The sequence below is a fragment of the Rattus norvegicus genome, chromosome 1 (genome assembly GCF_036323735.1).
Source record: "Rattus norvegicus strain BN/NHsdMcwi chromosome 1, GRCr8, whole genome shotgun sequence".
Classification (NCBI taxonomy): domain Eukaryota; kingdom Metazoa; phylum Chordata; class Mammalia; order Rodentia; family Muridae; genus Rattus; species Rattus norvegicus.
In genome coordinates this window covers 242,524,198-242,596,286 of record NC_086019.1, presented here as the reverse complement: position 1 = coordinate 242,596,286, position 72,089 = coordinate 242,524,198, and positions in this window count along the sequence as shown.

The window sequence follows — 72,089 nt, the reverse complement described above, 5'->3', positions numbered from 1 at the left end:
ACAATAAAATATAGGTTTCCATGGAGACAGTCATATCTCTATATGAGTGGCTGGGGAAAATAGTTTCCATGACTGGACCTAGGGGCTTTCATTTTTAACAAGCATTTCTTGGTATCTAAGGATTTTAATCCCAGATGTATTGGTGCTATTTATAAGCCATGACTCAAAGTTATTTCCTCTGTCCTTTGGCTTGGTTCTCTCTGAGAATATATTCAGTGTCTGGTGGAAAAAGTTTATACCATGGATTAAATATCTGTCCCACTGAAGTTCTACAATAGCAGCTAAGCCCTTAGGGGATCTTACCTCCCCTGGTACAGCAAACTGTTACTGAAAACTGTTCAAGAGAGTTGACATCAATTTCCTCCTACCGTCCCCAGAGGACTATGATGTCTATGGAAATGAGGCTCTATGTAGAGTCTTTAAATGAAATCTATACTCCTTTCAACTTTACTGTAGTACAGAATGCTTTGTAAGCCTGCTTGCCCAGAGCATCATTCTCTGAGCTATGCATTCCACTGACTTTGTACATTCCAAGAATCATAGTCATCTAATTAAACCTTAGTCCTATGTCCTGGTCTGGAAATCATGGTAAAAAGTGAAACCTTGGCAAGCATATGTGTTGAGGTACTATCCTCAGTAAAGGCTGAGATTTGCTACTAAGTATAAAATTAAGAAATAAATGCTGTTATTGAAGACCAGCCTTAGTCCATGGTGATCAGATAGTATGCATAGGATTATTTCAATCTTCCTGTATTGGTTGAGGCTTGTTTTATGTCCGATTATATGGTCAATTTTGGAGAAGGTACCATGAGGTATATGAAATGTTTTATAGATATCTGTTATATCTATTCGGTTCATAACTTCTGTTAGTGTCACTGTGTCTCTGTTTAATTTCTCTTTCCATAATCTGACCATTGATGAGAGTGGTACGTTGAAGTCTCCCACTATTATTGTGTTAGGCGCAGTGTGTGCTTTGAGCTTTAGCATTGTTTCTTTTACAAGTGTGGGTTGCCCTTGCATTTGGCGCATAGATGTTCAGAATCGAGAGTTTATCTTGGAGGATTTTCCTTTTGGTGAGTACGTAGTGACTTCAGTCCTACATAGAACTCCAAAATAATCATAGGAGGTAGAGGGAGGAAGCAACCAGGGAGGGAGAGAGGTGGGGTGGGAGTATTGGAAGGGATAGAAGTACAGAGGATCAGAAAATTGAATAGAAACATGTAGCAGAGAAGGATGGGGAACTGAGGTAGTTACTAGAAAGTTCCAGATTACAGAGAAGCTAGAGGCTCCCAGGAGCCAGTGACTATGATTTTAGCCAAAATATGTAACAAAGGGGAGATATAACCTGTAGAGAACATCTCCAGTAGATAGGCATAGCTCCCAGTTGAGGGAAGCGGTCACCCATGCATCTCAAAATTTTAAACCCGGAAATGTTCCTGTCCAAAGGAAAGACAGGGACAAAAAATGTAACAGAAAGTGAAGGATATGCCATCCAGAGACCACCTCACCTAGGCATCCATCCCATCTGCAGACAACAAACCCCCATACTATTGCTGATACTAAGAAGTGCTTGCTGACAGGAGGCTTATATGACATTTCCCTGAGAGGTTCTACCAGCACCTGACCAATAAAGATGCAGATATTTACAGCCAACTATCAGACTGAGCCTGGGGACTCTAATGGAAGAGCTATGGGAAGGATTGAAGGGGCTAAAGGAGATTGCAACCCCATAAGAGGAACAATATCAACTAATTGGACAAGAGCTACCAGTGACTAAACTACCAACCAAAGAGCATATATGGAGGTAGCCAGAACTCCAGATACATATGTAACAGATATGGCCTTATCTGAGACCAATGGGATGGGAGAGAGGCTTGATGCCTCAGTGTAGGCAAATCGTAGATGGGTGAGGCAGGAGTGGTTGAGTAGGTGGAGGAGAACCCTCATAGAGGCAAAAGGGAGGGATGACGGGTGATGGGATGGAGGGTTGATGAAGGGGTAGCCAGGAAGGGGGATATCATTTGAAGTGTACACAAATAAAATTATTAATAAAAAAGAAATACATGAAATTGAACAACAAAAGAAAGAAGTGCATCCTAGAATTTTGTGTAGTAAGGTAAATGTTACCTGGCCAGCCTGCCATTGCATTGTGTTACTAGTAGTATCAGGAAACTTTCTCCTATGTTGTTCCTCCTGATACTGGAATTTTTTCTTATGCTCAAGTTGATTATACATTCTGTTTTGTCCTGTGCCCTTGGAAACCAATCATGATAGAAGTCAGAAAAACTGCTTTGTATAATTACCCACAAGCATTCAAACAACAGCACTTCATGTAGCTCTGTATAAGCTATAAGCTTTTGTGATATTTCGTTTTGTAAGCTGCCTCTCAGATAGACCCCAATGTAAGAGAGCACCTGCACCAATATAAGAAACCATTTGAAATATGACTTCCATTTTGAGTGAGGGTTGAGTAAAGTTCAAGTTCCCAAGACCTCTCTGGGAATTGAGTTCCTACTTGACAGAAAGAGACATGTATGTGGGTAACTGACAACCCAGTTGGCAAGTTAACATATTAATATTAGACAAGGTAAGTCCCATTCCACAGCTGAATACTCTATGGGAGTAGGATAAGTGTACAACAAAGACATGTTTCTATGGAAATCTCCTATCTTTAAATCCTGAGTGATGGAATAACTTGGCACAGATGTTTGTAGATTTTAGGCTTAAAAAGCTCTGAAAGATCTTAACGCAATGTCACAACCAGCTCCCGAGTCTGGATTTGTGGCACTGATCAATCAGTCCTGGGACAAATGGTCAATAAAGTATCCATATCTGTCTAAGATTGGTTTTTGTGTGGTTTATGAGGTAACTTCTGGACCCTAATATAACCTACACACAATATCATGCTTCTAAAACAAATACAATGTGATAAGAATTTCAGTACTGATATATATCTTAAACCTCTCATTTTATAACCCAATGTTTTCCTTGTTTCCTTAGTTCCTTTAATACTACTCAGCTTTTCTTCCTTTTTATTTTAAAATACCCCAAATACCTTCTCACTTTATTCCGCATTCCTCTTTCTTCCCTTCTCTCAATCTTCTTTGCTATGGCCACCATGTTGCATTAGCAGCTGCTTCAAGTGGCTGCCTACAGGAGCATTTATTTTAAGAATCACACCAATAGACACTTAAATGATATAAGGATAATGGTTTGAATGTGTCCCTTCCAAAACTCTGGTGTTGAATTTTAATGGCCAATGTGATGGAATTGAGGGGTGATCAAGTCATAATGACTCCTCTGTCACAAATAGGTTTAAGGTTTGTATAGAAATTTTAATCCAGGCTGGGCGTGGTGGCATGTGCCTGTAATCCCAGTAGCTTGGGAGACTGGGGCAGGATTGTGCTTGAGAGTTCAAGGCCAGAATCCTGGGTGTCAGAAATTTTAATCCAGTAAAATGGCTGTTCTGGCAAGGGATCACATCCAAAGTCCTTTTAGGTCTTCGTGATCCAATTGGAATGCAGACATACCATATACCTTTAATCCCTCTGGCTGGAATACAGGCTTCCGTTAGTATACACCTTTTATGTCAAACAATGAAGGTAAAGTTAATTTGAGGAAGGAAGCAGCCGTGTTTGAAAGTGATGTCTAATTGAGGGGCAGAGAAGGTGATGAATCAGAGAAAGATTTAACAAAATGAGTCAAAGATAGGATATGCCCAACTTTCATAAGAACAGACAGGAAAGAGAAGCTATTTAAGAAGGAGAGAGAGAAGGGGTTGGGGATTTAGCTCAGTGGTAGAACACTTGCCTAGCAAGCACAAGGCCCTGGGTTCGGTCCCCAGCTCCGGAAAGAAAAGAGAGAAAGAGAGAGAGAGAGAGAGAGAGAGAGAGAGAGAGAGAGAGAGAGAGAGAGAGAGGCAAATGGGGTTACTGCAGTGTATGTAGTGCAATGGAGTTGAGCTCATTGTACTTTAGTGCAGGTTAAGTTGACGGCAGTTGAGAAGGAGCCAAAGATTGGAACAAATTGCTAGAGTTAGTCTGAGGCTAAATATACTAATTCAGTGAAAAGCCAAGAAAAGTCAGATTAAATCAGTCAGCTTGGAGAGGAGTTTGATCCAGAGCAGCTGAGTTGAACCAGCCAGCCAGATTTCAGAAAGAACTTGAAAGGGCTTCTTCAACAGAAAGCTTCTTAGATGAAAATCGCATCTGGTGGATAAAAGTTACTTTTACAAAAGTTCTTAAAAAAAGAATTTATACACAGTTCAGACAACTTGATCTTTCATTCTGTTGATTGAGAACACAACAATCATTCTTTTTGTCCTTCTGCCTTCTACTATGTGCAGTAAATAGACCCTCACCAGATGTTCCCACCTTGAACTTGGATGTTTCAGTCTTGAAAATTATGAGAGAATAATTTTTAAAAATTACCCCAGACTGAGACTTTCTGCTTTATTGGTGTAAATCAATGGTTTTAAACCTTCCTAATTCTGTAACATTTTAGTAGAATTCTGTGTGTGGTGGTGACTTCAACCATAAAATATTTTGTTGCTACTGAATAACTGTATTTTTGCTACTGTTGTGAATTATAATGTAAACTTGTGTATTTTCAATCGTCTTGGGGAAACCCATGTGGAAAGGTTGTTTGACACCAGCAAAGGTGTCATGACCCAGAGGTCTTAACACTGCACCAAATTGGATAAAATAAGCCCCAAGTATTTTCTCTTCATGACCATAAATACTGAGAGCATTCTTAGAAATTTGACCTTTTTTCCAGTGTTATAGGAAGGCCTCTAAAATTAAAACTCTGTAAGAAAATCTACATTTCAGTTTCATACATTAGGAGAAGTAATAGCAGAAGAAGTAATGAAAAGGAGCTATGAAAATATCTCTTATTCATTCTCTCATTCCACTCATTCACATACCAGGCATTTGTCAAGTACCTGCTGTGTCGAGGGCATATAGCTGTTATTCTATCACTGGATGAAACTCCAAACTATAGTGGCAGGCAGTTGAGAATTAAATATTTCAGTAATTTATCTATAATAGCTGTGTCTCAGGAAAATACAAACTACCTTGAAAATAGCACAAAGGACTTGAAAGATCACAGAACATTTCCTGGCACCTCAAGTGAGAATTTTAACAATGAATAAGAATTGATCAAGTGAACAGGAAAACAATAAAATTTCCATTGAAAGAGGCAAGCATGCAGGATGTCTGATGCCATAAATAGATTGGTATCAGAAGAAATCTGCAATTTGATCACCGAAAGCTGTCAAAGAATGAGGAGAAAGAACTTGGATAAAGCTAAAAACAGCAGGAAGAATGACTGGAAAAGTGATGTGATAAAGACTGATAAAAGACTGGGCTAAATTCAATAGATGAACATTGTTTGTACCATTGGAGACCAAGGGGTGAAGCTAAGAACATTTCCCAAGACTCTTATGGTGAATGAAAGGAAGTAAGACCTGCTGAGCTCTATTCAGTGCTACACAGGGCAGAGAATGCCATCTATCTAAACCATCTGCCCAGAGGGACATAAAAAAGACATTTGAATTGTAAGGAAACAGTACAGTTTAAAAAGCCCACATACACAGATGAATCTAATCACTTAGTTCTGAATGAGGCAATTATGGGAACAGAAAAGAAGACACTGAACAAAGAGCAAAGAGAGGATGACCAGGGGCTTCTCTGTAGACACAACAGCTCTGCAATGCAAAACACTTTCTAGAAAGAAAACAGGTGAGGATGTTTCTCCAATTTCCAAGAGTGTGACAGAAGGTGTAAAAGAAGGGGCTTGAGACCCCATATGAACAACAATGCCAACCAACCAGAGCTTCCAGGGACTAAGCCACTACCCAAAGACTATACATGGACTGACCCTGGACTCTGACCTCATAGGTAGCAATGAATAACCTAGTAAGGGCACCAGTGGAAGGGGAAGCCCTTGGTCCTGCCAAGGCTGGACCCCCAGTGAACAGGTTTCTTGGGGGGAGGGCAGTAATGGGGGTAGGTGGGGAGGGGCACACCCATATGGAAGGGGAGCGGGAGGGGCTGGGTGATGTTGGCCTGGAAACTGGGAAAGGGAATAACATTTGAAATCTAAATAAGAAATACCCAATTTCACTGGAAAAATTTTCCTGAACAAAACACCAATGGCTTATGCTCTAAGATCAAGAATCGACAAATGGGATCTCATAAAACTGCAAAGCTTCTGTAAGGCAAAGGACACTGTGGTTAGGACAAAACGGCAACCAACAGATTGGGAAAAGATCTTTACCAATCCTACAACAGATAGAGGCCTTATATCCAAAATATACAAAGAACTCAAGTTAGACCCCAGGGAGACAAATAACCCTATTAAAAAATGGGGTTCAGAGCTAAACAAACAATCCACAGCTGAGGAATGCCCAATGGCTGAGAAACACCTAAAGAAATGTTCAACATCTTTAGTCATAAGGGAAATGCAAATCAAAACAACCCTGAGATTTCACCTCACACCAGTGAGAATGGCTAAGATCAAAAACTCAGGTGACAGCAAATGCTGGCGAGGATGCGGAGAAAGAGGAACACTCCTCCATTGTTGGTGGGATTGCAGACTGGTACAACCATTCTGGAAATCAGTCTGGAGGTTCCTCAGAAAATTGGACATTGAACTGCCTGAGGATCCAGCTATACTTCTCTTGGGCATATACCCAAAAGATGCCTCAACATATAAAAAAGACACGTGCTCCACTATGTTCATCGCAGCCTTATTTATAATAGCCAGAAGCTGGAAAGAACCCAGATGCCCTTCAACAGAGGAATGGATACAGAAAATGTGGTACATCTACACAATGGAATTTTACTCAGCTATCAAAAACAATGACTTTATGAAATTCATGGGTAAATGGTTGGAACTGGAAAATATCATCCTGAGTGAGCTAACCCAATCACAGAAAGACATACATGGTATGCACTCATTGATAAGTGGCTATTAGCCCAAATGCTTGAATTACCCTAGATGCCTAGAACAAATGAAACTCAAGACGGATGATCAAAATGTGAATGCTTCACTCCTTCTTTAAAAGGGGAACAAGAATACCCTTGGCAGGGAAGAGAGGGGCAAAGATTAAAACAGAGACTGAAGGAACACCCATTCAGAGCCTGCCCCACATGTGGCCCATACATATACAGCCCCACCCAATTAGACAAGATGGATGAAGCAAAGAAGTGCAGGCCGACAGGAGCCGGATGTAGATCGCTCCTGAGAGACACAGCCAGAATACAGCAAATACAGAGGCGAATGCCAGCAGCAAACCACTGAACTGAGAATATGACCCCCGTTGAAGGAATCAGAGAAAGAACTGGAAGAGCTTGAAGGGGCTCGAGACCCCATATGTACAGCAATGCCAGGCAACCAGAGCTTCCAGGGACTAAGCCACTACCTAAAGACTATACATGGACTGATCCTGGACTCTGACCACATAGGTAGCAATGAATATCCTAGTAAGAGCACGAGTGGAAGGGGAAGCCCTGGGTCCTGCTAAGACTGAACCCCCAGTGAACTAGACTGGTGGGGGGAGGGCGGCAATGGGGGGAGGGTTGGGAGGGGAACACCCATAGGGAAGGGGAGGGGGGAGGCAGATGTTTGCCCGGAAACTGGGAAAGGGAATAACACTCGAAATGTATATAAGAAATACTCAAGTTAATAATAATAAAAAAGAAATACCCAATTTAATAAAGATGGGGAAAAAAAGGACAAAGAAAAGTAGATTTATGAGGTCATTCTACAGAAATTCCAACATGCACTAAATGAGACAATAATGTTGAAGGATATTTGATCAAATTGTGAGCACTTAGATTGTAAACTGGTATGGTTCAGCCTTTGACAGGAGAGCTGTTTACTGTAAACAAGAACTTGTGGTATGGTCCAGCCCTAGCAGGCACCTCTGAGAGGTGGAGTAAGTAACCAGCTATGAGGGAGTGAATATAAGAAAGGGTCTTTGAGTTGAAAGCACTTAAGACAGGATGGAGAAGGAGAAGGAGAAGGTGAAAGAGCTTTTTCCTTCTGGGCCATCACTGGAGTAGCAAGGCTAGCTGAGGGCTTTCTATTCCTCTCTGATCTAGCAGGCTTTCACCATAGTGTCTGAGCCTTCTTTTGGAAAATGAAACAGCTAGAATTTTTGTATTAAAAAAAAACAACATGATGTTTAACATTTTAGCCACTTACTATAGACAAGGACTAGAACTCAATTCATCTGTCAACCTTCTAATTGAGTGTATTATTGCTCCAGAATTGTTAAAGGGCTAACTGAGGTACAGTTAGATGGAGTAACTTGTTCAGGATCACAACGCTACTGAATAGATGAGTCAAAGCTCTAACTCATTAGGTTTCTAAAACTTGTTAATATTTATACACGTATTCTACACTATTTCCCCAAGGAAGGAAGAAGAGTTCTCCCAGGGAAGTATAGACCAGGTGATATGGACAGATGAGTTTGAAGACAGAAGTCACAGGACGGAGGGATAAACAAGCACATATGTAGGAAACTTGGCAGGGGCCATGGCAGGGGCCATTTCTCACAGAAAGGTCATACATTATTTATAGTTGGATGTTACTCTACACTCAAATGGATCCTTTTCATGCTAGCATGTTTAATATAAAGTTCACAAATTACTGACAGCCAATTAATCTGGGTCTTCCTTTTGGTTTTTTGCTTGTTTGTTTGCTTGTTTGTTTTAGATGAAAGCAGTGCAAAAAATGTGTCATATGTACTTATACGAAGGGGAAGTTAAGTTCTGTTTCCTCAGAGGATGCAGCAGGGAAGGCATGGAGCCCTTAGAGGGATGGAACTGCAGCCTTTTATTTGTGTCTCTCACCAACTGACTGGAGAACAGGATTAAAGTTGCTCATATATTATTCTTTACTTTTTGCCATGGTTGTAATATTTTATGATTTTTCTTACAAAATACGCTAACCGAAAGGAAGTTACATTTGAGTAATCCAACTACTAATTAGAATGTTGAAATAATAGGAATTGCTAGACGTAAGGATTAATAATTATACTCTCTTGTGCACAACCAATGTTTTCTTTCATTTTTATGAGTTGACATTCATAAGGTCCTGCCAAATTTCAGGTACGTAAGTCTATAGCAGCATTAAAACGTGATTGCTTTTATTGATCGAACAGAAAAAGTCCTGATACCCACTCAGCCAATTGCTTCTTGATAGGAAATAGAAAATAAACACAAATGACTTCTCTGTTCCTTTCTTTACTGATCTTTAGCAAGAGAAAAAAAAAGATGGTTCAGAGCAAGTGAGAATCTCATTTTATAGGAACTCTATAATTATTATTATAGTAATTACTCGGGAGTTTTCCCACTTTTACAAGTCCTTACCTATTAGCAGAGACTTGGCATACATTTGTTCATTTGCTCACATGCTAAGGATGAACCAGCAAGCATAGTTCATAGCAAGGAAACTGCACAGTCTAGGGTGGGGTCTACTTGCTGCTTCCATATTCTTAAGATGAGTGAATATTTCCATTGCAGATAATTTACTTTTATAACGTTTCAGAGTCTAGTTTTTAACCAAGAATGAGACAGGAGGTATCTTTTACGACCTCAGAAATACTTATCACTTATAAGAAAGTGGGATGGTTGGTGTTGTACACAACTCAGTGTGCCAAACTCAAACATTATAGACAACGTAGATGGCTTAAGGACCAGAACTTTGTATACATACAGTTGCTGAGACCAGAAGTAACTAGATGAAGCTACTGGCTGAGCTGGTATCTGGTAGAGGCTCTCTACAAGACATATAAACAGTTACCTTCACAGTGTGTCCTTTTTATTAATTTTTATTTACTTTTACACTCCAGAATTTATTCCACTCCTGGTCCACCCCTCAACCCCCGATGGTTCCATATTCCATACCTCCTCCCTGACATCCTACCTACATCCACAAGGTTGTCCCAATCCCACCCATCCCACTAGATCTCTAAACTTCTTGGGGCCTCCAGTCTTTTAAGGGTTAGGTGCATCTTCTCTGACTGAACCCAGACCTGGGAGTCCTCTGCTGTATATGTGTTGGAGACCTATCTCACTGGTGTATGCTTCCTGGTTGGTGATCCAGTGTCTGAAAGATCTCGGGGTTAATTGAGACAGCCGGTCCTCCTACAGAGTTGCCCTCCTCTTCAGTTTCCTTCAGATTTTCCCTAATTCAACCAGTGGGGTCAGCAGCTTCTGTTCTGTCCATTGGTTGGGTGCACATATCTGCATCTGACTCAGTTGCTTGTTGCGTCTTTTGGAGGGCAGTCATAATAGGCCCCTTTTTGTGAATGCACCATAGCCTCAGGTCTTAGGGCCTCCTCTTGAGCTGAAATACACTTTAGGCCTGTCACTAGACTTTCTTTTCCTCAGGCTCTTCTCCATTTCCATCCCTGCAGTTCTTTCAGACAAAAAGAAATATGGGTCAGAGATTTGACTCTGGGATAGCAACCCCATTCCTCCTTTGATGCTCTGTCTTTCTGTTGGAGGTGGGCTCTACAAGTTCTTTCTCCCCACTGTAGGGCATTTCATCTACCACCCCCCTTTTGAGTCCTGAGAGTCTCTCACTTCCAAGGTCTCTGGTACATTCTAGAGTATCCTCCTCCCTAGATTGCCTGTTTTCATTCTTTCTGCTGGCCCTCAGGGTTTCAGTCCTTTTCCTCCACCCAATAACAGATTATGTACAGTACTATTTTCCCCCACCTCCATCCCCTTTCCCTTCCCTGTCCCTCCCTTCCCCCACCCCTTGTGGTTGCTTTCTTCTCCCTCCCAAGTGGGACCAGTGGGTGTCCTCACTTGGGCCCCTCAGCTTGTTGATTTTTTGAGTTGTGTGGACTGTATCTTGGGTATTCTGCACTTTTTTTTGGCTAATATCCATTTATTGCTGAGATCATACTGTGCACGTCCTTTTGGGTCTGAGTACCTCATTCAGGATGATATTTTCTAGTTCCATCCATTTGCCTGCAAAACTCAGGATATCCTCATTCTTAATAGCTGAGTAGTATTTCATTGTGTAAATGAACCACATTTTCTGTATCCACTCTTCTGTCTTGGGACATCTGGATTGTTTCCAGCTTCTGGCTATCACAAATAAGGCCACTATGAACATAGTGGAACATATGCCCCTGTGGTTTGGTGGGGCATCTTTTGGGTATATTCACAAGAGGGGTATTGCTAGGTCTTCAGGTAGATCTATTTCCAGTTTTTTTGAGGAACCTCCAAGTTGATTTCCAGAGTGGTTGTACCAGTCTGCAACCCCACCAGTAATGGGATTTTTCCACATCCTCACCAACAGGTGATAACACCTGTGTTTTTGATCTTAGCCACTCTGACTTGGTGTTGGGTGGAATCTCAGGGTGGTTTTATTTGCATTTCTCTGATCACTAAGGGCTTTGAACATTTCTTTAGGTGCTTCTCAGCCATTTGAGATCCCTCTGTTGTGAATTCTCTGTTTAGTTCTATACCCCACTTTTTGATTGGGTTGTTTGGTATTTTAGTGGTTAGCTTCTTGAGTTCTTTATATATTTTGGTTATTAGCCCTCTATCAGATGTGGACTTAGAAAATATTTTTTTTCCAATCTATAGGTTGCCGATTTGTCTTATTGACTATGTCCCTTGCCTTACAGAAGCTTTTCAGTTTCATGAGGTCCCATTTATCAATTCCTGATCTTATAGCTTGAGCCATTGGAGTTCTGTTTAGGAAATTTCCTCCTGTGCCATTAAGTTCAAGGATCTTTCCCACTTTCTCTTCTATTAGATTGAGTGCATCTGGTTTTGTGTTTTATGTTGAAGTCCTTGATCCACTTGGACTTGAGCTTTGTGGATGGTGAAAAGTATGGGTCTATTTTCATTTTTCTACATACAGACAACCAGTTTGACCAGAATCATTTATTGAAGATGCTTTCCTTTTTCCATTGTATATTTCTGGCTTCTTTGTCAAATATCAAGTGTGTGTAAGTGTGTGGTTTTATTTATGGGTCTTCAATTCTACTTCACTGATCACCCTGTCTGTCTCTGTGCCAATACCATGCAGTTTTTATCACTATTCCTCTGTAGTTGAGCTTGAGGTCAGGGATGGTGATTCCCCTAACCATTCTCTTATTGTTAAGAATTGTTTTTACTATTCTGGGTTTTTTGCCTTTCCAGATGAATTTGAGAATTGCTCTTTTCATGACTTTGAAGAATTATGTTAGGATTTTGATGAGTGTTGCACTGAATCTATAGATTGATTTTGGTAGAATGACCATTTTTACTGTTGATTCTGCTAATCCATGAGCATGGGAGATTGCTCCGTTTTCTGAGATCTTCTTTGATTTCTTTCTTGAGACACTTGAAGTTCTTATCGTAAAGAGCTCTCACTTGTTTGGTTAGAGTTACCCCAAGATATTTTATATTATCTGTGGCTATTGTGAAGGAAGTTGTTTCTCTATTTTCTTTCTCAGCCTGTTTATCATTTGCCTAAGGAAGGCTATGTATTTATTTGAGTTTATTTTATATCCTGCCACTTTGCTGAAGTTGTTTATCAGTTGAAGAATTTCTCTAGTAGACTTTTTGGGGTCCCTTACGTATACTATCATGTCATCGGCAAATAGTGATACCTTTATTTCTTCTTTGCTAATTTGTATCTCCTTGATCACTTTTTGTTGTCTTATTGTTAGTTTGGATACTGCCTTTGGACCCTTTAGTTAGTTTGGCTAGGGTTTATCCATCTTGTAGATTTCTTTATCTTCCTTTTCTTTTTTCTTTACTGAAAGATAAAAATTATGTAAGTCAATGAATAATATGACGATTCCACATGCTTATACATTGTACATTGGCTATCATATTAGTCAATGTACATATCTCCACACAGTTACCCTTTGTGTGTGTATGTCTGTGTATACATGTGCAAGTGCATGCTGTAATATGTAAGGTGAATACTTATGACCCTAGCAAAAGTTGAAGTAAATGCAACAATAGCTTCCTGTCACCACATACACACACACATCCTTCTGCACCATACCATACTTCTTTCTCTAGATTTCACACATCCTTTTCAGAGTCTATTCAATTGAGTCTTCCTGACCCTCTCTATCCATCCACCCTCCCAAAACCCGTAATATGTAGTCTGGGTTGTACATATAGTGATTCAGGTTGTTTTAACAACCCTACCTGCATATAAACCAGAACATTTCTTATCAATCATCCAACCCCCTGACCACTTCCATGTCATAGCCAACCTTTCTGTTCAACCATCTGATCTACCTCTTCACTCGAGGCTTGAACCAGGAAGGACATCCTGTACATCAATCCAGGCCCACCTAATACCAGACTTTATCCTACTCAGGACATTTCCAAACTCTAGGTCCAAATCAACCACACATTATTTCTCCTACTGTTACCTGCTTTGTTCATATCAGACTTAAACAAACATACCCAGATCTTATTGCAAAAATACCAACAAAAGACCAATTCAGTATATTCTCTTCAAAACCTACCAGTCATATAGAAAGCTTTGCCATTGGTAATTAACTAGATGAACCAATCCAATGACACAAAATGTAAAAATTATAGATAAACTTCATCAAAGAATATAAGACATATAAAGGATACACAGACTCATCTCACTGAAATCAAAGAGAAAGAGTGTAAAGTTGAATAAATTCCTGAGTAATTGTTATGAAAACACAAACATAAGATTAACAGAAATGTCAAGACAATTTAAGACTTGAAAGTGGAATTGAATAAGGAGATATAAATAGTGAAGAGGACTCAAGCTGAAATGAAGACAGAATTGAAAAACCCTATAAGTAAGCTAGAAACTGAAAAGAAATCATTACAAGTCAAGTCAATCAAGCAGAAGATGGAATAATAGGTTTGAAAGAAAATGTAGATAATATGGACCAAATGTGGGCAAGGGGAAAAAATCCCATAGGATAGGAATACATAGGAAATTTGGGACATCATGAAAAGAAAACCTAAGCCTTTGAATTATAGGCAAAAATGAAGAAACACAACCTTAATTAAATGGTATAGACCAGCTCTTTGACAAGATTATAGAAGAAAATTTCCTCTAAATAAGGAAAGACATGTATATATATATTCAGCATTAAAAACACTAAATAAATGAGACCAAACAAGAAAATTCCCCACAGAATATCATAATTAAAATATTAAATATACAGAACAAATAAAATATATTTAAAGCTCCAAGAGAAAGGATAATAGTTATGTGAAAAGGGAAATCCATCAGAATAACCACTGATTTGTCATTGGAAATTACTGAAGCCAGAAGAGCTCAGAGTAGTTCATTCTGTGTCCTAAAAGACTATGACAACCATGATGGACTAAGACATCCAGAAAAATAATCTGCAGCAGTTGAAGGAAAAAAAGGGTTGATTATTAAACCAGGCTCAAAAATTCTTCTCCAAAAACAAACAAACAACAAACAAAGCTAAGTAACATAAAAGAAGCATTATTTTATGGTAAAAAAAGAATTGATCATAGCAGAGAAACTGAAAGGAAATCTGAATCCATAATCATTAAAACACAAAATATCACTAATAATAGCACCAAAATCAGTAACATGAGAACATCAACACACATTCCAAAAGTACTTTTAACTATGAATAGCCTCAATTCTCCAACCAAAGTCATAGGCTGATTGGATGGATCAAGAAACAAAACCCAACTATCTGTTGTTTGCAAAAACATTATCTCAGCTTTAAAGAGAGGAGCTACATTACAGCAAAAAGATGATCAAAGGGACTCCAATCAAATGGGTGCAAGGAAACAAACCATGGTCTCTATCCTAATATCCAACAAAACAGACTTAACACTAAAATTTATAAGAAGATACAAAGAATGATACTTCACTCTAATCAAGGAAAGTGTTAACCAAGAAGACGTTATTATCCTAAACATATAACCATCTTATAGAAAATGTACTACTGAGACCCTGTGAGAGAGAGACCCAACCGCCTGGTCAGGTGGGCACTCCTGAGGCTGCAGAGCGGAAGAGACCACCAACACTGCTCACCCCTGCCCACATCCCTGGCCCAAGAGGAAACTGTATAAGGCCTCTGGGCTCCCGTGGGGGAGGGCCCAGGAGTGGCAGGACCCCTGCCTGAGACACCACCAGAACCTGAAGGAAACAGACCGGATAAACAGTTCTCTGCACCCAAATCCCGTGGGAGGGAGAGCTGAACCTTCAGAGAGGCAGACAAGCCTGGGAAACCAGAAGAGACTGCTCTCTGCACACACATCTCGGACACCAGAGGAAAAAGCCAAAGACCATCTGGAACCCTGGTGCACTGAAGCTCCCAGAAGGGGCGGCACAGGTCTTCCTGGTTGCTGCCGCTGCAGAGAGCCCCTGGGCAGCACCCCACGAGAGAACCTGAGCCTCGGGACCACAGGTAAGACCAAATTTTCTGCTGCAAGAAAGCTGCCTGGTGAACTCAAGACACAGGCCCACAGGAACAGCTGAAGACCTGTAGAGAGGAAAAACTACACGCCGGAAAGCAGAACACTCTGTCTCCATAACTGACTGAAAGAGAGGAAAACAGGTCTACAGCACTCCTGACACACAGGATTATAGGACAGTCTAGCCACTGTCAGAAATAGCAGAACAAAGTAACACTAGAGATAATCTGATGGCGAGAGGAAAGCGCAGGAACCCAAGCAACAGAAACCAAGACTACATGGCACCATCGGAGCCCAATTCTCCCATCAAAACAAACATGGAATATCCAAACACACCAGAAAAGCAAGATCTAGTTTCAAAATCATATTTGATCATGATGCTGGAGGACTTCAAGAAAGACGTGAAGAACTCCCTTAGAGAACAAGTAGAAGCCTACAAGAGGAATCGCAAAAATGCCTGAAAGAATCGCAAAAATCCCTGAAAGAATTCCAGGAAAACATAAATAAACAAGTAGAAGCCCATAGAGAGGAGACACAAAAATCCCTGAAAGAATTCCAGGAAAACATAAATAAACAAGTAGAAGCCCATAGAGAGGAGACACAAAAATCCCTGAAAGAATTCCAGGAAAACACAATTAAACAGTTGAAGGAATTAAAAATGGAAATAGAAGCAATCAAGAAAGAACACATGGAAACAACCCTGGATATAGAAAACCAAAAGAAGAGACAAGGAGCTGTAGATACAAGCTTCACCAACAGAATACAAGAGATGGAAGAGAGAATCTCAGGAGCAGAAGATTCCATAGAAATCACTGACTCAACTGTCAAAGATAATGTAAAGCGGAAAAAGCTAGTGGTCCAAAACATACAGGAAATCCAGGACTCAATGAGAAGATCAAACCTAAGGATAATAGGTATAGAAGAGAGTGAAGACTCCCAGCTCAAAGGACCATAAAATATCTTCAACAAAATCATAGAAGAAAACTTCCCTAACCTAAAAAAAGAGATACCCATAGACATACAAGAAGCCTACAGAACTCCAAATAGATTGGACCAGAAAAAAAACACCTCCCGTCACATAATAGTCAAAACACCAAATGCACAAAATAAAGAAAGAATATTAAAAGCAGTAAGGGAAAAAGGTCAAGTAACATATAAAGGCAGACCTATCAGAATCACACCAGACTTCTCGCCAGAAACTATGAAGGCCAGAAGATCCTGGACTGATGTCATACAGACCCTAAGAGAACACAAATGCCAGCCCAGGTTACTGTATCCAGCAAAACTCTCAATTAACATTGATGGAGAAACCAAGATATTCCATGACAAAACCAAATTTACACAATATCTTTCTACAAATCCAGCACTACAAAGGATAATAAATGGTAAAGCCCAACATAAGGAGGCAAGCAAGAAACTAGAAGAAGCAAGAAACTAATCATCTTGGCAACAAAACAAAGAGAATGAAAGCACACAAACATAACCTCACATCCAAATATGAATATAACGGGAAGCAATAATCACTATTCCTTAATATCTCTCAATATCAATGGCCTCGACTCCCCAATAAAAAGACATAGATTAACAAACTGGATACGCAACGAGGACCCTGCATTCTGCTGCCTACAGGAAACACACCTCAGAGACAAAGACAGACACTACCTCAGAGTGAAAGGCTGGAAAACAACTTTCCAAGCAAATGGTCAGAAGAAGCAAGCTGGAGTAGCCATTCTAATATCAAATAAAATCAATTTCCAACTAAAAGTCATCAAAAAAGATAAGGAAGGACACTTCATATTCATCAAAGGAAAAATCCACCAAGATGAACTCTCAATCCTAAATATCTATGCCCCAAATACAAGGGCACCTACATACGTAAAAGAAACCTTACTAAAGCTCAAAACACACATTGCACCTCACACAATAATAGTGGGAGATTTCAACACCCCACTCTCATCAATGGACAGATCATGGAAACAGAAATTAAACAGTGATGTCGACAGACTAAGAGAAGTCATGAGCCAAATGGACTTAACGGATATTTATAGAACATTCTATCCTAAAGCAAAAGGATATACCTTCTTCTCAGCTCCTCATGGTACTTTCTCCAAAATTGACCATATAATTGGTCAAAAAACAGGCCTCAACAGGTACAGAAAGATAGAAATAATCCCATGCGTGCTATCGGACCACCACGGCCTAAAACTGGTCTTCAATAACAATAAGGGAAGAATGCCTACATATACGTGGAAATTCAACAATGCTCTACTCAATGATAACCTGGTCAAGGAAGAAATAAAGAAAGAAATTAAAAACTTTTTAGAATTTAATGAAAATGAAGATACAACATACCCAAACTTATGGGACACAATGAAAGCTGTGCTAAGAGGAAAACTCATAGCGCTGAGTGCCTGCAGAAAGAAACAGGAAAGAGCATATGTCAGCAGCTTGACAGCACACCTAAAAGCTCTAGAACAAAAAGAAGCAAATACACCCAGGAGGAGTAGAAGGCAGGAAATAATCAAACTCAGAGCTGAAATCAACCAAGTAGAAACAAAAAGGACCATAGAAAGAATCAACAGAACCAAAAGTTGGTTCTTTGAGAAAATCAACAAGATAGATAAACCCTTAGCCAGACTAACGAGAGGACACAGAGAGTGCGTCCAAATTAACAAAATCAGAAATGAAAAGGGAGACATAACTACAGATTCAGAGGAAATTCAAAAAATCATCAGATCTTACTATAAAAACCTATATTCAACAAAACTTGAAAATCTTCAGGAAATGGACAATTTCCTAGACAGATACCAGGTATCGAAGTTAAATCAGGAACAGATAAACCAGATAAACAACCCCATAACTCCTAAGGAAATAGAAGCAGTCATTAAAGGTCTCCCAACCAAAAAGATCCCAGGTCCAGACGGGTTTAGTGCAGAATTCTATCAAACCTTCATAGAAGACCTCATACCAATATTATCCAAACGATTCCACAAAATTGAAACAGATGGAGCACTACCGAATACCTTCTACGAAGCCACAATTACTCTTATACTTAAACCACACAAAGACACAACAAAGAAAGAGAACTTCAGACCAATTTCCCTTATGAATATCGACGCAAAAATACTCAATAAAATTCTGGCAAACCGAATTCAAGAGCAAATCAAAACAATCATCCACCATGATCAAGTAGGCTTCATCCCAGGCATGCAGGGATGGTTTAATATATGGAAAACCATCAACGTGATCCACCATATAAACAAACTGAAAGAACAGAACCACATGATCATTTCATTAGATGCTGAGAAAGCATTTGACAAAATTCAACACCCCTTCATGATAAAAGTCCTGGAAAGAATAGGAATTCAAGGCCCATACCTAAACATAGTAAAAGCCATATACAGCAAACCAGTTGCTAACATTAAACTAAATGGAGAGAAACTTGAAGCAATCCCACTAAAATCAGGGACTAGACAAGGCTGCCCACTCTCTCCCTACTTATTCAATATAGTTCTTGAAGTTCTAGCCAGAGCAATCAGACAACAAAAGGAGATCAAGGGGATACAGATCGGAAAAGAAGAAGTCAAAATATCACTATTTGCAGATGACATGATAGTATATTTAAGTGATCCCAAAAGTTCCACCAGTGAACTACTAAAGCTGATAAACAACTTCAGCAAAGTGGCTGGGTATAAAATTAACTCAAATAAATCAGTTGCCTTCCTCTATACAAAAGAGAAACAAGCCGCGAAAGAAATTAGGGAAACGACACCCTTCATAATAGACCCAAATAATATAAAGTACCTCGGTGTGACTTTAACCAAGCAAGTAAAAGATCTGTACAATAAGAACTTCAAGACACTGAGGAAAGAAATTGAAGAAGACCTCAGAAGATGGAAAGATCTCCCATGCTCATGGATTGGCAGGATTAATATAGTAAAAATGGCCATTTTACCAAAAGGAATCTACAGATTCAATGCAATCCCCATCAAAATACCAATCCAATTCTTCAAAGAGTTAGACAGAACAATTTGCAAATTCATCTGGAATAACAAAAAACCCAGGATAGCTAAAGCTATCCTCAACAATAAAAGGACTTCAGGGGGAATCACTATCCCTGAACTCAAGCAGTATTACAGAGCAATAGTGATAAAAACTGCATGGTATTGGTACAGAGACAGACAGATAGACCAATGGAATAGAATTGAAGACCCAGAAATGAACCCACACACCTATGGGCACTTGATTTTTGACAAAGGAGCCAAAACCATCCAATGGAAAAAAGATAGCATTTTCAGCAAATGGTGCTGGTTCAACTGGAGGGCAACATGTAGAAGAATGCAGATCGATCCATCCTTATCACCCTGTACAAAGCTTAAGTCCAAGTGGATCAAGGACCTCCACATCAAACCAGACACACTCAAACTAATAGAAGAAAAACTAGGGAAGCATCTGGAACACATGGGCACTGGAAAAAATTTCCTGAACAAAACACCAATGGCTTATGCGCTAAGATCAAGAATCGACAAATGGGATCTCATAAAACTGCAAAGCTTCTGTAAGGCAAAGGACACGGTGGTTAGGACAAAACGGCAACCAACAGATTGGGAAAAGATTTTTACCAATCCTACAACAGATAGAGGCCTTATATCCAAAATATACAAAGAACTCAAGAAGTTAGACCGCAGGGAAACAAATAACCCTATTAAAAAATGGGTTTCAGAGCTAAACAAAGAATTCACAGCTGAGGAATGCCGAATGGCTGAGAAACACCTAAAAAAATGTTCAACATCTTTAGTCATAAGGGAAATGCAAATCAAAACAACCCTGAGATTTCACCTCACACCAGTGAGAATGGCTAAGATCAAAGACTCAGGTGACAGCAGATGCTGGCCAGGATGTGGAGAAAGAGGAACACTCCTCCATTGTTGGTGGGATTGCAGACTGGTAAAACCATTCTGGAAATCAGTCTGGAGGTTCCTCAGAAAATTGGACATTGAACTGCCTGAGGATCCAGCTATACCTCTCTTGGGCATATACCCAAAAGATGCCTCAACATATAAAAGAGACACCTGCTCCACTATGTTCATCGCAGCCTTATTTATAATAGCCAGAAACTGGAAAGAACCCAGATGCCCTTCAACAGAGGAATGGATACAGAAAATGTGGTACATCTACACAATGGAATATTACTCAGCTATCAAAAACAACGAGTTTATGAAATTCGTAGGCAAATGTTTGGAACTGGAAAATATCATCCTGAGTGAGCTAACCCAATCACAGAAAGACATACATGGTATGCACTCATTGATAAGTGGCTTTTAGCCCAAATGCTTGAATTACCCTAGATCCCTAGAACAAACGAAACTCAAGACGGATGATCAAAATGTGAATGCTTCACTCCTTCTTTAAATGAGGAAAAAGAATACCCTTGGCAGGGAAGGGAGAGGCAAAGATTAAAACAGAGACTGAAGGAACACCCATTCAGAGCCTGCCCCACATGTGGTCCATACATATACAGCCACCCAATTAGACAAGATGGATGAAGCAAGGAAGTGCAGACCGACAGGAGCCGGATGTAGATCGCTCCTGAGAGACACAGCCAGAATACAGCAAATACAGAGGCGGATGCCAGCAGCAAACCACTGAACTGAGAATAAGTCCCCCGTTGAAGGAATCAGAGAAAGAACTGGAAGAGCTTGAAGGGGATCAAGACCCCAAAAGTACAACAATGTCAAGCAACCAGAGCTTCCAGGGACTAAGCCACTACCTAAATACTATACATGGACTGACCCTGGACTCTGACCCCATAGGTAGCAATGAATATCCTAGTAAGAGCACCAGTGGAAGGGGAAGCCCTGGGTCCTGCTAAGTCTGTACCCCCAGTGAACTAGACTATGGGGGGAGGGCGGCAGTGGGGGGAGGGTTGGGAGGGGAACACCCATAAGGAAGGGGAGGGGGGAGAGGCATGTTTGCCCGGAAACCGGGAAAGGGAATAACACTTGAAATGTATATAAGAAATACTCAAGTTAATTAAAAAAAAAAAAAGAAAATGTACTACTGAATTTAAGGCCACATAATAATATCAATTGATTAATAGCAGGTGATTCTAATACCCCACTTTCTACAATAGATGGATCATCTTCACAAATATACATACAGAAAAACAACAGACTTAATTGACATCATACATCAAATAAATTTAACAGATGTCTACCGAGTATCACACTAAACACCAAGGAATTCAACATTTTTCTCAGCAGTGTATAAAAGCTTTCCTAAAACAGACCACAGCCTGTGACACAAGACATATCTTTAAAAGTTCAGGAAGTTTAAAATAACTCCTTATATCCTACCTGACAAACTTAAGAGTAACAGCAGACAAATCTCTAGGAAACATGTAAATCCATGGAGATTAAACAACTCATTACTAGATTAAGAATGAATTAAGAAAGAAAAATATCCTAGAACAAAGAAAAATAAAAACACAACAACAACAACAACAATAATAGTAATAATAATAATAATAATAATAATAAAACCCTCTTGAACACATTTAAAGCAATCTCACAAGTAAGTTTTGTAGCTCTAAATACCTGTGTTAAAAAAAAAACTAGAGCACAAATAAATAACTTAATATACATCCTCAAAAAGACGGGAAAACATGACCAAACCTAGTCCATGGCAAGAAATAATAAAAATCAGTGCACCAATCGTGAAATAGAAATGAAAAGCTAAAACTTTTCAAAACCTACTTTCAATAAGGGATCCTAAATGCTGTAATCTCCCTTCTAGCTCACCACACACCAGGGGAAATGGGAAGGCTAATAGGACAAAGGAGGATATGAACCTATTTAAAAAATAAAAACAGACAGAGCATTCCTAAACTCTTCTGTGAAGCCAGCATCACTCTAATACCCAAGCCTGAAAAAGACATAACAAAAAAGAAAACCAGAATATAGATGTATATAGACTAAATATGATGTATATATACTAAAAAGTGATCAATAAAATATTTTCAAGCAGAATACAGACATCACAAAGATTATACACCATGTTTAGACCAAGTTGGTCTCATCCCTGAAATGTAGGGATGGTTCAATATATGTGTGCAAAAATATACTAAGCCACAGTTATAGACAAGGAAATGACCATGAGATCTCAACCACACATACAGAAGTAGACAACTAAAGACTTCAGAGAGTAGGAGAAATAGTCTTGCACAGACAAGAACAGTATCAAATGGTCAGCCCTGAAAAAGCATACATACAAGTAGCATTATTCAGACTGAATTTGTTTCACACACACACACACACACACACACACACACACACACACACACACACTGATCAATATGTATATATAAAATAACAATGAAAAAGGAAGCCAAGATGGGTATGTGGGAAAGTTTGGGAGAGAGAAAAGGAAGGAAAAAAAGATGTAATTACATTATCTCAAAATTAAAAGAAAAATTATTTTTAAAAAGAACACAGTAGCACTAATTACAGTTAGTCATACTAGATATTTGATCTTTAGTATATGTTCTTCATATAGCCAAAATCTGTACCATTTTACCCTACATCTCCCCGTTTTCTCACTATAATAACAGTTGGAAGACTTAAAGCCACAAAATTCCTACCAAGTTCTCAATGACTTAAATTGTTTTAAAATATTTAAAATAAAGAGGTAACGAATATGTCACACAAGACCAGATTCTACTTGTCCTATCAATGTATAGCAGTATGCACCATTCTTTTAAACAAGAGTTAAAAGCAAACATGACCATGTTAATCCTAAGTTAATAAATATGAATGTATATTGCTATAGTCTTAGTATCTCAAGACATAATAACTTGCTATGAATAGTTTTATGGAAGCATATACTAATGAAAGCCTGCAAAAGAGGAAAATTGCAGAACAACTAAGACATTGATTTTTCTTTGTTTCTTTCTCTTCTGCTTTTCTATTAGAGATGAAAATAAAAGAAGGAAGACCATATAAAGAAATCAGGTTAATTCAAGCCATATATTCTGCTCCAGTGGAAATCAACATCAAATGAATACAGGGCCAGTCTTTGAAAGCATTTACCTCAGGACAGTGGTATCTCTCGAATAGATAAGGAATCTTTAGGTTTCAGAGAAATGGATGAACTTATCAGTCAAACCATCAAAATTAAACTTAAGTGAATCACCTTAACAGAACCATAAAAAGGAAGAGATTGAAATACATTGGTTCCTTTTCCTAAAAGACCTTTATTTTAATGAAATAAGTAGACACTTTTGTGACCTTGTCTAACTTTATGTATTGCCCCCTCCTCAAATTTCATAGATTCACATTAATGTGAGCTTGTGTTAAAAAGGACTGATAGGAATGTAATCAAAGTTTTCTCTTCAAAATGGAGATCCAGGGCCAACAAGATGGCTCATTGCCAAGCCTAGTGAGCTGAGTTTGAGTCCCAGAATCCACATGGTGGAAGGAGAGAATCAGTCTGCAAGTTATCCTCTGACCTCCTCACACATGCAGTAAAGAAATTAATTTTTAATTTGTATGCGTTATGCCTCTCCCTGTCCATCCTCTGAGAGTTTCTTACCCCATTCCTCCTTTGTAATCTCCAAGAGGATGTCCCTACTCCACAAACCTCACCCCATTCCCTGGGGCCTCAAGTCTCTCTCTCTAGGCACAACTTCTCCTTCTGAGGCCAGACCAGGCAGTTCTGCTGTATATGTGTTGGGGGCCTCATATCAGCTGGTGTATGCTGCCTGGTTTGTGGCTCAGTGTCAGAGATCTCAAGGGTCTGGTTTAGTTGAGACTGCTGGTCTTCCTATGGGGCTGCCCTCTTCCACAACTTCTTCTAGCCTTTCCCTAATTGAACAACAGGGGTTCCTGGATTTGGTCCATTGGTTGGTGTAAGTATCTCCATCTGTCTTAGGAAAGCTGCTTTCCAGGCCTCTCAGAGGACATCCATGCTAGGCTCCTGTCTGTAAGCACACCATAGCACTATAATAGTGTCAGGCCTTAGAGCCTCTTCTTGAGATGGATCCCAATTTGGACCAGTAACTGGACCTCCTTTCCCTCAGTCTTTTTTTTTTCATTTTTGTCCCTGCAGTTCTTTTAGACAGGAACAAATCTGGGTCAGAGTTTTTTGACTATGGTATGGCAACCCCATCCACATCCCAAGAAATTAATTTTTAAAACCTCAACATAAAACCATATATACCCAATCTAATAGAAGAGAAAGTGGGAAAGAGCCTTGAACTCATTGGCACAGGGGGAAACTTCCTAAACACAGTTCCAATGACTCAAACGCTAAGATCAAGAATTGATAAATGGGACCTCATGAAACTGGAAAGCTTCTGTAAGACAAATGACATAGTCAATAAAACAAATCGGCAACCTGCAGATTGGGAAAAATTTGTCTCTCTAACTCCAGATCTGATAGAGGGCTAATAATCAAAATATATAAAGAACTCAAGAAGCTAACCACTAAAACACCAAACAACCCAATCAAAAAATGTGGTATGGAACTAAACAGAGAATTCACAACAGGGGGATCTCGAATGGCTGAGAAGCACCTAAAGAAATGTGTAAAGTCCTTAGTGATCAGAGAAATGCAAATCAAACCACCATTACAACAAGTCAAAGTGACTAAGATCAAAACCTCAGGTGACAACACATGTTGGTGAGGATGTGGAAAAATTTCATTACTGGTGGGATTGCAAACTGGTACAACCACTCTGGAAATCAATTTAGAGGTTCCTCAAAAAAACTGGAAATAGATCTACCTGAAGACCCAGAAATACTCCTCTTGTGAATATACCCAAAAGATGCTCCACCATGCCACAGGGGCACGTGTTCCACTATGTTCATAGAGGCCTTATTTGTGATAGCCAGAAGCTGGAAACAACCCAGATGTCCCAGGACAGAAGAATGAATACAAAAATGTTGTTTATTTACACAGTGTTATACTATTCAGCTATAAAAAATGAGGACATCTTGAATTTAGCAGGCAAATGGATGGAACTAGAAAATATCATCCTGAATGAGGTACTCAGACTCAAAAGGATATGCACAGTATGTACTCAGTAATAAGTGGATATTAGTCAAAAAGAAAAAAGAAAAAGTACAGAATATACAAGATACAGTCCATAGAATCCAAAAAGGTCAACAAGCTGAAGGACCCAAGTGAGGACACCTTGGTCCTACATGGAAGGGAGAAGAAAGCAACTACAAGGGGGGAGGGAGGGAGTGACAGGGAAGGGAAAGGAGATGGGGGAGGGGGATAATCTAGTATTGGGTGGGGGAAAAGAACTGAAGCCCTGAGGGTCAGCAGAATGAATGAAAACAGGCAACCTCGGGAGGCAGTAAGTTAGGAGGACCCTCCAGAATATACCAGAGACCTGGGAGGTGAGAGACTCTCAGGACTCAATGTGAGGAACCCTAGATGAAATAAATGCCTTACAATGGAGAAAGGGAACTTGAAGAGCCCACCTCCAACAGAAAAACAGGGCATCAAGTGAGCTATAGGGTTGCTATCCCACAGTCAAAACTCTGACCCATAATAGTTTTTGTCGGAAAGAGCTTCAGCGATAGAAATGGAGAAGAACTTGAGAAAAAGGAGGTCCAGTGACAGGCCCAAAGTGGGATCCAGCTCAAGGGGAGGACCCAAGGCCTGATCATATTACTGAAGCTATGAAGAGCTCACAAAAAAGGATCTATCATGACTGCCCTCTGAAAGACCCAACAAGCAGCTGAAACAGTCAGATGCAGATATTTGCACCCAACCAATGTTCAGAAGCTGCTGACCCCTGTGGTTGAAATAGGGAAAACCTGGAATAAACTGAGGTGGAGGGTGACCCTGTAGGAGGACTAGCAATCCCATTTAACCTGGAACTCCAAGATCTCTCAGATGCTGGATCACCAACCAGGTAGCATACACTAGCAGATATGAGGTCCCCAACACAAATACAGCAGAGGACTGCTGTATCTGGGTTCTATCAGAGAAAATGCTCCTAACCCTCACAAGACTGCAGGCCCCAGGATGTTTAGAGGTCTGGTGGGGTAGGTGGGGTGGGAACATTCTAATGGAGACATGGGGTTAGGGCATGGATAGGAGGTATGGGATTTGGAACAGTCAGAGAGCAGGCCTGGAGGAGAATAAAATCTGGAGTGTAGATAATAATAATAATAATAATAATAACAACAACAACAACAACAATGATAATATTAATTAAATGGAAATTTCTTAAAAAGCTTGTTTCTAGAGAATCATTTTAGGCTCTTTGAGACTTATGTCTAGTGTCTTTTATTTTATATAAGTAAAGGGAATACATTATTAAAGTCTATGAAATATCTTTACTTTCTGAAAAAGACTAAAATCACCTCTTAAAGATTACCTTTCCATAGAAGAAAGTTTTATAGTGTTTTTCAGCTGAGTGGAGAAAGATGTGTTATCTGATCCATTTCCATTGCTTCTCTGTTCTTTCTTTCCAAGTCATAAGCCATGCCCCTGGCTAATCACTCCATTAATGTGCACTACCTGGGAACAGCAGTCCCCACTGTGAGCCATTACAAGTAGTGAGAAAAGGTCACTGTGACTTCAAGTGCTGGATCTGTGACTCGGGCTGATTCTTTCTCAAATCAGTCTGTCATGTGAAACTTAGTGTCTGGCATCACAGGGTGAGAGAGCTCACAGACATCCAGAGCTTTGAAAATTATTCCACCTTATCACATGTCTCCTCTCTTCACATTTGGTTAGTGTATATTGACCACTTTTAAAAATGTAGTGCAGGATTGTAAATGTATTTTCTTACCTATTTGAGGTTTTATACCATGCATTTTTATCATGCTAATCCCCATTCTGCTCCCTAACTCCTTCAGATCCACTGCCACATCCTCCCCAATGCCAATTTTGTGTTTTCTTTTTTTGTGTTTAAATAACCCACCAAAGGGGGTATGGAACTAAAAATCATACCAAGTAAGTTAACACCGACCAAGGAAGATACGCATCACTTTTCCTCACTCATATGTGAACTATAGTATCCAGTCCTTAGACTTGTGTGTTTAATTTGGAGTAGTTTTACAATCCAGAAAACTAAAAGGGGATCCTTATGGGGTGGGGGATCTTGATAATTTATTTTAAGGAGGGTGGAGCTCAGGCAATAAACATTAACTAAACACCATGGAGGTAGGAATGAAATAGAAAAAGAACTCCCAGTGACTCCTACAGAGGGGGAAAGGATCATCAAGTTCCTGGAAAATACAGTTAAGGTGTCACCTCAACCTCATCTCCATATTAGCACAGGTGGATACCCACAGTCTCTGGACCACCGATGCTCACATCCTGCCTGCCTGACAGCAGTCCAGCTCAGGGGACTGTGGCATTTACAGAAACCTTATATTCCCAGGGATCTTGGATCTATCAGATTTAATTCTTATAGCATGCCACTGGGAACTTCCCCAACTCATCCTTTTCAATTCCGTTCCCAAACCTCTTCTACTGAATGTTCTAGAAGGCAATCCTGAGCAGAATCTCCATTATTAGAATACCACGGGGTTGCTCTCTTCGCCAACTTGCTCTAGCGAAATAGAAACTGGGTCGCACTAAACCCAGTGCTCACTGCTTCATCTGGCGATCCTCTAAGTGGAGGATGCATTCTCTTGGAGGCCTTATTGCCAAAGGGCCCAGAGGAAAACTGGGGAACCTGTTGCTGCTTAGTGATGTGACTGTCTTGGTGTCTTGTTTGGGTCTAGTTTCCCTGTCAATTAAAGAATCAAAAGGAGGAGGAAATCTGAGACTCAGCAGGCAGCAATAGGTACAAATTTTATCAAAAGTATTTTAAAAAACACATACATGTATGAGAGGCAGAGAGATAGAGAGACAGACATACACACATGCATGCGTACATATATTCATACATAGACGAAAGAGAGAGAGAGAGAGAGAGAGAGAGAGAGAGAGAGAGAGAGAGAGAGAGAGAGAGAAACTCCTCACAAAGTGAAAGGGGATCCAGACGTGGAAGTCCACGTGTTGCCACGGAAGAAGGTTTTTGTGTGTTTTGTGCTCTACACTGGATTGTCCTCACCTAGTTTCAGATCTGTCAACTTAAATAAAGAGGGGTTCAGGAAAGTATGCGCAGGACTGATCCTGAACCTATAAGTCTCAACCCATCACCCAAAGAAGAGACCTTCCTGGTTGGAAGAAAACCCCTACCAGGGCTTTGTTTCAGGGCAGGAGACCCAGGAAGAAATCTGGATCTTACTTTCTTCACTCTCTGCAGTGCTTTTCCTGTCTGTCTGCTTGGGGATCTCTCCTGCTCCAAATCCCTCACTGCCACTTCTCTTTCCTAATGTCCCTTCACACACACACACACACACACACACACACACACACACACACACACACACACACACACACCTCAAGATTCTGAGTTAGGAACCACAAATAAGGAAGAATGTGTAGGATTTGTTTTTCCAGATCTTGGCTACCTCACTCAATATATTAGTTCAGTTCCATCCACTTACCTGCATATATCTATTTTTTCCAGTTGAATAGTATTTCACAGTGTATACATACCATGCTTTCATTACCATCCATCAGTTAAAGGACATTTAGGTTGTTTCTCTTTCCTAGATATTGTGAATAGAGTTGCAGTGTGTATTGCCGAGCAAGTAGCTAGGGACTGGAGTTCTTTGACATAATAAGCAGTGATACCTGGGCCATATGGAAGATATAGGTTTAATTTTTTAAATTAATTCACTTTTCTAGAAACAGAACTCTTTCTGACCCTGGAGCTCGCTGCTGATTTAGTTAGCCTGTCCTGTCTCTAATACCAGTGATCCTCCTGAATCTGCCTCCCCACTTGCACACTGCCCCAGTGAGTATTTTTTTTTCGTGGGTTCTGGAGGATTAAACTCAGGTCCTCATGCTAGCGAAGCAAGTATTTTGCTGACTAAGCCATCTCCCCAGCTGTGTTTTTATACTTTTTCTCCACCCACTGCACACGCGTATTGGCTTTTAATTTTCATTTCATGATCACTGAATGAATGTTGGTACCACCGTGCATATCAGCAGTGTGTATCCATTGGCATTAATGTAAATTCATTCATTCTTCACTTACTTTTTATTGCAGACAGACTAATAACACCACCTCTGCTGTTACTCTTGGTTGATAATATCACTTTCTATCTTTATAAGAGAAAATTAAATAGATACAAAATGGTAATATTCTTCCCCTCACCAAGTTCTTCCAGATTCTCTTCCCATTACTATCCAACCAACTTTAAGTTCTTTCTGAACAAACAAACATCAAAAAATCAAAAAGCCAATACAACAAAATTCCTTCAAACCAAGAAACAAAAACATTTTAAAAAGACTTCTTTAAAAATGAAGAAGCAGAAAGAAGAGGAGGAAGGGAAGAAGAAGAAGGAAGCCGAGGAGGAGGGGAAGAAAGAAGGGGAAGGAGGAAGAAAAAGGGAGGAAGGAAAGAAGGAAAGAAAGAAGGAAGGAAGAGGGGGGAGGAGTCAGCACCCAAAGAATGATCAGTCCAATAGAAATGATATTAGGGTCTACTATATTTCTGTCTTAAGTCTCATAGAAGGTCACTGGGCAGGGTACTATGGTAGTATCCTTTTCCCGAGACAACTTCTCCCACTCAAAACCTTCCCTAAGAAAGCTGCTTTGTTCTGCTAAAAAGAAAGAAAAAGGAATGTGTATAAGGACCCATGGATCGCATCTCTTTGTGTTTCCTCCTGTGCGTCTGCTTTCTTAAACTATGTATGCGCTTCCTAGATTATGTACCATACAAATTTAACTTGCCAGGTAGAAATGAATCCCACCTAATTTCCTGCTGAACTTGCACCAATAAAGATTATATTCCTACCACCCCACTAACACTGTCTTTCTGGACCTCAGATCAGCAATCATCATCTAACTAAATATAATTACTGTGTAGTGACATCACCTGATTACTTCTTCCTTGCATTACTGTCTCTTTAGGTGCTAATTAGCCAAACCCTTTTGGTTTCCCTCCTACATTGTTAACTCCTTTGCCCGCGCATGATTTTTTTTCCTCCTCACATCCCTCACCTGTAAACATCAGTATTTTCTGTTCTTTTCCTCTTGAAATTGTGTTCACTCTTTTTCAAGCAATTATTATCTGATGATTCTCAGATTTTATCCTGTCACACCCTTCTCTCCAGTCAACACTTACCAACTTATTCATCCGCTATGAGCCTATGCTCAGTCACATCCGCAGCACGCTAGATTCAACAGCATCCATACTTAAGAAGCAGAAGGATTCATCTTTAATGTCGATTCTAATAGACCCTTTATGTGTCCCAGTTTCTCTCTTTTCTCCAGGAGTGCATCCTTCCCACCTATCTGAAGGCTTGAATGTGTGACTTGCCTTAGCCCAAGAAATGCCATGTTGCGTGCAAAGTCCTGGCAAAAGTTCTAAGATGAATGGTTTCATCACTGCTCTCATGACTCTTCTGCTTAACTCTGGTAAGGGGTTTCTGTAGCATGGATCCAGGAACAGAGGAAATAAGGGACAGAGCAACAGTTAAATCACTACTTCCTAGACCAGGCAGACAACAGCTTTAGGGAGAGCTGCAGCTCCAGTTGTTGGGGAGACCCTTTGTGAAGACCAAGCTACATTTCTGCTACATATGTGCAGAAAGCCTAGGTTCAGGCAATGCTTACTCTTTGGTTCAATTTCTGAGAGCCCCCAAGGGTCCAAAATAATTGATTCTGCTGGTCTTACTGTGGTCTTCCTATCCTCTCCAGTGCCCTCAATCCTTCCCTCCACTATTCCATAAGACTTCCCTAGCTCTGTCCAATGTTCGGCTGTGGGTCTCTGTACCTGTTCCAGTTAGCCACTCAGAGGACAGTTATGCTAGGCTCCTGTCTGCAAGCATAGCAGAGTATCATTGATGGTGTCAGGGATAGGTGTTTTCCCATGGGGTGGGTCTCAAGTTGGGCCAGCCATTGGTTGGCTGTTCCATTAGTCTCTGCTCCATCTTTGCACCTGCATTTCTTGTAGACAGGACAAATTTTGGATTGAAAGTTATACGGGTGAGTTTGTGTCTTTATCCCTTCACTGGGGGTCCTGCCTGGTTACAGGAAGTGACCACTTCAGAATCCATATCTTCATTGCTAGAACACTCAAGACACTTTGGGTGGACAAATTAGACATTTTCATCTTTACAAGCTAAAAATATAAGAAAGGTCATCTAGAGACTGCCCCACTAAGGATCCATCCCATGTGCAGACACCAAACTCAGACACTATTGTTGATACTAAGACGCACTTGCTGACAGGAGCTTGATATAGCTGTCCTCTGAGAGGCTCTGCTAGAGCTTGACCAATACAGATGCGGATGCTTGCAGCCAATCATTGGACTGAGCATGGGGATCCCAGTGGAGGAGTTAGGGGAAACACTGAAGGAGCTGAAGGAGTTTGCAATCCCATAGGAAGAGCAACAATATCAAACAACCAGACCCTCCAGAGCTCCCAAGGACTAAACCATCAACCAAAGAATACACATCGGGGGACCCATGGCTCCAACTGGATATGTAGCAGAAAGTGGCCTTATCTGGCATCAATGGGAGGGGAAGTCCTTGGTCCTGTGGACGCCCCATGCCTCAGAGAAGGGGAATGCTAGGGCAGTAAGGTGTTAGTAGGTAGATGGGTGAGGGAACACCCTCATAGAAGCAAGGGAAAGGGGGATGGGTTAGGGGGTTTGTGGAGGGAAAACATTTGAAATGCAAATAAAATAATCAATAAAAATAATAAATAAATGACTGTGTTCAAGAACTTATTACCTAAGTAAAATAAAACATCCAGTGAAAAATAAAAAAGTAAAACAAGACTGAAAGTTTTAATCATAGTAACTATATTTCATAATGCTAGAAGGTACTATGAGATCTACCAGGCAAGAAAAAGAATCAACAGTCTTCCCCAGTTGTGCACCCTACAATAATGTCCATATGTCTACTGCTGCAATAGTGGCATGAATGTCACAGTTGTAATCAATTGTCCCCCACAGAGGAATCTACTACTATTAATATTCTAAATGGATGTAGTCATAAACCAAGGCCTAAATATTTTGTACACATTAAGTAAATAAATAAATTAATTAATTAAGCATATATATCAATCATCATTACTGAAGTTTCTTTTTGCAGGAGATGATAACTAATGCAGTTATTTCCATCTGGTCAACATTCAAACAGTAAGAGCCTATGGAGTACTCAGCTCTAAATGGGATATAGCGCCTTCATCACTCTAATTGTTTCTTTTTTTACAAAAATATATTAAAAATATATTTAGTTCACAAACCAGTCATGGCTTCTCTTCCCTACTCTCCTCCAAGTTTCTGTCCATCATTCCTCTCCTCCCCAAATTTCCCCTCCTTATTCTGTCTCCCAGACAGTTCCCCTCTTCCCTCTGCCTCCCAGGACTATTTTATTTCCCCTTCTGAGTGAGATTCAGGCATTCTAGAATCTTCCTTCTTGTTTAACAGTTCTGGGTCTGTGGGGTATATCCTGGATATCCTGTACCTTATAGTTAATATTCACTAAGCAATGAGTACAGACCATACATATCCTTTTGGGTCTGGGTTACCTCATTCAGGTTGATACTTTCTTGTTTCATCCATTTGCCTGAAAATTTCGTGATGTCCTTGCTTTTAGTAGCCGAACAGTATCGCATTGTGTAAATGAACCACATTTTCTGTGTCTATGCTTTGACTGAGGGACAGCTGTGTTGTTTTCCGTTTCTGGCTCTTACAAATACAGCTTTTACAAACGTGGTTGGAGCAAGTGTCCTTGTGGGATGGAGCATCTTTTGGGTACAGGCCCAGGAGTGGTGTAGCTGGGTCTTGAGATAGAACTATTGCCAATTGATTTCTAAAGAGTTTTTACAAGTTTTCACGCCCACCAGCTGTGGGGGAGTGTTCCTATTGCTCCATATTCTCACCAGCATGACGTGTAGCTTGAGTTTTTGCTTCTAGCCATTTCGATGGGTGTAAGATACAATCTCAGAGTTGTTTTCATAGGAATTTCCCTTATTCATAAAGATGTTAAAGATTTCCTTTAGTGCTTCTCTGTAAGTAAGGATTCCTCTGTCAAGAGCTTAAAGCTAAACAAAGAATCCTCAGCTGAGGAATATCGAATGGCTGAGAGATACCTAAAGAAATGTTCAATGCCCAAAAGCTCAAATTCCCCAAGATACAATCCACAAGCCACATGAAGCTCAAGAAGAAGGATGACCAAAGTGTGAATGCTACAGTCCTTCTTTGAAAGGGGAACAAACATATTCACAGGAATGGCCATCCAGAGACTGCCCCACCAAATCCAGACCATATACATACGGCCACCAAACCCAAACAATATTGCTGATGCTAAGAAGTGCATGCTGACAGGAGCCTGATATCGCTGTCTCCTGAGAGGCTCAGCCAGAGCATGACAGACACAGAGGTGAATGCTCGCAACCAAACACTGAACTGAGAACGGGGTCCTCATTGGAGGAGTTAGAGGAAGGATTGAAGGAGCTGAAGGGGTTTGCAACCCCATAAGAACAGCAACAACACCAACCAACCAGAGCTCCCAGGGACTAAACCACCATCCAAAGAGTACACATGGACAGACTCATGGCTCCAGCTGCATATGGTGCAGAGCGTGGTCTTGTTGGGCACCAATGAAAGGTGAAGCCCTTGGTCCTGCCAAGGCTGGAGCCCCGAGTTTAGGGGAATGTCAGGGTGGAGAAGCAGGGTGGATAGGTAGGGAAACACCCTCATAGAAGAAGGAGGGCATGGCATAGGGGGTTTATGGACAGGAAACTGGGAAAGGCGATAACATTTGAAATGTAAATAAAAAAATATCTAATTAAAAAATAATAGAAATAGAAAAAAAGAATTCTCCCTAGGTTTGTACTCTATTTTTTAATTGGGTTATTTGGTTTGTTGGTGTTTAATTTCTTATTTCTCTATATATGGTGGATATTGTCCCTTGTCAGATATAGATGGAGATATTTTCCCATTCTATAGGCTGCCATTTTTGTCCTATTTTGGTATCCTTTGCTCTACAGAAGCTCTTCAGTTTCATGAGATCTGATTTATTAATTATTGATCTCAGTGCCTAAGTTGTTTGTGTTCTGTTCTATATTCCCCACCTTCTACTTCTATCACATTAAGTGTATACAGTTTTATACACTTGAGGTCTTTGATTCACATGGATTTATTTTGTGCAAAGTGATAAATATTGATCTATTTGCATTCTTCTACATGTAGATATCCAGTTAGACCAGTACCGTGTGTTGACTATGCTCTCTTTTTCTCCATTGTATAGTTTTGGCTTCTTTGTCAAAAATTAAGTGTCCATAGGTGTTTGGGTTGATTTGGGGGTCTTCAACTTGATTACACTGATCAACCTGCCTAGTTTTATGCCAATACCATGTGGTTTTATTATTATCACTCTGTAGTACAATTTGAAATCAGGGATAGTGAAACCTCCAGAGGTTCTTTTATTGTAAAGGATTAATTTAGCTATATTCTGTGTGTGTGTGGGTGTTTGTTTGTTTTGTATTGTTTTTCCATATGAAGGTGAGTATTTTTCTTTCTAGTTCTGTAAAGAATTGTGTTAGAATTTTGATGGGAATTGCATTGAGTCTGTAGATTGCATTTGGTAAGATGGCTATTTTTACTAATGATAATTCTAATTATCTGTAAGCATGGAAGACTTTCCATCTTCTGATGTCTTCTTCAATTTCTTCATTCAAAGACTTAAAGTTACTGTCATATGTGTATTTTTTTCACTTGCTTCATTAGAGTTTACAAGATGTTTTTATATTACTTGTGGCTATTGTGAAGAGTGTTGTTTCCCTAATTTCTTTTTCTGTCTGCTTATCATTTGTATTGAGAAGGTCTATTGACTTTTCTTTTTAGTTAATTTTTTTATTCAGCTAATTTGCTAAAGATTACTGTCAACTGTCAGATTTCTCTGGTAGATTTTTGGGGTCACTTTTGTATACTGTGTACTATTATTTCATCTGTGATAGCGATATTTTGACTTTTTCCTTTCCAATTTGTATCCACTTGATCTCCTTTAGTTTTCTTATGGCTTTAGCTAAGACTTCAAGTACTACAGTAAAAGATGTGGATGGAGTGGACAACTTTGTCTTATCTCTGATTTTAGCAGAGATAAGATTTCTTTAAGTTTCTCCCCATTTATTTTATATTGGCCTTGAGGTACTGTATATTTACTTTATTGCATTTAGATATGGGCCTTTATCCTTGATATTTCCAAGACCTTTATCATGAAGGGGTATTGGATGTTGTCAAAGGCTTTTTCAGTATCTATGAAATGATCATGTTTTATTTTTTCTTACAGTCTGTGCATATGGTAGATTAATCAATGGATTTTTGTATGTTGAACCATCCCTGCATCCCTTGAATGAAGATTACTTGATCTTGGTAGACAATGTTTTCGATGTGTTCTTGGTTAGCTTTGTGAGTATTTTATTGAGAATTTCTGCATAATGTTCAAGGAAAAATTATATGAAATACCCTTTCTTTGTTGAGTCTTTGTATAGTCTATATATCATTGTGACTGTGGCCTCCCAGAATAAGTTTGACAATGTTCCTTCTGTTTTTATTTTGTGAAATAGTTTGAGAAGTATTGGTATTACCTCATCTTTGAATATCTAATAGAATTCTGTGCTAAAACTATCTGCCTCTGGACTTTTTTTTCTGTTTGGAAAACTTTTGGTGACTGATTTTATTACCTCATGAGCTATAGGTCTATTTAAATTGTTTACCTAATCTTGATTTCACTTTGGTAAGTGGCATCTATCAAGAAAATTGTCTATTTCATTTAGATTTTCTAATTTTGTGCAGTACAGGCTTTTGAAGTAAAAGTGATTTTTAAAAAATTTTCACACTATCTGTTGTTATGCCTCCCTTTTCATTTCTGAGTTTGTTAATTTGGATATTCTTTCTGCCTTTTAGTTAATTTTGCTAAGGGCTTGTTTATTTTCTCAAAGAACCAGATCTTGGTTTCTTAGATTATTTGTATTGTTCTCCTTGTTTCTCTTCTACTGATTTCGTCCCTGTTTATTTCATGCCATTTACTTGTCTTGGGTGAGTTTTTGTTCTAGAACTTTCCACTGTTCTATTAAGTTTCTAGTTTTGAGATTTCTTCAATTTCTGTGTGAAGGGACTTAGTGCTATGAACTTTCCTTTTAATACTACTTTCATCATTTTTCATAAGTTTGGGTATGCTTGCCTTCATTTTCTTTGAATGCTAGAAAGACTTTAAATTCATTATTTCTTCCTTGATCCTGTGGTCATTGAGTAGAGATTTGTTCAGTTTCCATGAGTTTGTAGGCTTTCTGTTAATTCTATTATTGTTGAAGTCCAAATTTAATCCATGGCATTCTAATAAGAAATAATGAATTATTTCGATTTTCTTGTATCTGTTGAGCTTGCTCTATACCTGAGTATATGGTCAATTTTGCAGAAGGTTTTATAAAGTGCTAAAAACGTACATCCTTCTGTGTTTGGGTGAAATGTTCTGTAGATATATGTTAGGTCCATTTGATTCATAACTTCTGTTAGACTCATCACTTCTCTGTTTAGTTTCTATATTGATGACTTATCCATTAATGTGAGAGAGAGTGGGGTATTGAAGTCTCCCATTATCAATATGTTCAATATATGACTTAAAATTTAGTAATGTTTCTTTAATGAATATGGATGCCATTGCATTTGGGGCAAAAATATTAAGAATTGAGACATCCTCTTGTTGAATTTTTTTCTTTGACTAGTATGAAGTGTCCTTTGCCATCTCTTTTGATTAATTTTAACTAAAAGTCTATTTTGTTAGACATCAAAATGTCTATTCCAACTTGCTTTTTAGGTCTGTTTCCTTGGCAAACCTTTTTCCAGCCTTTTATTCAGAGGTAATATTTATTTTTGTTGCTGAGGTGTATTTCTTGTATGTGATAGAATTACATCCATTCTGTTAGGTTGTGTTTTTTACTGGGGAATTGAGTCCATCAATGCTGAGATTGTGTTTAAGGTTATTTTCTTGTGCTTCAGCTGTGTTAGACTATTCTGGGCTTGTGGAATAGGATAGCTTGGTTCTATATTGTCCTGGATCTTGTTGATTGTGTTCTTATGCTTGCCTTTAGCCAACTGCTTATCTCTGGTGCTCAAAGGCCACCGCAGATTTGTGGGCCAGAAACTGGAGCACACAGGGAAGTCAGTAAAATTTATGCTGTTAAGTGTGCTTTAGAGCACTTGGCAGCCAGGGTATTAAGGGCAGGGGTTTTACCTTGTGCCAGCAGGGCCTCTGAGAATTCTGGCAGATTTGTAGGCTGGAAATAGTGTGCAGGACCAGATGCAGTTCACTGCCTAAGTTCAGGTGCCTAAGAAGGCCTGTTGGGAAAGAGGCCTGGAGTGGAGTCCTATTTGGTTGCCCCAGAGGTTAGCAGACATGGTTGTCCCTGGTACTGGCAGTCCTCCTGAGATGCAGGCAGAGCTGGATGTCCCTACTGTCAGCAGGTATCCAGGAATACAGGCAAAGCAATGGGCTGGACTCCCTATTTTGCTTCTTAAAGAGTATTGCAATTGTCTTTCACAGCTAAGAATTTTGTTAGCATTTCCTATCCATCACATCTTTTTCAACAGATGTTATTGATTCTCAGTGTTTTTCTAAAGAGAAGTTTGTAGTTGTTTGACTCATAGTCTTTAGAGACATGTGACAAAATATGTCCTCTGGGAACTTGTGTTAGAAAGAGAATTTTAAATGGAGATGCAAAAACACTGTATTACTAATTCTCATTCTGAATACTGATAACAAAATCATTACAACTTCATGGAGAAAGTTCTTTTTGTTGACTATGATTAATGTGAAGCTCTTTTATCTACCCACAGTTGGTAAAGATACAGCCTTCCTCCTTGGGAACCAATATAAAACTTTATTGTGCTCATAAAGTCCTTTTTCAAAAATAATTTATAGTCCAAAATCAACAAAGCTGAATATAAACTCTGAGGGAAAATTGAATCATGGAAACTGAGAGTCAAAAGTCTGACTCTTTTATGATGACTTCATTTAAATAGAATCAAAGTGAAGACTTGCGCTCTTGAACTGACTTGATTTTTTCCTACTCTGGAAGCAATTAGAGTAAGATTCCTTGAAGGGAAACTAGTTTTTCTCACCAGGAAAAGGCATTCTCTGCGTGTCAGGTGGAATAATTGAAGTAAATAAAGCTGGGGGACTTATCTCTGTAGCTAGGCCAAGTGACTGAAAAATCTTATAGTCAAGTGACTTGACTAATCTATGAGTCTGTGAGTAGGTCATAGATAATTAGTGAAGGTAAGAAAGAGTAGCAAAGGATCAACACTAGGAGTTGCTTAATGCCCAGGTCTACAAAATGCATTCAGGCATCAATGGTTGAGAGAAAAACTTCATTCTTTCTGTTTTATGTAAGCCAGCACCGTGATATTTACTTAGCTATTTCCTTTTGGCTTACATTTATCCAAATATTTTCTGCTCCTGAAATCTTGCTCATAAATTAGTGTTGCTAAAAACCATAAGAAATTATGAACATATACTTAGAAATTGTGTCTCCTAAAAAGCCTTGGCTTGTCACTTGGGTGTGTGAGCTAACTAAAAGCAGTTTGAAAATGTGTCATCTTTTTCATTTTGAATCTAGTTCCCTTTTCTTTGGGCCAGACACTTCGCTTACCTTTGTGTGATGACATGTTAGTTACTCAAGATAATGCTTCTTGGGTTGGAGAGATGGCTTAGAGGTTAGGAGCACTGACTGCTCTTCTAGAGGTCCTGTGTTCAATTCCCAGCAACCACATGGTGGCTCACAACCATCTATAATGGGATCCTATCCCGTCTTCTGGTGTCTGAAGACACGCCCAAAAGCAGAACACTTTGTCCCCATGACTGGCTGAAAGAAAAGAGTAAAACAGGTCTACAGCACTCCAGATACACAGGCTTATAGGACAGTCTAGCCACTGTCAGAAATAGCAGAACAAAGTAACACTACAGATAATCTGATGGCGAGAGGCAAGCTCAGGAACCCAAGCAACAGAAACCAAGACTACATAGCACCATCAGAGCCCAATTCTCCGATCAAAACAAACATGGAATATCCAAACACACCAGAAAAGCAAGATCTAGTTTCAAAATCATATTTGATCATGATGCTGGAGGACTTCAAGAAAGACGTGAAGAACTCCCTTAGAGAACAAGTAGAAGCCTACAGAGAGGAATCGCAAAAATCCCTAAAAGAATTCCAGGAAAACATAAATACACAAGTAGAAGCCCATAGAGAGGAGTCACAAAAATCCCTGAAAGAATTCCAGGAAAACACAATCAAACAGTTGAAGGAATTAAAAATGGAAATAGAAGCATTCAAGAAAGAACACATGGAAACAACCCTGGTTATAGAAAACCAAAAGAAGAGACAAGGAGCTGTAGATACGAGCTTCACCAACAGAATACAAGAGATGGAAGAGAGAATCTCAGGAGCAGAAGATTCCATAGAAATCATCGACTCAAGTGTCAAAGATAATGTAAAGCGGAAAAAGCTACTGGTCCAAAACATACAGGAAATCCAGGACTCAATGAGAAGATCAAACCTAAGGATAATAGGTATAGAAGAGAGTGAAGACTCCCAGCTCAAAGGACCAGTAAATATCTTCAACAAAATCATAGAAGAAAACTTCCCTAACCTAAAGAAAGAGATACCCATAGGCATACAAGAAGCCTACAGAACTCCAAATAGATTGGACCAGAAAAGAAACTCCTCCCATCACATAATAGTCAAAACACCAAACACAAAAAATAAAGAAAGAATATTAACTCGTGATCCTCCTGCCTCTGCCTCCTTCAGCAAATCCTACCGGTGTGCGCCACCACAATCGACAAATGGGATCTCATAAAACTGCAAAGCTTCTGTAAGGCAAAGGACACTGTGGTTAGGACAAAACGGCAACCAACAGATTGGGAAAAGATCTTTACCAATCCTACAACAGATAGAGGCCTTATATCCAAAATATACAAAGAACTCAAGAAGTTAGACCGCAGGGAAACAAATAACCCTATTAAAAAATGGGGTTCAGAGCTAAACAAAGAATTCACAGCTGAGGAATGCCGAATGGCTGAGAAACACCTAAAGAAATGTTCAACATCTTTAGTCATAAGGGAAATGCAAATCAAAACAACCCTGAGATTTCACCTCACACCAGTGATAATGGCTAAGATCAAAAACTCAGGTGACAGCAGATGCTGGCAAGGATGTGGAGAAAGAGGAACACTCCTCCATTGTTCGTGGGATTGCAGACTGGTACAACCATTCTGGAAATCAGTCTGGAGGTTCCTCAGAAAATTGGACATTGAACTGCCTGAGGATCCAGCTATACCTCTCTTGGGCATATACCCACAAGATGCCCCAACACATAAAAAAGACACGTGCTCCTCTATGTTAATTGCAGCCTTATTTATACTAGCCAGAAACTGGAAACAACCCAGATGCCCTTCAACAGAGGAATGGATACAGAAAATGTGGTACATCTACACAATGGAATATTACTCAGCTATCAAAAACAACGAGTTTATGAAATTCGTAGGCAAATGGTTGGAACTGGAAAATATCATCCCGAGTGAGCTAACCCAATCACAGAAAGACATACATGGTATGCACTCATTGATAAGTGGCTATTAGCCCAAATACTTGAATTACCCTAGATCCCTAGAACAAACGAAACTCAAGACGGATGATCAAAATGTGAATGCTTCACTCCTTCTTTAAATGAGGAAAAAGAATACCCTTGGCAGGGAAGGGAGAGGCAAAGATTAAAACAGAGACTGAAGGAACACCCATTCAGAGCCTGCCCCACATGTGGCCCATACATATACAGCCACCCAATTAGACAAGATGGATGAAGCAAAAAAGTGCAGACCGACAGGAGCCGGATGTAGATCGCTCCTGAGAGACACAGCCAGAATACAGCCAATACAGAGGCGAATGCCAGCAGCAAACCACTGAACTGAGAATAGGTCCCCTGTTGAAGGAATCAGAGAAAGAACTGGAAGAGCTTGAAGGGGCTCGAGACCCCATATGTACAACAATGTCAAGCAACCAGAGCTTCCAGGGACTAAGCCGCTACCTAAAGACTATACATGGACTGACCCTGGACTCTGACCCCATAGGTAGCAATGAATATCCTAGTAAGAGCACCAGTGGAAGGGGAAGCCCTGGGTACTGCTAAGACTGAACCCCCAGTGAACTAGACTATGGGGGGGAGGGCGGCAATGGGGGCAGGTTTGGGAGGGGAACACCCATAAGGAAGGGGAGGGGGGGAGGGGGATGTTTGCCCGGAAACCGGGAAAGGGAATAACACTCGAAATGTATATAAGAAATACTCAAGTTAATAAAAAAAATTTAAAAATTAAAAAAAAAACCCAGGATAGCTAAAACTATCCTCAACAATAAAAGGATTTCAGCGGTATTACTCAAGCAGTATTACTGAGCAATAGTGATAAAAACTGCATGGTATTGGTACAGAGACAGACAGATAGACCAATGGAATAGAATTGAAGACCCAGAAATGAACCCACACACCTATGGTCACTTGATTTTTGACAAAGGAGCCAAAACCATCAAATGGAAAAAAGATAGCATTTTCAGCAAGTGGTGCTGGTTCAACTGGAGGTCAACATGTAGAAGAATGCAGATCGATCCATGCTTATCACCCTGTCCAAAGCTTAAGTCCAAGTGGATCAAGGACCTCCACATCAAACCAGACACACTCAAACTAATAGAAGAAAAACTAGGGAAGCATCTGGAACACATGGGCAGTGGAAAAAATTTCCTGAACAAAACACCAATGGCTTATGCTCTAAGATCAAGAATCGACAAATGGGATCTCATAAAACTGCAAAGCTTCTGTAAGGCAAAGGACACTGTGGTTAGGACAAAACGGCAACCAACAGATTGGGAAAAGATCTTTACCAATCCCAAAACAGATAGAGGGCTTATATCCAAAATATACAAAGAACTCAAGGAGTTAGACCGCAGGAAGACAAATAACCCTATTAAAAATGGGGTTCAGAGCTAAACAAAGAATTCACAGCTGAGGAATGCCGAATGCCTGAGAAACACCTAAAGAAATGTTCAACATCTTTAGTCATAAGGGAAATGCAAATCAAAACAACCCTGAGATTTCACCTCACGCCAGTGAGATTGGCTAAGATCAAAAACTCAGGTGACAGCAAATGCTGGCTAGGATGTGGAGAAAGAGGAACACTCCTCCATTGTGGGTGGGGTTGCAGACTGGTACAACCATTCTGGAAATCAGTTTGGAGGTTCCTCAGAAAATTGGACATTGAACTGCCTGAGGATCCAGCTATACCTCTCTTGGGTATATACCCAAAAGATGCCACAACATATAAAAAAGTCACGTGCTCCACTATGTTCATCGAAGCCTTATTTATAATAGCCGGAAGCTGGAAAGAACCCAGATGCCCTTCAACAGAGGAATGGATACAGAAAATGTGGTACATCTACACAATGGAATATTACTCAGCTATCAAAAACAACGAGTTTATGAAATTCGTAGGCAAATGGTTGGAACTGGAAAATATCATCCTGAGTGAGCTAACCCAATCACAGAAAGACATACATGGTATGCACTCATTGATAAGTGGCTATTAGCCCAAATACTTGAATTACCCTAGATCCCTAGAACAAACGAAACTCAAGACGGATGATCAAAATGTGAATGCTTCACTCCTTCTTTAAATGAGGAAAAAGAATACCCTTGGCAGGGAAGGGAGAGGCAAAGATTAAAACAGAGACTGAAGGAACACCCATTCAGAGCCTTCCCCACATGTGGCCCATACATATACAGCCACCCAATTAGACAAGATGGATGAAGCAAAGAAGTGCAGACCGACAGGAGCCGGATGTAGATCGCTCCTGAGAGACACAGCCAGAATACAGCCAATACAGAGGCGAATGCCAGCAGCAAACCACTGAACTGAGAATAGGACCCCCGTTGAAGGAATCAGAGAAAGAACTGGAAGAGCTCGAAGGGGCTCGAGACCCCTTATGAACAACAATGCCAAGCAACCGGAGCTTCCAGTGACTAAGCCACTACCTAAAGACTATACATGGACTGACCCTGGACTCTGACCCCATAGGTAGCAATGAATATCCTAGTAAGAGCACCAGTGGAAGGGGAAGCCCTTGGTCCTGCCAAGACTGAACCCCCAGTGAACGTGATTGTTGGGGGGAGGGCGGTAATGGTCGGAGGGTGGGGAGGGGAACACCCATAAGGAAGGGGAGGGAGGAGGGGGATGTTTGCCCGGAAACCGGGAAAGGGAATAACACTCGGAATGTATATAAGAAATACTCAAGTTAATAACAAAAAAAGAAAAGAAATATATTTTAGTTAAAAAAAAGCACACATGGAAGGACCCATGGCTCCAGTTGCTTATGTAGCAGAGGATGGTCTTATCTGGCATTAATGGGAGGGGAGGTCCTTGGTCCTGTGGAGGCTCAATTCCCCAGTGTAGGCCAGTGAGGCAGGAGTAGATGGATGGGGAAGCTCCCTCATAGAAGCAGGGGGAGGATAATGGGATAGGGGGTTTGCAGAGTGAAAACCAGGGAGGGGGATAACATTTGAAATGTAAACAAATAAAATAACCACTAAAAAAATTAAAAAAATATCGAGGCTAGCAAAAAAAAAACAAAAACAAAAACAAAACAAAATAAACACACCTCACCTGTCTCTTGGCAAAGAATGGCAGAATGAATAGATTCAAGAACTGAAGCAACTCTTCAGTTCAATCATCAGCCAGGGAGCAAGGAGAGAGCTCAGTGGGCAGACCTAATAGAAGACTGATGTGATTCGTTCACCAAAGCTGTCTGTTAGACAACCTACTACAAAAAACACCACTGGGCTATTGAGTTAGTAAGTATAGCAACAGACAATAGACAATTTTGTACCTATTCAGAGTGGTAGTTCTTAACCTTCCTAATGCTGCAACCAGTTAAAACATTTCTCCATGTTGCGGTAACCCTCAACCATAACATTATTTCATTTCTGCCTCATAACTGTAATTTTGAAGCTATAGATCATGAGGTAAAGATCTGAAATGTAACCCCTGTAAAAGGGTCATTTGACCCCCAAAGGCATCTTGTCCCACAGGTTGAACACCACTGTTCAAACATAATTAAATATGTTTGTGTTACTTTGAGATAGTAAGAGGTCCAAATAATTACATTTTATATTTTTTTAAATGAAACAGTCATGGGGACTTCAAGAACATTAAAATAAAACTGAATATATAAGAATATATTTCTCATAGCCTGATATTGGTATTTAAAATTTATTTTTTCTGACTCTTTGCCTTTATCTGTCTATACATATAAATACATCTATAACACACACACAGTCATAGGCATCAAGTGCTTATGCTTGAACAATTTAGATTTGTACTCATACCTAATTTTATAACTTGATTTTGAAAATATGAAGTGTAGCAGCTTTCCTCTATTCATACAACGATATTGCATGCCTTCCTGGGATTCTAAATGAAGGATTTAGCTACTTTCTTTCTAATCTTCTTTAAGGTTTCTATTCTTCTACTGGTGATAGGGAACAGTCGTTTCTGATCTTCCCCCATGTTAAAAATGCTATAAAAATTTCCTCCTTATATAAAATTTTGAGAACAGCTTCACTGTCTTTAGAATACATAGACCCCTGTAAGTGGGTGGGATCCCTGATTTTAAAGGCATACACCTTTTATAATTATTTTATCACTTGTTTCCAAATTATTCCTCAAACACATGTAATAACTTGTATCGCACCAGCAAGGTATGGGGATGATATATTTCCCCTCATTTGGGAAGGGCTTGAAATGTTAAACCAGGTTTCCCCTGAAGGAATGACCTGTGGAGCATTCCAACTAAATACTGATAAACTGGAAGTGTGACAGAACAGGACAGCTACCCAACTTTTCAAAACAAGTGAAAGGGATGGATTCTGTGAACTGCTTCTCAGTAAAATTGACTATGAGCCCTAGAGGAAGAGAAATCTTTGGAAGCTGGAAAGTGTATTAATAGTTATCTTACTAGTGCTTAGGCCTTTTGCTTTGCTTTGGCAAGTGAGTCGAATGACTAATTAGAAGCACACCAGAGCCAATTTAATGACATTTTTTACCTCCTAGTAGAAATATGTTTAATTAGATGCCACGATATGGATCACATCTATTTTAAGAATGTCTCTCAATCTTCCTAAGTTTGGAGATTCAGGCAACTGTTATCTTGTGGTATTTTTTAGTCATTCGGGATGTAAGGCAATGACTCATTACTAAGATTGTCTATATATCACATAAGTCAATCCCTGGGATTTATTAGTCTAAAATAATAACACTATAAGAAGAATGTGTGGGAGTATCAAAAAGTGATGAATCACTGATCGCCCTTCAAGTGTTATGTGCATAATATTAAAACCTTCTCATCTTTCATAGGATTATGAGGTTGAGAATGAAATCTCAGTGTCTTTAACTGTTCTGTGTTAGATGGGTTGTATCATATTTTCCTGCTTAAGGAAAGTAATTTTCAAATCATAATTATGCTTCTCTATTGAAAGATAGAAGCTGAGGATTCACCATTAATTCTCTACAATTGCTACATAATAAAACTTTTAAGTGTATAAAATACAGAAATTCTATCATTCTGATTTAAATATTATATATTGTCAAATTATTATGATTTACCCTATGAATATGTACACTAAAATCCTAGCTTAATTGTTTGGCATACTGGTTCTGGATGTACAGTGGAAGGGTGAGTGCCGACGCTGCCTATCAAATGAGACTACGTGGCATTATTCTCTCTGGTCTGTGAAGCAGCCTGCACACAATCCATATGCTGGCAAGAATTTAGCAAGAATTCTCTGCATGTGATCCTCTGACCAAGAGATCTTGCCATGTTCCAGTTTGTTTTTGGATAATTTTCTGTTTTGAGAATTCCAAGGGCAATCAATGAGCATCAGTGATTCGTGAAAATAATGTGATGATAGCTTCAAACTTTCCTTGATATGGAAACTTAAGCCAATGTATTTTAATGTAAAATACCAGTTGACGTTCAGCAAGATGGACAGTGGTGGAAAATAGTCTTCAGAACCTTCCCTCTCCCATAGGAAGAACAATAAAACACGGAAGATCTATGATCAATATAATGGATTAAGTGACCATTCCAAGACTGAGTAAGCACAACACATTTATGACAAAGTGTGAAATAATTTGAGACCAACCTCTTTTGGCACTGAGCAGAGCTTTCTTCAAAGTTCAGCTAAAGATAGATAAGAATTTGAATAAAAAACAAAAGGGATAGAAAAAATGGATACAAGAAGCTGCTGACCCCTCTGTTGAATTAGAGAAAAGCTGGAGGAAGCTGAGGAGGGCCACCCTGTAAGAAGACCAGCAGTCTCAGCTAACCTGGACTCCTGCGATCTCTCAGACACTGAGTCACCAACCAGGCACCATACACCAGCTGATATGAGGCCCCCAACACATATACAGCAGAGCACTCCTGGGTCTGGGTTCAGTCAGAGAAGATGCACTTAACCCTCAAGAGACTGGAGGCTCCAGGAAGTTTAGAGGTCTGGTGGGGTGGGTGGGGACATGCTTGTGGAGACAGGGAGGGAGGTAGGTATGGGATGTGAAAAAGTGGGGTGGACCCGGAGGGGAATAAAATCTGGAGTGTAAAAATAAATAAAAAAATTTAAAAAGGTAAAAAAGGAAAAAGAACCAAGAAAAATTAAGAGGAAAAAAAAAAAGAACTAGGAGAGTTCAGAGGTCAAGTCACTATTACTTTGGATACTGTGTGAGAACAATGGGGAGTGGGAGGACACCAGGGTTGGAGTTGTGTTCAATCGGAAATGTCTGAGTTACAACTCCTAAAATACAGAAAAACTAATTGTTAATGAAATTGACATAAAAGTATGGAGACCAATGCCTATACATAATTACTCCAAGGAAAGGAATAAGAACTCACACAGTTGTCCCAGGGACTTCTGAAATACACCAGATAGTCACATCCATGGAAATAGATTAAAATTGCTATCTAGAATTTAAACATAATTAAAAGATATTTGAAAATGGTATCTTATTAAGAGCAACATTCTCAAAAATGAGATAATGGAATGGAGAAATTAGGAATAACTGGAAATTCATTTGGAAAAATAACAAAATATAAAATATAATGGAAATAAAATCTTAATGAAAATAAGATATTTATGAGATAACAAGGAAAGAATAATTTAGACAAGTAACTAATCCTGGAGATAAGAAATTCAACCACAAGCAGGAAGCTTTGAAATAAATACTAAAACAATGGAAAAGAATAAATTTTAAGCATCACAGAACTCAAGAACACATCTCTGAATTAACAGTAAAGGTTTCATGAACTCTGGTTATAAAGAACGTAGTCTGTACCTAAGTTTGCAGCACATAACAGACAGCATGACATAGTAAAAAGAGTTGAGTATGTATGTAAAAAATCTAGGTATCTAAGGTCAGGTACAGGTCTTATAGATGTCCCAAGTTCAGTTCCCAGCACACATATTGGGCAACTCGTAACTATCTGTAATTCAGCTCCAGGAAATCCAACGTCCTCTTTTGGCTTCCAGGGAACCTGCACTTCAGTATATATGCCTCCCCCCATATATGTATACAGAAAAGTAAAAATTAAATAAATCTTATATAAGAAAAGTTGTCTTGTGATATGCTAGAACAAAGCATGCCAGTGTATGTATGATATTTAAAGAAACATTTCTTTCTATTGACTTTCAAATGCTCATGGCATAGCTTTTATCATTGAGCACCAATTCAAGGATATCATCAGCAGATTCCCTCTCTGATGATGCAAACACACTTCAGACGATTAGCATTGATAGGACCAATGGCAGACATGAAACATATAGAAGAGATAGTGACTATAAACAAGAGAGAAAGTAGCTAGAAAAGTCAAAACACTTACCCCACTCTTTTCTTTTCTGCAGGTCCATGATGTATAATGTATGAGCTTTGTGTATTGCTTACTTACTATTTGACTGTTGTTACCCTGTGGACATCCAGAACACCTAGGAATCTCAAACTTTGTTGCATGAGATGCTGAACATCATTGAGCCATGAAGAATGAAGTTATGTACTTATGAAGGTTGGACTATTGGAACTAATTCAAACACCAATTGGCTCATGGAGTAAAGGAAACCAAACTATTTCTAACACCACAGAAAAGTCCTAGAGACACTTTCAGTGAAAGTGCACTTCCTTTGAAACCCAGGAAGAACCAGAGTGTGTACACTCTTCCAATGACACAGAAACAATTAAGAGAGTATTAAGTAAGTAGAATGAAGTCTTAGATTTTAGATACTGGGCAGATATTAAAAGCAAAACATGGAAGAGAAATATGGTGTTTACACTGAAAGCCATCATGTAAAACAGTAGGAACAAATGTACAAGTCTATTCCACAGTGCTCCTAGGAAATAGTTTTTAAGATGCTGCTCTCAAAAGGACTCATTTGGGAAAGCAGTGGGAAACACTTGAAATTTGTACTACTGAAAATGTTCTACTTCTGCTATTAGTTTACAGATTTTGCTTTGCAAGGTATGCCTCCCACCGAAAGATAACAAACTCTTCAGGTGAAAAGGATTCAGTGTGTAGTATTCATTGCTGGTTTCTTTTTATAAGATTATAAGAGGAGATTCCAATCCCTTATGACAAAGACCTAAATAATTTCCTGTATATATACATCTTACATTTTTTTCAAAATACCCATAATTTCTTTTTAATATGTGTATATGTGTGTGCCTGCTTGTATGTGTATGCATATATATGTGTATATATATCAAATATAATATATCAAAACCTCCATGTGAAAGGTTTTAAATTTATTCTTCAATATATTCTCCATGCTTTTTCCATGAGTTTCCTGAGGGAACTACTTTTTTATTACATTTATTTACTTTCTCTGTCTCTCTCTGTATCTTCATCTGTCTGCTGTCTGTCTGTCTGTCTGTCTCTCTTTCTTTCTCTCTCTCTCTGTCTCTCTCTCTCTGTCTCTGTCTCTCTCTCTCGTGGTCGTTCCGTGTGTGTGTGTGTGTGCACATCTGGCAAGGCATGCATGTGACAAAGGCACACATATAGAGGTGAGAAGAAAACTTGTTGGCATTGGGTTCTTCCCTTCCTCCATGAGGGGGCTTAGGAACTAAACACAGGCTGTCAGGGTCAGCAGCAAATGCCTTCACCTGCTGAGCTGTCTTTTTGGTTCAACTACAGAAAGAATTAACAGGTTCAAATTCTAGTTCTGATTGGGTTCTACCTCTGGGGAGTACTGGCAGGGAACAAGAATGAAATGTGTATTTATTTTTCTTGGCTTTCTTCCCTAAAGGTTGTCTCGAGCTGGCTGTTTCCAAGCACGCCATTGTTCTTGGTCAGTGCTCCTCTAAAGGGTGCAGGCTGTAGCAAAATAGCTCATGCGAAATTATATATTATTAGTTAAATCTGCATTTTCTAGTGTTACTTAATTTGTATTTCCAGTGAGGTTGACCATTGTTTCATTCCTGTAGCTTTGTTCATTTTTCTATAGGATTATTCAATCGTCATTTCCCTATAATTTCAGAATTTCAATACATTAGAAATAGTTTCTTTATGTCTTTGACTTGCCTCTTTAATTAATTTTAATGCAAAATTAAGAATTACCAGACTTTTCTTACAGTTTTCTCTTATTTGTGCTTTACATAAAATTTTCTTTTCTTCCTTAAATCCAAGAATTAAAAGTTTCCTTTATTTTTTTTCACAAATTGTTGAAATTACGATTTAGACATTCAGGCTTTTGAACATGTATTCATTCTACAAAACTCTTCCAATTCTTCAGAAACAACAATGAAGAAAATGAATAATGTCTCATCTACTGGTTTCTAATCACTACTTTGAACTCATACAATATTTCGTTTTGTTAAACATGGTATTTAACTTACTGTTAAAACCCTGATGTTAATTTAAATGTGTCACTTACCTGTCTTACTCTCTCTCATTGACCTCCTCCATCTGTAACTTCACTTCTATACTTCTGTAAAATTCTCACATAATTAAAAACTTTATCATTTGAATTTGTGAAAAATTAAATTTCTGTCAGCATGTTTTACAAATTATGGAATTATGCACACTTTCTAATTGACACTTAAAATTAAATTTCCAATTGGACTACCTGTTAAAGTGTGCAGTAATATTAGTTTTTCTTCAATTGTGAATCAAATATTTATTGATCATCTTATTTTAGTGATTATTTTATTTATTTACATCTTTTTCTTTTTTATTGATTATTTTACTTATTTACATTTCAAATGTTATTTCCTCTCCCAGTTTCACCTCCATTAGCCCCTTATCTCTTCCCCACTCTCCCTGCCTCTGTGGGGTTGCTCCTCCACCTACCCACCCACTCCTAACTCAGCTCCCTATCATTTCCCTACCCTGGGTCATCAAGCCTCCAAAGGACCAAAGGGCTCCCTTCCAATGATGCTAGATGAGGTAATCCTATCCTACATATCCAGCTGGAGACATGGGTATCCCCCATCTCTGTTTATTCTTTGGTTGGTGGTTTAGTCCCTGGGAGCTCTGGAGACTCTGGTTGGTTGATAGTGTTATTCTTCCTGTGAGGTTGCAAACCCTTTCAGCTCCCGTAGTCCTTGACTTAACTTTCCTCTGATGGTCCCTGCACTCAGTTCAATGTTTGGCTGTATATTTCCACATCAGCATTGGTCTGGCTCTGGCAGAGCCTCTCCGGGAACAGCTATGCCAGGCTCCTGTCAGCAAGCACTTGGCATCAGCAATCATGTCTGAGTTTGGTGTCTGTAGATGGGATAGATTCCTAGGTGGGGCAGTCACTGGATGGCTTTTCCTTCAGTCTTTGCTCCACTCTTTGCCCCTGCATTTCATTTTGACAGGAGGAATTTTGGATTATTGTATTTGAGGTGGGTGGGTGGCCCCAATCCTCAACTGGGGACCATGCCTATCCACAGGATACGGTCTCTACAGGTTCTCTCTCCCCTTTGTTTGTTATTTTGGATAATGTCCTCCTTCTTGGGTCCTGGGAACATCTTTGGGTCCTGGCATCTGGGACTTTCTAGTGGCTATCCCCAGATCCCCCTCCTCCATTGCTACATACCTACTTTCAAATTCTTGAACCTCTGTACATCTCTCCTATATCTGAACTGCCCTCCCTTCCCCTTCCCCTCCTGCTTAGAGATTATTTTCTTCCCCCTTCTGAGTAGTAAGATAGCATCCACACTTTGGTGTGATCTTTTTTATTCTTCGGTTTCATAGGTCTGTGAGTTGTACCATGGGTATTCTGAGCTTCTTTTTGTCTAATATCCACTTCTCAGTGAGTACATATCATGTGTGTTCTTTTGTGATTGGGTTACCTCACTCAGGATATTTTCTAGTTCCATCCATTTGCCTGTGGATTTCATGAAGTCATTGGTTTTAACAGCTGAGTAGTAAGTCCATTGGGAAAATGTACCACATTTTCTGTATCCATTCCTCCGTTGAAGGACATCTGGGTTCTTTCCAGCCTCTGACTATTAAGGCTGCTATGAACATAGTGGCTCATGGGTCCTTGTTATATGTTGGAGCATCTTTTGGGTATAAGCTCAGGAGTGGCTGTTCCAGTTTGCAATCCCACCAGCAATGAAGGAGTGTTCCTTTCTTCACTCCCTCACTAGCATTTGCTGTCACCTGAATTTTTTATCTTAACCATTTGGACTTGGTAAGGTAGAATCTCAAGGTTGTTTTGATTTGCATTTCCCTGATGACTAAGGATGTTGAACATTTCTTTAAGTGCTTCTCGGTCATTATAGATTTCTCAGTTGAGAATTCTCTGTTTAACTCTCTACCCCATTTTTCAATAAGGTTATTTGGTTCTCTGGAGTTTAATTTCTGGAGTTCTTTCCATATGTTGGATGTTAGTCTTCTATTGGATGTAGGGATGGTAAAGAACTTTCCCAATCTGTGAATTGCCGTTTTGTCCTATTGACAGTATCCTTTTCCTTACAGAAGCTTTTTAATTTTATGAGGTCCCATTAGTCAATTCTTGATCTTAAAGCATAAGCCATTGGTGCTCTGTTCAGTACATTTTCCCCTGTGCCAATGTGCTTGGCATTCTTTCCCACTTTCTCTTCTATTAGATTCATCATATCTGGGTTTATGTGAAGGTCCTTGATCCACTTGGACTTGAGCTTTGTACAAGGAGATAAAAATGGGTCAGCATTCTTCTACATGCTGACCACCAGTTGAAACAGCACCATTTGTTGACAATGTTATATTTTTCCACTGGATGATTTTTGCTCCTTTGTCAAAGATCAAGTGGCCAAAGGTGTGTGGGTTCATTTCTGGATCTTCATTTTCATTCCATTAATCTACCTTTCTGTCTTTGTACCAATACCATGTACTTTTTTATCACTATTGCTCTGTAATATATATAGCTTGAGGTCAGGGATGGTGATTTCCCCCAGAGGTTCTTTTATTATTGAGAATGGTTTTGCTACCCTGTTTTTTTTTAATTCCAGATAAATTGGAGAATTTCTCGTTCTATCTCTGTGAAGAATTGAGTTAGAATGCTGATGGGGATTGCACTAAATCTATAGATTGCTTTTGGTAAGATGGCCATTTTTACGATGTTAATTCTGCTGATCTATGAGCATGGGAGATCTTTCCATCGTCTGAAGTCTTCTTCAATTTCTTTCTTCAGAGATTTGAAGTTCTTGTCATACATATCTTTCACTTGCTTGGTTAGTGCCACACCAAGATATTTCATATTATTTGTGACTAGTGTGAAGGGTGTTATTTCCCTAATTTGTTTCTCAGTCTGCTTATCCTTTTAGTAGAGGAAAGCTTCTGATTTATTTGAGTTAATTTTGTATCCAGCTACTTGACTGAAGTCAACAGATTGTTTCCCAACCAAAAATTCTCCAGGACTCAATGGTTTTAGTGAAGAACTCTATCAGACCTTCAAAGAAGACCTAATACCAATACTTCTTAAAGTACTTCATAAAATAGAAACAGAAGGAACACTATCCAATACATTCTGTGAAGCCATAGTTTCACTACTTTCTAAACCACACAAAGACCCAACAAAGAAAAACTACAGACCAATTTTTCTCATGAGTATTGATGCAAAAATATTCAATAAAATTCTTGCAAATAGAATCCAAGAACGCATCAGAATCTTCATTCACTGTGATCAAGTAGGCTTTATCCTAGGGATGCAGGTATGGTTCATTATATGGAAATCCATCAATGTAATCTACTGTATAAGAAAACTGAAAAAATCGCATGATCTCTCATTAGATGCAAAAGCCTTTAACAAAATACAACACCCTTTCATGCAGTAATGCATGAGAATAGGAATTAAAGGTTCATACTTAAATATAATAAAGGCAATATACAGCAAGCCAATAGGCAACATCAAGCTAAATTAAGAGAAACTTGAAGCAATTTCATGAAAATCAGGGACAAGACAGGGATGACCACTGTCCCCCTATCTATTTAATATAGTACTTGAATTTCTAGTCAGAGAAATGAGGCAGTGAAAGGAGATCAAAGGAATACAAATTGGAAAGGTGAAGGTCAAAATATCATTATTCGCAGATGATATAATAGTATATATAAGTGATCGCAAAAATTCCACAAGAGAACTCCTACAACTGATTAACAATTTATTAATCATCTTTATCTGTTAATTCTGTATATGAAAATCTGTCTTCCTGAGTGTAAATTTTGAGCCACATCATAAGTCAAGAAAAGGAAAGCAATAATCATCTATGTTCTGTTTTTAAGATTACTATTAATGAAACAGTTCTTTTCTGTTTACAGCACATTAAAAACCAAGCAAAATATGCAAATATCTATAGGATTTTATCTGATTATCTTCTTGCCTTTAATCACTGTTGAAAGCAAGTGGCTACAGCAAGAATACTGACACTTTGAAAGCCATATGGCAAACTCAGTCTAGTCTGAAACACAAGATTCCTAAAATATCCGGATCATTGCTTTGGTCATTTAGACATTTAGGATACCATATTAATTGATTCATATTGTCCTGCGACTTTTGTTGTGTGTACATGTCCTTATAGTTTAAAGCATCAGCTGTCAAGTGGTCTGCTTTGGTCATTGAGCCTTAGATGAGAAAACACATAAAAATTAGCATGTTCATATTGTTGCCATGGTGATGATTGGGATAAAAAGAAATCTGGAAAGGCACGGATCATGAGATGGTGTGTTTTTAACCACAAGTAATGAAACATATGTTTATACTACAGATTTGTTCCCACTGGGGGGTTGACTTAGTTCCTCATGTGTGGCCAGATGTTTTATATCACTCTCTTTCCATAAAGCAGCAAGCTTCTTACTCCAGCAGTTAGTGTTTCCGAATACTAACCAGCATGTGTCTTCAGAGTATTTTAAACTGACTGTATGTAGCTATATGAGAGAAAAATCTCTGAAATATAATAACCAAGTCTCTAAAATGCCTTTATGCATACATACTTACTATATTAATAGTGATTGCATGTTAACAGAGTTAGAGAAATAAAAGAAGATTATAATAAGAAATCACTTGGGAGCCTCCACATTCTGCTGATGGATCAAGATGTTCCTCCAGCACCATGTCTGCCTGAATGCCGCCATGCTTCCAACCATGATAACAATGGACTAAGCCTCTAAAACTGTAAGTTAGGTCTAGTTAAATGTTTGCCTTTTTAAGAGTTACCTTCATTGTGATATCTCTTCACAACAATAAAACCCTAACTAAGACACCCAGCTTACAATAAAAAGTATATTTATTTAAAAAGAAGGAAGAAATCATCACCATACTGAATACATATTAGTAAAATTAGTTATAATTACAGTTGAGATGTTGGAGACTTTGCTGTTCTATTTTTATTGATTAAGCTCGATATTGATAATTTTCTTCATTTATTTATTTTGATACTTGATGCTCCCCTCAACCATCTTTTATTTACTCCTAATCTGAACCAAACTCTCCCTCCTTGTTCTCCAGCTTCATGAGTTTACATTTTGACCCTTTAGTTTAACTGGAGTCATCTGTGTAACCACTAGACTGGAACTGTCCATTGGAGGTTGGTGGAATCACAGTGACTACACAATTAAAGGCAAGGATTTTTCTCTCTCCCTGAACTTACCAATAGAAAATAGTTGGGCATTGAAAGACCGTGTCTTCTACGCATCTCCCCCAATACATGCCTGACTGTCAATGAGGCTATTCTTATGCATACACAGTGAATGCATTCACAGTTGCTATGAGTCCATGATTGTAATGGCTGTGTTTTGCCCAGATGACATTTTGTGCTGGAGGCCTATTCCAGCTGGGGAAAGGGCTGAAGTGGGACACACATCATATAAAGGCTAACAGCTGATGATCCCCGGCCTTATAATCTTACTATATGTGCTTTAATAAGAGTTGGTTTCCTCTCCCTTATTATTTCATGTGTTAATAAGCAATGGTTTCTTTTCTCTTACTATTTTGTGCTTTGATAAGTGCTGGTTATAATCTATGGCATATTAGCATGCTATATACACAATGTTAATAGGTAAATTACTACATATATGTTGAAGTATCCACTAAATTTTCTTTTTAATGTAAATTATGCTCAGAAACATGTAGGTACCACTGACACAGCCCAATTGTTTAGAAGTATAAATGAGCTCAAGAATCAATACATCGTCAATTTGATGTAGCTGATTGTCAGAAAGGATTCATATTAAGAAATTCTGGGGTCTTGAGATACAGTTTGGACAAATGAATTGAGACGGGATATAAATGATGCTAAAAGCTAATCTGGTTTTTAGATCACGGCTAGCAACAGAACATAGATGTACCTGTCAAGAATTATACATTTTGACAATACAAAGTAATAGATCCAATAAGAATTCGTAGGTTACATCTTGGAGCAGCAGGGGAAATCCATGTGATTTGTTAATGCTGCTTTCCCAGGGCTCTGAGCATTGGCTGCCTTGGTATCTGTTAATATTAATTAATCTGTTAATTAATCCTGTTAATGCTTCAAATCCTTCATTTAAACAATATTGAGAGCTATGATATGGAGGATGGAGCTACAGGCATATTTAAGTAACTTTAAAGCACTGATCATATTTTGTTTACAAAAAAGCCGCGTCTACTACATTATACATTACAAATAAAAGAAGCCAATAATCTTCCAATCTAGTGCTGATTTCTAGTGCACAGGCCAAAACAATTTGATAGTCACATGATTAATTTGATCCATGTAGGGAAAACACATGCAAATTAAGGCATTGTTTCTTTTTTAATAATATGAATTATACAAGAAAATCATGAATGTATTCTGAGTCAGTCAGTTACACAATGTCTCAGTATACCTGAGGTTGAGACACTCAATCCAAATCTACCTAGAAACAACACAAGACATAGAAAGAATCCACACAGGTGGCGCAGACAAAGCAGACAGACAGTATGTACAACCGTGATTTCCTATTCCAGAGCTGTTTAGTGAGTGAGACATGTGCATAGTGTCCAAGTTTAGTTTTCAGTGACCCTAGTTCCAAAGTCTCTGATGCCTGGAAGTAAATGAATGAATAAAATGAAGGCCACCCAGACTATTTCATTATTCAATTATATAAGCATCTTTTATTCAATATTTTCTTTCTTTCTCTTTTACTTTTTTGGGGATATTTCCTTTATTTACATTTCAAATGTTATCCTCTTTCCCAGTTTCCCCTCCAGAAACCCCCATCCCATCCCCCAACCCCTGCCTCCATAAGGGTGCTCTGTCAACCACCCACTCCCTCCCACCTCCCTGTCCTGGCATTCTCCTACACTGGGGCATTGAGCCTTCACAGGACCAAGGGCCTCTCCTCCCACTGATGCCCAACAAGGTCCATCCTCTGCTGTATATGTGACTAAAGCCATGGGTCCTTCCATGTGTATTCTTTGGTAGGTAGTTTAGTCCCTGGGAGCTCTGGGGTGTCTGGTTGGTTGATACTGTTGTTATTCCTATGGGGTTGCAAATCCCTCAGCTACCTCACCTCTTTAACTCCTTCACTGGGGACCCTGTTCTCAGTTCAATGGTTGACTGTGAGCATCTGACTCTGTATATGTCAGGCTCTGGCAGAGTCTCTCAGGAGACAGCTATATCAGCCTCCTCTTGGCATCCCCAATAGTGACTGGGTTTGGTGACTGCATTTTAGTGTATATGTGTGGTGTCTGCACATATGTGTATGTATGTTTGAACATTATGAACATATATGTGCATGTATGTATCCATGTATGTTTGCACATGGATATGTATAGTTGTACATACATATATTTATGCACATGTCCCTGTAGAGAACAGAGGTTGACATTAGGTCTCTTCTATTTACTGAGGTACAATATCTTGCTGAACATAGATCCCTTGTTTTTGCCTCCAAGGCACCATGGTTTTAGGCAGGACATCACACTAGCCACAGCCTTTATGTGGGTATTGGGGATCTGAATTCTAGTCTTGACTCTTGTACAGCAATAGCTTTATACATTAATCTATACCCTCAGCTGTAGAGTTATTTTTAATATTATGAACTAAATGATTTTGTTTTACTTTCCATTTTTGTTTTTATATTTCTTGGCTTTAACATCTTTATATAATATATTTTGGTCATACTCTTTCTCCTCACCTAACTCCTCCAAGATCCTCTCCACTTCCACACCCATCACAATTTAACATTCTTTATTTTTTACACTCTAAAAAAGAATAAGAAATCAAAAGAAAAAGAAAATTAAACATATAAGGTATATCAAACAAACAGAAATAAAACAGAAAGCACACAAAAGATATTCCTGTTGAGAAACCCTGGTACTAAGGTCATAGTCTACCATGACTGGACAGCTTCTTGAGTTCAGAACAAAATGGAGGAATTCCTTTTCCAGTGGGGTTTCCTCTTCTCGGCTTGACCTGATCTGAGGAGTCTGAACTCAACACCCTCTACCTAAGGAATATCACATAATTCTTGGCAAGATTACAGGTTCTATTTCCTTTGTTCAGATAAGAACCTGCCATGCAAATGAGGCATTCCCAGTACCTAAGCCTTATTAGACAATGTACATTGACCTGAAAAACCCGTTCCTACTCACCAAAGTTTATATCATTCTTGTTCACCCTGAATAAGCAGTTTCATTGGATATCATCTAAGAGAGCTGTGGCACTAAAATCCTTAGAGAAGGCTCCCTCGTAGCACTCATAGCTGGACCGAGATCCTGGTGATCCAGGATCTGCTTGGTTCTTTTCTGCTCAATACACAACAGCACCTGAACACAATGAGAGAGGAAGAGGAAGGCAGAGCCCCAGTGTCCATTTTGTGTTCTCCAACTATTCCCAAACATGTGGCCTGTCCTGGAGCATTTTGATGCGCCAGGCTATTGGAGAAAACTGCTTTTTCTTCTCCTAGTGAATTGCACATAGCTTCTTAGTTAGGGGTGGGACTTTGTGCCTCCCTCCACTTCATCATGTTGGGATTTTTTTTCCTAGCTTGAGGTTGTACAGAGTTTTTGAATTTTGTTACAATATTTTGAGTTCATACGCTCATAAACCCTGTTGTGTCTGGACTAGATTGTTTCCTTGGAGTCATCTTTTGCTCCTTCTATATAGACATCAGAGCTTTGAGGTGGGAGGGTTAGCAAATACATCACATTTTGGGCTGAGTAGTCCAAAAATCTCTCACTTCCTGTACATTGTCCAGTTATGAGTCTCCATATTTATTCCTGTCTACTGCAAGAAGAAGCCTTTTGGATGAGGATTGACCGATGCACTTATCTGTATGTTTAGCAACATATCATTAGGAGTTATTTCACTACTATAGTCCTTTGACAGAATAGCAGTAGATTTTCCCCTAGGCTTATGACCCATCTTGTGTCAAGTTTGCAGACACTTTAGCAGTGTCAAGCATGGGTTCTGTTCCATGGAGTTGACTTTAAGCTCAATCAAGAAGTGCCATAACAATTGTGTCACTATCACAGCAGTATATCTTGCAGGCAGATCATTGCTAAAGGTCAGAGTGCTTGTACTTGGGTGATAGTGAAGAATCATCCTCTCCTTTGGTATGAAGTAATGTACTTTCTAGCATCATGTATGCCGGTCAGTAGAGGAAAAGCTTCTAGTTGCGCACCATCTGGATTTTTTTAAATCATATCATCAGAATTATGGTTTTTCCATGAGTTTATGCAGTAATCAATAGGATTCGCAAGAGCTTGGAGACCCTTAGGCCAATGACTTAAGAAGATGTAAACCATTCTTGGCACCAAAAGGTTTACCTAGTAACATAATATGTTGATGGACATTCTCTCTTCTATTATATTGTAATTCTATTTGAATTCATTCTCTATATGCATGTATTTTAGGAAGCAAAAAGTTCCTTCTTTGAGAAATATCAACATAATTGACTACACTTTTAACGAAACTAACCAAAGCTAAGAGAGGGAGTTTTCAAATTAATAAAATTTGAGATGAAAGGAGAAACATTACAATAGACACCAAGAAAATTCAGAGAATCGTAAGGACACATTTAAAAAGTGTTTATTTCACCAAATTGGAGAACCTAGAAGAAATGGATGAACTTCTTTTTTTTCTTTATTGGATACTTTTTAAATTTACATTTCAAATGTTATTCCCTTTCCCGGTTTCCCTGAGATAAGTCCCATCCCACCCCCTCCCCTTCTTCTATAAGGGTGTTCCCCTCTACACCTGCCCCCTTCCTGCCCTCCCAACAATCCCCTACACTTGGGGGTCCAGCCTTGGCAGGACCAAGGGTTTCTCCTTCCATTGGTGCCCAACAAGGCCATCCTCTGCTACATATGCAGCTAGAGCCATAGGTCAGTCCATGTATAGTCTTTGGGTAGTAGTTTAGTTCCTGGGAGCACTGGTTGATTGGCACTGTTATTCTTAAGGACACATAAGTCCCTTCAGCTCTTTCAATCCTTTCTCTAATTCCTCCAACAGGGATCCAGTTTTAAGTTCAATGGTTTGCTGCTAACATTCACCTCTGTATTTGATCTGCTGTGGCTGTGCCTCTCAGGAAACAGCTCTATCAGGCTCTTGTCAGCATGCATTTGTTAGCTTCATCAATGTTATCTAGTTTTGGTGGCTGTACATATATAAGTTTTGTATTCATGTGGGGCAAGCTTCGAGTGGCCATTACTTCAGTCTCTGCTCCAAACTTTGCTCCATATCCCCTTTTAAGGAGTGAAGCATCTACATTTTGGTCATCGTTCTTCTGAGGAACCTCCAGACTGATTTCCAGAATGGTTGTATCAGTTTGCAATCCCACCAACAATGAAGGAGTGTTTCTCTTTCTCCACATCTTCACCAGCAGCTATTGTCACCTCAGTTTTTGATCTAAGTCATTCTGGCTGGTGTGTGGTGGAATCTCAGGGTTGTTTTGATTTACATTTCTTTGATGACTAAAGATGTTGAACATTTCTTTAGGTACTTCTCAGCCATTCGATATTTCTTAGCTGAGAATTCTTTGCTTAGTTCTGTACCCCATTTTTAATAGGGTTATTTGGCTCTCTGGAGTCTAACTTCTGGAGGTTTTTGTACATTTTGGATATTAACCCTCTATCAGATGTAGGATTGGTAAAGATCTTTTCCCAATCTGTTGGTTGCTCTTGTTGCTTTCCTAATGACAGTATCCTTTGTTTTACGGAAGTTTTGCAGTTTTATGAGATCCCATTTGTTGATTCTTGATCTTAGAGCATAAGCCATTGGTGTTTTGTTCAGGAAATTTTCCCCAGTGCCCATGTGTTCCAGACTCTTCCGCACTTTTTCTTCTATTAGTTTGAGTGTATCTGGTTTGATGTGGAGGTCCTTGATCCACTTGGACTTAAGCTTTGTACAGGGTGATAAGCATGGATCGATCTGCATTCTTCTACATGCTGACCTCTAGTTGAACCAGCACCATTTGCTGAAAATGCTATCTTCTTTCCATTGATATATATGATATACCAAAGTTAAATCAAGACAAAATAAACAATTTAAAGAGGCTCATAAACCCTAGTGGCATTTTCAAGTGATTTTGGAGACAGTCCAGAAAGTGTTATAAATTTTCAAGCAAATACTGACAAAAATCAAAACAATTTTATAAAGCATAAAATATATGAAAACTTTATATTATTATGGGACATAAAAAAATAAGAACTATTTCTCCAAGTGTGCAAACAGTGAAAAGGAATCAATTTGGTTGTTTGAAAGAGAAGGTGGAAACTGTGCTGTCATGTAGAGGATTATCTAATATTCACCAATTTCATCTCAAAAATTGTATTGTTCAGCTCCATTAATTGAGAATTAGAGTAATATATAAGTTATGAGAACAGTATATACCATTGTATTGTATAGTGCAATTTGTAATTTTATAAAATAGAAGGCTCTGATAAGATATTGATGACTTCTATTTCTATTGGTAGATCATCAGTTTGCACAAATTCAAATCTAAACTACATATGTACCCAAACCAAGTAAATTGAATTATGAATGCTTTAATTTAATAAAACACTGACTTGCTATTAACCTGTTACATTAAGAACTGTTTTATCGCTATGACATTTATTCACTAAAAATCATTATTTGGATGGACAATTTACACACATGAATTTTATTTTCAGTCATATAGTTGAATATACAATAGTATGTACAGCAAATAGTTCTCATCCTGGTGGGTCGCAGCCCCTTTGGCAAATCTCTATCTCCAAAAATTATTTACATTTTGGTTCAGAACAGTAGCAACAAAATATATTATGAAGTAGCAACAAAAATAATTTTATGGTTGGGGGTCACCACAACATGAGGAATTATATTGAAAGGTCATAGCATTAGGAAGGTTGAGAACTGCTGATGTATAGCAATATTAAAAGTTTCCTATTGTGCACAGCTTTACTTTGGAAAACAAGAAATAGTGTTAAAATTTAAAATTACCAAAATTAATTGAGTTTTTTCTAATCAGAATCATGATATGCTAGTGACACTATCATTCTACTAAAAGAACCAATAATGCAATCAATATTTCAATTGTCTTAAATACTCAAGAAATCTTTTTCTTAAAAATGAGAAAAATTAATAATAAAATAATAACCAGCTATTTCAGTGAAAAGTCCTGTTTATAGTTAATAGTGTAGGATTTTAATTTTTTTCTTGAAATCATAATGTCCATCTTTCCATTTCTTCCCTTCAAACCCTCCCATGTTGCTCGCCCAAACACACTCTTTCAAACTCATGACCTCTTTTTCTTTGTTATTGTACACACATGTGTGTCCCTAAATATGTAAATACAACATGAACCTTTTGTATATTACATGCATGTACATGTTTTCAGAGGTGATCATTTGGTGTGGGTTAAACGATTCATGTGCTGTTGCCTGGATTTCAATAGCTTTTAAGAATGTTGGGTGGCAATGGGGGGAGGGTTGGGAGGGGAACACCCATAAGGAAGGGGAGGGGGGAAGGGGGATGTTTGCCCGGAAACCGGGAAAGGGAATAACACTCGAAATGTATATAAGAAATACTCAAGTTAATAAAAAAAAAAAAAAAAAAAAAAAAAAAAAAAAAAAAAAGGATGTTGGGTGGCTATAGCTGTGTGAGGCTCGTTTCTTGGGCTTCAATTTCATTCCATTTTTCTACATGCCTAGAGCCTGGACCATTCTGTCTTTGACTTCCGCTTGAGGTCTTTCTCCTTCCATATGAATTTTAGTATTTTTTTTCTTTCTAGCTTAGTGAATCACCTTATTGGTATTTTGCTGGGGATTACATTAATTCTTGAGGTCAGCTATTTTCATGCCAGTAATTATGTAAATCCACGGGCATAAGCAACTTTCTTACCTTCTAATAGCTTCTTCAGTTTGTTTCTTCAGTGTCTTAAAAGTTTCATTGCAGAAGTCGTGTAGTTTCTTCCTTAGTTTTAATTATGAATTTAAAAATATCTATTGTGTCCTGGACAATTTTGTTAATTCCTTTTATAGGAAGTTTCTTATTGTCATCTAGAACCCTGACTTCTATATGTCAGTTTTGTTCCCTGCTATTTCTCTGTGCTTGTTAAGCAGTTATAGGATATTACTGGTAGTTTCAATAGTCTTTTAAGAATATGCTGTCAATAGAGATATTTGAGATCTTCCGTTAAGGCTTGAGTACTATGCTGGGTAAAAGTACACTAATTGGATAAACTTTTGGTGGGCGGGGAGCCCCATTTTCTCTTCTTAGCATAATCTTGGCAATAGGTTTCTCAAATATAGCATTTGTTACATTGAGACATACATCTGTTATTCACAGTTTCTTCAGTATTTTCATGATGAAAGAATGAACCAATTTTGTCAACGCCTTTTCTTTTTCTATTGAGATAATTATATATTTTTGTTCTTTAAAAATGATAATATCATTAATATAAAAACAAACAAATCATTCTTGATAATCCATCTCAGTTTCTAGTTTTAATATGCCCTACGCCTGGTTTTCTGTGTCCGTGATATTTTGATATGTAGGTTAGTACATTTTTTCATAGACTCTCCAACTTGTGGCAGCTAACATCAATTTTTTTGTTTTGTTTTTATATCCATGGAACTTGACAGACAACTCAGGATCAGATACATTTACTCATAGTCTTCTATTCAAACTTGAAAATTTTATCCAAGACCATGGTTTTAAATTTTATGCAGAAGACATTCCTCAGGATAAGCAAAACCACCGTGAGACATTATTTGCTTTTCTTCCTAGCATAAATAAAAATATTTTGAAAATTCTCAGTTGCCTCTTGAGTTAATTGTCCCCAATTTCCTTTCTAACAAATCTGGCAGTGGAGGTGGTGGGGAACTATTTTGTTTGAGAGCCTAAGGTTATAGGATCAAATGCTTCATTTCCCAGGAGGCCTGGCTTCTGCAAGGTCCAAACAAGTTCCTCATATCAAAGCATCTTACTGAACAAGGCTGTAAAGCTTTGAAAAACATGAACATCCTTTTGAAGTAAATCTGAGTAGAACATTTTGTATTTTTTTATTTTCACACTATTATTTTTTACATGATGTTTCATTTTATTTTTAGTTAAAAGATTTTCAGACAATATATTTTTTAGCTTATTTTCCCTCCTCTGACTTCTTCCTGATTGTTCTTATTCTGTATCCACTCAACATTTTTATGGAACTCATAGGCAGATTAATGCAGAAGGGCCTCGATATGCAATTTTTTAAAATATTTATGTGCATGTGAGTGAGTATTTTGCCTTCTTGTATGTATATGTATCACATGTATGTATGATGCTATTGTAGGTGAAAAGAGAGTGTCAGATTACACAGAACTGGAATACAGATGGTTGTGATCTGTGGTATAATGCTGGAAATGTAGCCTGGATTCTCTACACGAGCAGTAACTGCTATCAAACAATAAGCCATCTCTCCAGCCTCATATACATATACATATACATATACATATACATATACATATACAGATACAGATACAGATACAGATACAGATACAGATACAGTTACAGACACAGACACAGACACAGACACAGACACAGACACATACACATACACATACACATACACATACACATACACATACACATATACATATACATATACATATATACATATAAAATGCCTGATATTTTAGAGTGTACCGAGCAGTTTTTTGTCAACATGACACAAGCTGAGGTCATCTGAGAGGAGGGAACCTCAATTAAGTTTGGGATGTATACACATATACACATATATATACACATTTACACATATATACATATATACACATATATACAAATATACACATATATACACATATACACATATACATATATACAAATATACACATATATACATATATACATATATACATATATACATATATATGTGTGTGTATATATGTATGTGTATATATATATGTATGCTTTACATTAATATTAAGATGATAAGCATTCTTTAGTTACCTAAGTTTTGGGTTTTGACCTTGTTCCCAGAGACTGATAGTAAGTAGATAGCATAGTAATTTCTCCGCGTGCTGGGCAGCAGCAGGCAGCTGCATCTACCACTCCATCAGATGATTTTAAAAGGAAATGCCTGATATTTTAAAGTGTGCTGAGCAGTTTTGTGTCAACATGACCCAAGCTGAGGTCATCTGAGAGGAGGGAACCTCAATTAAGGTTGGGATGTATTATATGAGAGAAGAATCTATTTTCAATAAACAAAAGAAGGGAAGAATTAAATATATCAGTCTAAAGAAAGAATAAACTCTATAAAATAATAGCTGTATTATGGTTTCCCAGCTCCACCTTCCTGCTGGATGATGCTTCCCTTCCCAACGTAGCCCTTTAGGACCAGGTGTCAGTCAGACAGATGCACATCTATCATCTCACCTATGTGTCACTCACAGGGGACAAAGCGTTCTGTATGATGGCTCTGCCATTTTCAACACGGAATTGCTTTCATATTTCAATAGAATCATTTCTAGATCAAAAGCTAAAAAGTATAAAAGATAAAAGAGAGGTAAAAGAAACAAAAACAGAAAAGAAGATCCAAAAGATCAGGCTGTACACAGGCCTGTCTGACAGTTTATTAATTAGTGATCGATAAGGAAAGGCTCAACTCATTGTAGGTGGACCATCCCTGAGCTGCTGGTTCCAGGTTCTATTTTAAGAAAAATGCTGTTTAAACCGGGAAAGGGAATAACAATTGAAATGTAAATAAGAAACACCCAAGTTAATAAAGATGGAGAAAAAAAGAAAAAGAAAAATGCTGTTTGGCAAGCCACAGAGAGCAAGGCAGTAAGCAGCACCCTTCCATGGCCTATGCATCATCAGCTCCCGCCTCCAGGTTCCTGCCTGACTTCCTTTGATGACAAATAGAAATGTGGAAATGTAAGCCGAATAAACTGTTTCCTCCCCACGTTTACTTTGGTCATAGTGTTTAGTCACAGCAATGATAACTCTAGTAAGACTTGATGTATTCTTTGTTGATAAATTATGATGTGTAGATGTTTACGTGTACAAAATGCACTTAGGGTATTTTCAATTCATGACAAAATCTAGATAAATTCTATCCATAGTCAGACTTTATAGTTAAATCACAACTAGAATGATTTCCAAAACCTTCAAATTTTAAACATAAGTCTCTTTTTTGACTTGGGTCTAGTTAAGTCCAAAAACCATACTTTGCTAGAGAAAAGGCCTTTTGGATAAGATGTGGTTTTTGTTTGCTTGTGTTTTTTTAATTTTGAAGTGAAGGGTGAATGACATAGCAGGTGAAAACAGGTCTGTCAACATCAGAGGAGGAGAGGAGATGGTAAATATCGCGGTGTGGTATAGCATAGAGGGAGCAATGTGTCAGATGAGATTCAGAATATTACTTCACATCTGTGAGTCTTATTTTCCTCATTAGTCAGCTACATTAACATCTCCCCTACTTACAGAATGATGTATAAGAATTATGAGTGATTTAATGTGTCAACATTATTATCATTTCAAATCAGAAACAAAGGAATGGAAAAACCAGGCTGGGGAAATATCTCCATGAATATCTCTCTGGAACAAAGATAAAGAATTGCTTGATGTGCAAATTATGAGGGCCTGAGCCTGAATATCTATCGAGAGCCCAGAATAGAGCTAGAAGCAGTAATGCAGCAGTCTGTAATGGCAGGATGGGTGACAGGGACTGGATAATCCGTGGAAGCTTGCAAGCATAGTAGCCTGCCGAGGACAATGCAGAAGGTAGAAACTGGAAACTAAGGCCGTCCTTTGAACTTCACATGTGTCCTGTGACATGTGCATGCCTGCACTTCAAACTTCTATATACACATGCACAAACATAACAGGAATAAGTAAAAAGGGATGAATAATCTGAGACCAGTACCAAATTGTTTTCTTAGTATCTGAGTCACAACTACGACTATTTAGAAAAGCCACATAACTAAGTATTTCTGCATTGAAAGGTTATATTTTATTTATGAGTTTATCTTGGATCTACAGCCTCCTAATCTTACATTTTTTGGTGGGGGGAGGGGTAATAATTATGTATCTTGTCACCAGAGAACTGACTATAAGAAACATGGGCAGTCTGGGATGGATAAAATATTTAAACTATTATTTAAGCAAAAATTAACCTTTCCTTTATCAAAAACTATCATTAGATGTTGGGAATTAAGATTTGAATCCAGGTCAAAGGTTAAGAAGAAGATAAAGCTTTTGGACTCATGTGCGGCTTAGGAAAGGAAGAGGCAATAAGTCAAGTTTCAAGAATATCAGCTTGACAGTTTGCAAGCAAAGCTATCTCTATCTTTGGTTCCAAGCAAAAGTTAAGAGGTGGGGGCCTGGATTAATAAGGTATGCCACTCCTACCCTCCCAAGAGTCAGTAGGGAGTCAGATATCCACTCCATTGTTTTCTATGCATAAATGTGATTCTTTTACTTTAATATGTCTGAAACAACTGACAAAAACAACATGCTAAAATTGAGTACTCAAGACTCAGAGTATCATAAGATTGAAAGAGAAGTAGTTAAATAGTTGTTTCAATTTTTTCTCCATTGGAGAGGAAGGGCTAGCCCTAAGACATAATTTTAATAACACTCCCCCTATTTTAAGTACACACACACACACACACACACACACACACACACACACGTGACAACATGATACAACAATCGGCTTCTTCTACTTCTGAAAAATCAGCTTAGAACTACTTTTCTACTTTCCACCTACACCATAAATTCTGTATTTTCTGGCCATATCTCTGACCTAGCAGGGGTATGAAAAAAAACCCCAGATGATTAAGTCAATTCTCAGAAAAATTTGAAGGTGTGATCTCTAATATTTCCTCAAGTATCTGAAGCTTTAAAAGAGCCTTGTTAAATAAATCTACCAGTGACATTTTTAGGACACATATCAAGGAGAAGAGAAAAACATCAGACATTAATAGGGAGGGAGATTTAGTGGAAAGCTTGGTTATGTGCTTCTCACATGTGGCACAACTTTGGTCTTAGGGGCTTCCTAAATGATAACAGAAATGAGTTCTTTTGAAATTGAGTCCTGACGAATATTGGTGTTTGACTTAAAAAAATCCCAGAATTTACATGCAGACTCTTAAGTGTGTAATAGACATTTTCTTCTAATTATCTAATCATAGCACAGACAAGAGATTAGCACTATCGAGCAAAATTAAGGCAACTGTATTGATTTTGGATTTTGATGAGCAATAGATTACCCCAAAACACAGTAGTTCTATATTATAACCATTTCTTCCCTCCTGATGCTAGATAAGCAGTTTAAAACTGAGTCATCTGGAAGATTTTCATCCGACTTTTGCCAATAGCAAATCCACTGTCCTATGTCTATTTCCCTGAATCATTTACATAGCAGCATTTATTCCAAGAGCACAAAGGGAGAAAACTCTGAGATCTCGTGTGGTCACATACTCAAAACACATACAATCTCAACTGCTCATATTTATCACAAATTTGTTTAATATAATTGTTTAATATAATCAGGCTGATATAAACTATTTGAAACCTGGTTGTTTACTATCCTATGTGTTCTATACAACCTTCTCATCTCTGTGTAGTGGTCAGTAGATATGGTAGAGTTTCCATTCTGCCTCCGCTTCCCATGTTTCAGAAAGCAAACACACTCATAGCAGCTGACCATAATGCATCGTCATGTTAATTTACTTTCCTATTTCATGTGCTTTTCCTTAATGTAGCAATCTCACACACCCTCGGGAAATCCTAGAGATGTATAGGTAGCTTTGAAAGATGTATTGGTAGTTTCAAAAGAGTAATTTTCTCTTTGCTATGTTTTCTTTGTGTCTCCACGTTAACTCAAGAGAGCGTTCTTTTTATTTTTATAAATAGCACGCAAGAAGAACTCATTCCAATTAGAAATCACGCTTTGGAGAGCTTGTCTCTTAGCTTGTTAATTATCCCCTCTTAAGAAAAGAGAAACATAGATTGCATAGTTTTCAGGCTATTTTAGGAATGACATATGATCTGTTTTCTTCTGATAAATGGTGCCTAGTAGTACTTTTTGGAATAATTTCCATCATTGGAAACTTCATTGAATCTCTTCTAAAATTGCTATTTTAAATTATTTAGGCAGAAGTGATAAGGTACTTGCTTCACACATTTCCCTTGTATTGACTCGTTCAAATGATGCATTTAGCTGGTTTCCTGTGGGACCCAGATTTAGAATTCTTACCACTTTGAATAAGACCTTGAAAGCTATTTTTTCTGGTTGAACATCTTATTTCAACTTATTAGGCTGGGAGAAGAAATGTTTACAGGAATATCGTATTAGCCCTTGTAAGCAGGGCATTTATGAGTGGCATGATTTCCTGTGTGATGATCTGTTCCTTCCTCCTGAAGGAATGTAAACGCCGTAATGCTGCTCTGAGTCGTCCTGAGTGTCCTGGCATCACGTTGCCAGGTACAATAAGAAAAATGGAGACTTTCTCTACCATCTGACAATGGGACCAAACCTCCAGTTTTGCAAAACAGCAAAATAGTGGTGTTGAACCTCACCCTCGACACAGTAGTGATAATGGATCTGAGGAAACGGGGCATATAATCTGGAAATAGAAAATAAAAGAACTTTCTGCTTACAAAAATGAGATCTTATTCCTGGAGGACTCTCTGGACTTGAATCCATCTCCATCTTATCTATTTTTTGTGTTTTCTTAAATTCAGTGTCTACGATCTGATTGAGAACTTGACAGCTTTTTCCCTCTTCTAAAGATTAACTTGTAACTAATCTAGTCCATGTAGAGTCTTGATCTTCTAGCCCAACAATACTTGTTATCTCAAAAATCTCCAACTTCCCCTCTGGTTCTCATCTTCACCACACCATTTAACACCGTAATTGTCTCCTGCACTTCTCTAGGATGTGTTTTGTGATAGATTGTATGTTTGGTCCTGGGAGTGGCACTATTTGGAGGTATGACCTTGTTGGAGTAGATGTGGCTGTGTGGGTGTGGGCTTTAATACCCATGTCCAAACTGCCTGGGGGCCAGTCTTCTGCTAGCAGCCTTCACATGAAGATGTAGAACTCTCAGCTCCTCCTGCACCATGCCTGCCTGGATGCTGCCATGTTCCTGCCTTGATGATACTGGACTGAACCTCTGAACCTGTAAGCCAGCACCACTTAAATGTTGTCCTTTATAAGACTTGCCTTTGTCATGGTGTTTGTTCACAGCAGTAAAACCCTAACAAAGGCATGTCTTTCTCTATGGACTCTTGCTGTCTTCATCTTATCTAACTATATCCTCTTCTGCAGTTTCCTGCTTTCTCATGAAGTTGAAGGCCTTAACTTTCAAATTTTCTTTCTAGTCATTTTGTGGTAGTCCACTTAGATCGGAATAGCTATGTGGTTATAACTTTCACCCAGAGGTGTAATAGACACCTTAAATTTGATATGACCAAAACAGAATTATAAACATTGACTTCAACCTTTTCTCTCTAATGCCTCCAGTTCAGAGGAGTGTTGACAACCTAACAGTTGAATCAGATCAAAAGTACAGGTATTATCTTGTTTACTGCCAATCTAACTAAGTAAAATATCAACTCCATCTTGCTTTTATGTTAGCTATGTATTTGAAATCCACCCATTCTTTCTATCGCCATCATTTTTTCCCTGGCCCCAAATAATCTTATTTATTTCCCGAGGAACTCTTGTTAGCCTCCTCACTTTGTTCCATGGTTACATTTTTGTTGTTGCTTACATTTTAAATTATTATTATTGGTTATTTTGTAATATCTTATGTTTAGATTTTTATTTTATTTTTTTACATTTTATTGAAAATAGATTCTTTTCAAATACAATATATCCTGATTACAATTTTCCCTCCCTCTAATCTTCCTACTTTCTCCCCACATCCATTCCCATCAAGATCCATTTCTTTTCTGTGTCTCACTAGAAGAGAATAGGCTTCTAAGAAAGAACAGTAAAACATAGCAAAATAAAATATAATAAGATAAAGCAAACAAGAAAACCTCATCACATATAGGTTGGAGAGTGCAAATGAACAACAAAAAGGGGAATCCACGAAAAGGCATTAGAATCAGAAATTTGTTCACACTCTTGGGATTTCCATAAAAACACTTAACTGAAAGCTGTAATAGATATGCATAGGAGACAGTGTAGACCTGTGTCGATATGCATAGGAGACAGTGTAGACCTGTGTCGATATGCATAGGAGACAGTGTAGACCTGTGTCGGTATGCATAGGAGACAGTGTAGACCTGTGTCGATATGCATAGGACACAGTGTAGACCTGTGTCGATATGCATAGGACACCGTGTAGACCTGTGTCGGCCTTGTGCTTGCTTTTCCAGTGTCATAAGTTCTTATGAGCTGTGCTCACTTGACTTATTGGGCCTTGTCCTCCTGGTGTCATCTACCTTCTCTGGCTCTTAACATTCCTTCCGCTTCCTCTTCTGTGGGGTTCCCTTAGCTCTGAAGAAAGAGATTTGACGTAAACATCCCATGTAAAGCTGTGTGTTCCAAGGTCTCTCTGTAAGATGC